Source organism: Hesperophylax consimilis, chromosome 7, assembly GCF_061612785.1.
Source record: "Hesperophylax consimilis isolate HC1 chromosome 7, BYU_Hcon_1.0, whole genome shotgun sequence".
NCBI classification, from domain to species: domain Eukaryota; kingdom Metazoa; phylum Arthropoda; class Insecta; order Trichoptera; family Limnephilidae; genus Hesperophylax; species Hesperophylax consimilis.
In genome coordinates this window covers 6,560,604-6,617,630 of record NC_142842.1, presented here as the reverse complement: position 1 = coordinate 6,617,630, position 57,027 = coordinate 6,560,604, and the positions used below count along the sequence as shown (strand labels likewise).

The window sequence follows — 57,027 nt, the reverse complement described above, 5'->3', positions numbered from 1 at the left end:
AGATAATAATTACTTATGGAATGTAATACGACAATTGGGTTTATTCTCTTTTTCACATCTATTTTTACAAGTTTTCATATCACAAGTCAACATTTTGCCGTGTTATTTCGTAAAATGAACCGATGATGCCTCCACCATAGTTCGCACAAGAATGATGACGTCACGTTTTCAAATTTCACTTGAGGCCATACGCGAGCCCAGCCGGCTCCAATGGAACCGGTATGGGGAGTGGGGAATAATACGCTTTTAATCACTTAGGGCAGGTCTACTAATATTCATATGTCTATGATCTGGACCATCTGTCACCCTAATTGCAGCACGTAGATTGTAAGATTTTTTAAGAATTGGTTATATTTTTTGACAAACTTCAAGAAATAGATTCGTCATTACTCTGCCCCAAACTCCTAATAATTTTACAAAATTATGGGTTGGTGAAAATTGTATTTTTGCTTTGTCAACACCAGCTAATCTATTATTATATAACGGCCTCCATGGTCGAGGGGTAAGGCTTTCGCCTAGCAATCCAAAGAACGCAGGTTCAAATCCAGGTGTGCGCAGGTAAGTTTTATTTAATGGTTGTGTTTTTTCACAATTTATTAATTTAAAACAATATTAGTATACTTGCGGCACGTTCCAGAGTAGAAGATACTCTCAATGTCGCCCTGGTGTAAGACCACCATTTAGAATCGAAATGTTGCTTTAAATGGCTTTAGCCGTGTTTGATGACCAGATCTGAATAGCCAGGTACTTCCCCATCCCCATCTCCTTCCCCTCACTACAGAGATGTGCTTTATTTCAAATAAATCCATTTCAAATGGAAATGCAAAATGCAAAATGGGTATTTTCCATTTTGCATTTTAAATGCTTTTCTAAAAACCACTTTGCATTTTGCATTTTAAATGCTTTTTTCAATGCATTTTCCATTTTAAATGCTTTTTTGTAACATTCTTCTTACTATCTCAACTCATCTGTTTTTCATAAGCCCCAAATATCAGTCGGTTCTCAACCTAGCTATACGAGATATACATTTGTCAAGTTGCTCCCTGGTAGGAGCCCTGGCAATTGAGGGATACCATTACAAAAAATACTGATTCAAATAATGAACATGGGGCCATGACGCTGTAATATTAAAAGTTGGATAGCAGTTTCTATGTTTTTACGTTGGCAACATTAGTCCCGCGCAAATTTTTTGTGGTTTCATAATCTGTAGTTGTGGTGTTTTTGGATTTACCATCATGTAATATGTTTGTTCTACATTGATGTCCATTATTAAATGACAAAATTGTTTAAAAATTCTATAATTATTTTAATTGTTTGACCTGAGAAACCATTTTGCATTTTCAATGCATTTTGAAAATAGGTATTTAGCATTTTGCATTTGAAATGCTTTTCTAAAAACCATTTTGCATTTTGCATTTTCAAATGGAAAAGTTTTGACCCATTTCCACAAGTTTTCCACATTTTGACAAGTTTTGCTCCCCGGATGAAAAAGACGTCCTTAAAAACGAGGTGGTTAGTTTCATTGACACGGTTTCAAGTTGGATGTCTGTTAATAAACTCAAACTTAATCCGACAAAGACGGAATTTATTTGGATAGCTTCTCCTGGAAGACAAGCCCTCATCGACTCCAGTCCAATCCGTATTCAGAATACAAATATAATCCCTTCTACGGAAATAAAATTTCTAGGTTTCACTTTAGACAATTGTCTTTCTCTTGAATCGCAAATTTCAAAAACTGTAAGTGCTGGCTTTTTCCATCTAAGGCAGATAAAATCAATTAGGAGATGCCTTCCCTTTGATGGAGCAAAATCACTCATTAATTCGTTCGTTGTCTCACGTATGGACTATTGTAATAGTGCATATGCTGGCCTACCTAAAAAACAATTCAACAGAATCCAGTCCGTTTTCAATGCTGCGGCGAGAATGATTTTTGGTGAATCTAAGCATTGTCGTATAACCCCGCTTCTAAGGGATCGTCTTCATTGGCTTCGATGCCCTGAAAGAATAGAGTTCAAGATCTGCTTAATGACCTTAAAAGCATTGCAGGGAATGGCGCCAGCCTATATATCGGAATTATGTGTCCGACAAAACCTAAGCGATAGACAGCTTACTCTGAGGTCAGCAGATATAGATGTTACCAATCGTTTAATCGAACTTTCTCGGTCAAATCGAGCTGTTTACTATGATCGCTCTTTTCGTGTAGCTGGCCCACTCATTTGGAATAAACTTCCCCCAGCCCTTACCAATATACAAAATTTGGCTGAATTTAAACGGGTTTTAAAAACAAAATTATTCAAAAAATCATATTTAATAATTTAAAATCATTTATATTCTCATGAATCTAAGCTTCTTTTTTAATATACTATAAAAAGCCAGGTTTTGAAGTTTTCCGGTAATTGTTTGGTTTCGGTTACCTCCTTATTGTACTTTTATGTTTAATGCCCACCTTTTATATAATATTTTAATGTTTTCCTGTTTTATATAATATTTTAATTTTAAAGTTTTTTTCGTGCACTGTCACTGTCTTTTATTGTTGTCCTCTACTAAAATAGCACTGTTATTGTTAAATTTTATTCTCTGCTTTTGTGTAAACCGTTTATTCTTTATTTCATATTATGTAATTAATTTTTTTTAAAGGAACACAATAGGAAATTTTATTTTAAGTTTATTATAGTTAAGCGCACTTGAAGTGAAACAACACAAAACTGCGCTATATAAATGTTATGTTATTATATTATTATTATTATTTGCATTTCAAATGGTTTTGGGTACCCATTTTGCACATCTCTGCTCACTACTACCTTCAGCCTCACAACATATCCCAATTGGGGATGACATAGTCTTACTGGCTCCAGACGGTTGGGAGCAGTTGTGTGCGGTTTCACACAAAAATGATGTATTAGGTATAGATTTTTTTGTAAGTGAATACCGTGCAAGAGTCCCAACTGCTAGTATTTAGAAAAATAACATAACATTCAACACAAAGTTAACATGAAACAGTGTTTCCTCTAGTAGGGTAAACTGAGGATGATTGAAACGCGTCATGATGGAAACATCTCAATTTACTTGAAAACTATAATACCTAAGGGTGTGAGGCGACACTGAAAACTCCGTCAGATCTGTTGGGACCAGAGATGTGCAAAATGGGTACCCAAAACCATTTGAAATGCAAAATGGAAATGGGTCAAAACTTTTCCATTTGAAAATGCAAAATGCAAAATGGTTTTTAGAAAAGCATTTCAAATGCAAAATGCAAAATACCTATTTTCAAAATGCATTGAAAATGCAAATTGGTTTCTCAGGTCAAACAATTAAAATAATTATAGAATTTTTAAACAGTTTTGACATTTAATAATGGACCTCAATGTAGAACAAACATATTACATGATGGTAAATCCAAAAATGCCACGACTACAGATTATGAACCACAAAAAATTTGCGCGGAACATATGTTGCCAACGTAAACACATAGAAACTGCTATCTAACATTTAATATTACAGCGTCATGGTCCCATGTTCAGTATTTGAATAAGTATTTTTTGTAATGGTATCACTCAATTGCCAGGGCTCCTACCAGGGAGCAACTTGACAAATGTAAATTATCTCTCATAGCGAGGTTGAGGATCGACTGATATTTGGGGCTTATGAAAAAAAGATGAGTGGAGATAGTAGGAAGAATGTTGCAAAAAAGCGTTTAAAATGGAAAATGCATTGAGAAAAGCATTTAAAATGCAAAATGCAAAATGGTTTTTAGAAAAGCATTTAAAATGCAAAATGGAAAATACCCATTTCGCATTTTGCATTTCCATTTGAAATGGATTTATTTGAAATAAAGCACATCTCTGGTTGGGACCTACCCTCAGTTGCGCTCTAGTCGGAAAGTTACACAGTGGTGCATAATACTATAACTATAATACCTAAGGGTGTGAGGCGACACTGAAAACTCCGTCAGATCTGTTGGAACCTACCCTCAGTTGCGCTCTTGTCGGAAAGTTACACAGTGGTGCATAATACTATAACTATAATACCTAAGGGTGTGAGGCGACACTGAAAGCTCCGTCAGATCTGTTGGAACCTACCCTCAGTTGCGCTCTTGTCGGAAAGTTACACAGTGGTGCATAATACTATAACTATAATACCTAAGGGTGTGAGGCGACACTGAAAACTCCGTCAGATCTGTTGGAACCTACCCTCAGTTGCGCTCTTGTCGAAAAGTTACACAGTGGTGCATAATACTATAACTATAATACCTAAGGGTGTGAGGCGACACTGAAAGCTCCGTCAGATCTGTTGGAAACTACCCTCAGTTGCGCTCTTGTCGGAAAGTTACACAGTGGTGCATAATACTATAACTATAATACCTTAGGGTGTGAGGCGACACTGAAAGCTCCGTCAGATCTGTTGGAACCTACCCTCAGTTGCGCTCTTGTCGGAAAGTTACACAGTGGTGCATAATACTATAACTATAATACCTTAGGGTGTGAGGCGACACTGAAAGCTCCGTCAGATCTGTTGGAACCTACCCTCAGTTGCGCTCTTGTCGGAAAGTTACACAGTGGTGCATAATACTATAACTATAATACCTAAGGGTGTGAGGCGACACTGAAAGCTCCGTCAGATCTGTTGGACCCTACCCTCAGTTGCGCTCTTGTCGGAAAGTTACACAGTGGTGCATAATACTATAACTATAATACCTAAGGGTGTGAGGCGACACTGAAAACTCCGTCAGATCTGTTGGAACCTACCCTCAGTTGCGCTCTTGTCGGAAAGTTACACAGTGGTGCATAATACTATAACTATAATACCTTAGGGTGTGAGGCGACACTGAAAGCTCCGTCAGATCTGTTGGAACCTACCCTCAGTTGCTCTCTTGTCGGAAAGTTACACAGTGGTGCATAATACTATAACTATAATACCTAAGGGTGTGAGGCGACACTGAAAGCTCCGTCAGATCTGTTGGACCCTACCCTCAGTTGCGCTCTTGTCGGAAAGTTACACAGTGGTGCATAATACTATAACTATAATACCTAAGGGTGTGAGGCGACACTGAAAACTCCGTCAGATCTGTTGGAACCTACCCTCAGTTGCGCTCTTGTCGGAAAGTTACACAGTGGTGCATAATACTATAACTATAATACCTAAGGGTGTGAGGCGACACTGAAAGCTCCGTCAGATCTGTTGGACCCTACCCTCAGTTGCGCTCTTGTCGGAAAGTTACACAGTGGTGCATAATACTATAACTATAATACCTAAGGGTGTGAGGCGACACTGAAAACTCCGTCAGATCTGTTGGAACCTACCCTCAGTTGCGCTCTTGTCGGAAAGATACACAGTGGTGCATAATACTATAACTATAATACCTAAGGGTGTGAGGCGACACTGAAAGCTCCGTCAGATCTGTTCGAACCTACCCTCAGTTGCGCTCTTGTCGGAAAGATACACAGTGGTGCATAATACTATAACTATAATACCTAAGGGTGTGAGGCGACACTGAAAGCTCCGTCAGATCTGTTGGAACCTACCCTCAGTTGCGCTCTTGTCGGAAAGTTACACAGTGGTGCATAATACTATAACTATAATACCTAGGGGTGTGAGGCGACACTGAAAGCTCCGTCAGATCTGTTGGAACCTACCCTCAGTTGCGCTCTTGTCGGAAAGTTACACAGTGGTGCATAATACTATAACTATAATACCTAAGGGTGTGAGGCGACACTGAAAGCTCCGTCATATCTGTTGGAACCTACCCTCAGTTGCGCTCTTGTCGGAAAGTTACACAGTGGTGCATAATACTATAACTATAATACCTAAGGGTGTGAGGCGACACTGAAAGCTCCGTCAGATCTGTTGGGACCTACCCTCAGTTGCGCTCTAGCTATGGCTCTAGCTAGAGAGTTGGAGAGTGCATAGGAAACATTAATGGATTTCACGCTCAAAAGAAAGTATTTACGACATTTTATTTTTATTTTTACTGTCCTAGCTTAACCATTTTTTTATTCTATTCTCTTCTTTATCTATTTTAGAATATTTCTATTGAAGTTAATGTATGTTTAAAAGGCTTATTTCTGATCGTGAAGTAGAAAATACCTCGTGCGCAGGTTTAAAAGAACTTGTCTGGGGATGATTGCAACGTTCCAATCGTCCACACTGAAAGAAAATTTCAAGTTCAAAGAGAAAGTTTTAACGAATATAGGTCAGAAATTCAAATCCAACTGGATGTACTTCTGTAATCTTCAATATGATTGATGAAGTCGATCTGATTCGACCACATTCATGATAGATTGAATTTATTCATTCATTACTCTTGAAATTTTGTATTTCTGACTTTTTAAAATTTTTCAGATGCCTAGAAAGCGAAAACACGTCACAGATCGAATTACATACTAGAGACATGTTTCTATATCAGCAGGCACATACTAACTTATCTGAAAAAAAAATGAGAAAGGCTGCAGCGATGTTTAATTTAGACCATTAATAATTGACAGCATGGTAGTGTCAGTACCACGAACAAATCTGGCTGGATGCAAGAAGAAGATTTTACCATATTTCTAAATCATTTTCTAAGACACGCCAATACGTCTTTAGAACGATTTTTTTTTATAATCATTCATCGCACGTTTCCATAAATTGTATTGATTACTGTTATGCCAATGGTATCATCATGCTCGCCTATCCCCTACATTGCAGCCACTGGATCGCTAAGTGTTTGGACCATTTAAAAAAGCGGCGAATACAGTGGATGAGAATAAACCCAGGAAAACCAATAACCATTTATGATATCCCAAAAATAGTGGTGACTGCTTTACCCCGGACTATAACCCAAACTAAGAGTCTAGCTGGGTTGTTCATCTGTGATTTTCATCTAGGTTTTTAATTTGCCAAATTTAATTTAATTTGCCAAACATCTCCTAGATGAAAATCACTCAATTAATGATAATAATAAACCAACTCCGTTACACGTACAAAATAAAGGCCGTAAACTGAATCTTTTAGAGCAGTTAGAAATTAACAAAAATTCTAATAATCCGAAAGCTATTCTAATTAATGAACAAACCAATATAATTCGTTCACCCCTACTAGATATCTTCAAACCTAGTGCAAATACGAGTGCACATTGAAGTACTTAATTACACTATTAAAATAACCCTATGAGTCATAGTTTGGGAATAACTAACATTAAGACATTCAGTCAAATTTAAACATTACACTAATTGGGGAAACTTTACTAGGGTAATAACCATCAATAATTTCTAACATTTTTACACAGAAATCAATTAAGAAATCAGTAATTTAAATTAAAATACCTACATAGAAATAATATAAATGTATTGTCTGTAAGTGGGCTACCCACAGTTTGATAATGCCTTTAGAGGGCGAAACAGCTGTCACGCGTAATAATAATTACTCAGCAGAACTTGTTTAAATATAAACTGTTTTTATAAACCCAATAATAATATTATTGTATATATAAAAAAATAAAAAAATAAAATGGAGTTCTACAAATTAAACTTAATAACAATAAAAAAATGAATTGATTTATTTAAAAAGTTTAAGAACATGTTCAGTTGCCTTTCTGTACCTTACCAAATACATATTATATTTTAAAATTAAACAATAACTTTGTAAACATCACTTATAGGTAAATACTTAATGCCGACCGGGTTTCGCTACAGCCGTAGCTTCATCAGGGCAGTATAATACTAAACATCTAAAATATAAATTAACATGTGTTGATATCACGGTGAGTGGACAGTCTGAGCTACAATGGAAGAGGTAGGGATAGGTGGGAGATTGAGAGGCGAGTGCTCTTTGTCAATAGGGAACAATCTGAGTATAGGACTTTTATTTAGGTTTATTTGGTTGTTGATGACTTTGCTATTGACGTTTTTGGCTTTCCTTAACTCTAGCGCCTCTAAGTTATCCAACCTAAGACCTATTCCGTTATGTAATAGACTGACGCCAGTATTTTTGTCAAACGTATGATTGGTTGCTATGAGATGATTTGCAAATTCGGAGAACCCATTACTGTTTAAGCATCTTAGGTGTTCTTTGACTCGCGTGTTGATATTACGCGCTGTTTTGCCTATGTAAAACGCGGGACAGTCACTACATTGCAGTGAGTAAATACCTGAGTGATTTAACTGATGTTCTTTGTCCTTAACGTTCATCAAAAATTTACCTATACTATTGTTAGTGTAAAAAGCTGGTTTGATATCTGGTGGGAGGTTTTTTATGCTTTTTTGAGATAAATTATTGATGTACAATATTCTACGCCATTGTTGAGGTTGATTATTATTAGTTGATATATTATTATTATGAGGGGAGCTGTTAAATAGAAATTTACTTGTCGATAATCTTTTTAATTTCTGATTTAGGATGTTATTGACCATATTTGCATTATAGCCATTATAAATCGCGATTTGTTTAATCGTCGCTAATTCTAATAAGAAGTTGGAATTTGATAACGGGACGGTAACTAATCTATGGATCATGGAATGGAAAGCGAAATGTTTGTGTGAGATGGGATGGTTAGATGAATTATTAATAGTTGTATCAGTGTAAGTGGGTTTACGATAGATTTTAAATTCTATTTTATTGTTAATGATTGATAGGGTAAGATCTAGAAAGTTTAAGCTAGAATTAGTTCCTATTTCTATTGTGAATTTAATTTTTTTATGAAAGAGTTTATTAGTTTTAGGAAGGAATCAAGTTGGCGCTCAGTACCTGTCCAAATACAGAAAACATCACCGACATATCTCTTCCACAATAACACATTCTTTAATAATGGCGATTTACAGTTAAAAATGTTATTCTCTAGATTGTCCATAAATATGTCGGCGATGAGGGGAGAAGTCGGAGCTCCCATCGCCAGGCCATCTGTTTGTTGATAAAAAAGTTAATTGTATTGGAAATAATTTTGGCTTAGACAAACATTAAATAGGTGAGAAAGTTCCTTAGAGAAATTATTTGGTAGTTTTGAATTTTGTAATAATTTGAACAATATGCTTTTACTTTCATCTATGGGAATATTTGGAAATAAGTTAACAACATCAAATGAGACTAATTTTGAATTATTCGGAATATGTAGATTTTTCAGTTCATCAATCAAAGTGAATGAATTCTTAATGGTGAATTTCGGAGTAAACACTTTAGAATTATTAAATACTTCAGTTATAAATTAAGCTGTTTTGAAATTCGGAGAATTACAACTTGACACGACCGGCCTAATAGGTTTGTCACTTTTATGGATTTTTAAGAAACCATATAATTTAGGGGCTTTTGAATTTTTTGTAAGAAATTTTACTTGTTGGTCTTGAAAGATTGGGGATTTGCATGAATTCAAAGCACTTTTAATGTTATCTAGGTATTTGGTCGGCATTAAGTATTTACCTATAAGTGATGTTTACAAAGTTATTGTTTAATTTTAAATTATAATGTCACGTCACAAAGTAACCGCTTCATATGAAGAAAAAACATATTATATTATCGACATATCTTTTCCAGCAATATACGTTTTTAAGTAAAAGCGCACCGCTATTAAAAATCTTATTCTCTATATTATTAACAAAAATATCTGCAATCAAAGGGCTCGTACTACTACCCATCGCTAAGCCATCTTTTTGTTTAAATATTGTATTATTGAATTGAAAGTAATTCTGTTTAAAATAACATCGAATAGTAAAATTAAATCATTAATTAAGTCTTTCGGCAAATTCGAAGAATTTAACAAATTATCAATAATGGTTTTACTTTCTTCTATTGGAATATTTGGGAATAAATTAATCACATCAAAGGAAACCAACATACCGTGGTTAGGGATTTCCAAATCTTTTAAGTAATTGACTAATTCTAACGAGTTATTTACTGTGTGTGTTGGTTGAAATAGATTAGCATTCATAACTATGTAATTTAAAGTTGATGCTAATTTAAATGTAGGTGCATTACAATTAGATACTACCGGCCTAATTGGTTTTTCCGGTTTATGTATTTTTAATAAGCTATAAAGTTTGGGTATCTGTGGGTTACTTAAAATCATTAAGAAAACAAAGTTATTTGTCTTTTTAATAAAATAAACACTATTTACTTGTCTAATAGATTAGGATGATCCATTTACTGATTGTTTCCTTTTAAAAGGTACTAATTACTTGTTGAATAGAGCATTATGATGCCTTAACCGGTCATATTAAGCCCTTTGTTTTAATGTCGTTATTTACACATCGGTGTTTTATTCGTATCATTTTATCAAGTATCGATTGTTTTTTTGCAGGTGATAGGACGTTACTAATAATTATTATACTTCCAGTATTAATAGATCTTTATGAACCCTTAACCGGTCATTTAAAGTTTTTTTTTCTATAATATTACGATTTTTTGTAATATGATGTCACATCATGAACTACAAATTCTATAATAATAATAACATAGAAATTTATATAAGTGGCTTATAATTAAGATTTATAATTACAACTTGTGACCTTAATCTAAGACTTATTGCTAGTGACTTACGACTAAGACTCATAACTACTGACATAAAATGACATATGTACAACCGTGGCTTAAAGATAGAGACATACATCTAACATAATTACACAAACACGTGTTTTGGGTTATCTGAATTTATAGAGAAGTATAGAATATAGACTATCTAAGTATGGATATCTTGAGTGAATGAAATGATATGAACAGAATTAATGGAATTAATTAATCGTCAATCTTCACCGCATTAAGATGATTCATCGCTCAACATTAAATAGATTGTATATACTACAAAACTTAGAACACATAGAGGTACGGTAAATGAGAAATAGTAAAATGAAATATAATATGAACAAATAGTAGCAACAACACACAGTAGAAGTGAGAGAATAACATGTGTTCATTGAAGATTTAAAACATTACTAAAGACAACAATATTAAATGAGACGGTGACATTATTGTGTAAAGTTAGGTTGGTGCAACTAGAAAGGATCATAAAATAGTAAAGAAAGCTGCCAAACTGTCTGTAAGTGACGTTGATCACAAAATAGTAAATAAAGCTGCTAAACTGTCTATAAGTGATGCTGATCACAAAATAGTAAAGAAAGCTGCTAAACTGTCTGTAAGTGACATTGATCACAAAATAGTAAAGAAAGCTGCTAAACTGTCTGTAAGTGACGTTGATCACAAAATAGCAATTATTTTCATAGCATTTTATATTTTGATTTCTTTACTATTGATCAGGTCAGAGGTAAATTTAACATGGTCATGATTGAAACCGGCACTTTTGTATGAAACTAAAAACTAATTTTTAATACCGTTCTACTCTGCTCTAGAATAATATTGCAGTAAAACTATGTTGATAATGCCAAATACTCAAAGTTAGTCTAATTAAGACCACTTAAACACAAATAATGTAAACATTTATTTATAGTTGTATAATTTTAAGACATATATTATGTTCATAGCAATATAAAATATTTGTGATATGTTTAATCACTATTCATGATCACACTGAGTATTATTATAATAATAAAATTGATTAAAAATACTTGAGTTATTCCAAAGATATTTTGAGCAATTCAATCAACCCCATATATTGTTTCAATCGTCCACACTATGGGGTTGATTGAACCATAATAGGCCACTTGCATCATATTTTTTAAAAAAATTTTCCGGTTAAGGAAAATATTCTGAGACATTCTGTACTATTATTATTTTTGGTAAATATTCGGAATCGCTGGACAAGAGTTATATGAAATATTTATATATAAAACCTTCTGATTTATATATAAATACTATAAAAGGAAGCTGACTGCATTTGGGATATTTTTAATTTTAGCATTTTAATTTTTAATTACTTAAATCGAAAATTCACTTTCGTTGTATGGGGTGACAGCCGTTTCAAATAATTTCTGTCAATTGGTATTACTGATTCTACATAAGTGACCGACTTCATGCGGATAAGAAAAACAATGGCGGGTAATTTTGTTTACAATATTAGCAACACGAAACCAAGATTTTTTACTCTACCAGCCAGTATAAAAAACACTTTTGAAGCGAAAAATGTGAAAAATTAATAATATAATGTAAGCAAACCTTTAATCAGAATTACTTGGAAGTTGCGCTGTTATGATAGATATTAATTAGAATTACAAGAGTTGCTGGTTTTCATCGTCATTATCTTCATCGTAAGGGTTGTATGTCTCGCTTGCCATTTTGAAAAATGAGTGGATTCGATCCTTATTTTTGGGAAGGGATCTTTTCCAAAGGAATTCACATAGGTATCCTTCGTAATGTGCCTCACTCCTTCCAAATCTTGGCACGTTTCCTCTCACATCCCTCCAACAACGCTCAATATTTTGAGTGTGAGCTCCCGTCTCCTGATTTACAAAAGATATGCTGTGATTGACGCTTAAATGAACGTATCCTTCGTTTTCGAGGCAGTTGTAGGCTTTCCAACAGTCCGATATAATTATGGTTCCCGGCAATATATATTCTTTAATTATTTTAAGAAGCGTTTCTTTCGAACGATCTTCCACAGCACAGACAAACATTTTTTTTGATTCTCGTTCGAAACAGCCGAATACCCACTTTCCATCAATTTGTCGTCCTTTATTGTGCTTTCTTTTGCCAATTTTAGCCTCGTCAATCTCCACTGTGATACCGACACCTCCAATTTTTTGTTTCATTTTGTGGCACCAAATTATGCAAACTTCCCTGCAAAACGAAGACCAATTTACGACGGTCTCACTACTCATATCGAGTTCTTCCATGATCAAGGTTGTTCTCGGGGGCCGCAAGATTGCCCAAAGTAGTACAAAAGTGCATATTTTCTCTAAAGAAAGATTTGATTTTGAAAAAAAAGTACCCTTTCTAGCCGATACAGAAAAATTACATCTGATTTTAAGTTTGTGACCGGCACTCACAATTTTAGTTTTCCGACATCTATATAATAGGTTGGAAAAACTACAAATATTTCCGCATTTTTCACATTTTTTTTCCCGCCGGATTACATTGTGACTCCTCAACCATTCTAACAAAACCTCCTCCTCTCTAATAACTTCTAAAAAACCCAATATACCAAAAGAACAACAATTACACAACATGATAATATTATTTCACACGTCCCGCCAATAAATTAATTACTTTGGACGATTCATTTGTTTTATCAAAAAACACAACGAGCGGCTAGAGACAATTATCAACGTAAATTAAAAAAAATGTTCTACAATATTCTGGCAAAATAGTGCCTACTTAAAAAGCATAAAATATTCATTTAGGCATTAATATTATTATTGTATAATAATATACAATAATAATATTATTGTATATTATAATATTATATACAATATAATATACAATAATAATATTATTGTATAATATTATTATTGTATTTAACCTAACCTAAAATAAACCAACCTAACCTAACCTAACCTGACCTATCCTAACCTATAATAATCCAACCTAACCTAACCTAACATAATCCAACCTAACCTAACCTAACCTATATCCTAATGATAATCCAACCTAACCTAACCTATAATAACCTAACCTATAATAATCCAACCTAACCTAACCTATATCCTAATAATAATCCAACCTAACCTAACCTGTAATAATCCAACCTAACCTAACCTAACCTATATCCTAATAATAATCCAACCTAACCTAACCTAACCTATATCCTAATAATAATCCAACCTAACCTAACCTAACCTATATCCTAATAATAATCCAACCTAACCTAACCTATAATAATCCAACCTAACCTAAACTATAATAATCCAACCTAACCTAACCTATATCCTAATAATAATCCAACCTAACCTATAATAACCTAACCTATAATAATCCAACCTAACCTAACCTATAATAATCCAACCTAACCTAACCTAACCTATATCCTAATAATAATCCAACCTAACCTAACCTATAATAATCCAACTTACCTAACCTATAATAATCCAACCTAACCTAACCTAACCTATAATAACCTAACCTATAATAATCCAACCTAACCTAACCTAACCTATATCCTAATAATAATCCAACCTAACCTAACCTATAATAATCCAACCTAACCTAACCTAAATCCTAATAATAAACCAACCTAACCTATAATAATCCAACCTAACCAACCTTTATCCTAACATGACCTATAATAACCTCACATTTTTAAATTTTTCTATTTTATAAAACATACCTAAATATCTTCATTTTATTTTTCGAGTTTGGCTAAAATAGTACCTACCTAGTATTTTCATATGGTAAAAAATCTAGCCACACGTATCAGGAATACCAACAAAAGAAAATGTTATCAACAGAAATCATTCCAGCTGTCACCCCATACAACGAAAGTGAATTTTCGATTTACGTAATTAAAAATTAAAATGCTAAAATTAAAAATATCCCAAATGCAGTCAGCTTCCTTTTATAGTATTTATATATAAATCAGAAGGTTTTATATATAAATATTTCATATAACCCTTGTCCAGCGATTCCGAATAATTACCTTATTTTTTTAATCGTATTTTTGAAACCCTGGGGAATTTTTGAAAATTTCAATCCGAAAAATCAAACCTTTTTTTATAAACCGGAAAGACGGGACATAATTTTATAGGTGAGAAAAAACAATGATTACATAGCCGAAAATCATTTTAAAAAAAAGAACGTTTTCCACACGAATGACACAGCAGAATAACGAGGCATACCAAAAATATTACATCTCATAAATATTTTTTTCCTTTATCCATCTTATTGATCATAAATCATTATAATGTACAACGTCTATATTAATAAATCCAATGTAATATACTTGTACTTGTAAATTATAATAATAATAAGAATATTATAAAATTTGATTTTGATAAAATCAGCACCATAACCATTATACCTCTAAAACACGTACCGACATCTAAATTGTACGGGGTTCTCTTCACATCTGTCAAAAATTCAAACCAAATGAAAATTTCGCAGAGAACAAACAATAAATCTAGTGAACGAATTCAAAAATTCGCCTGAAATCAAAGTGATGCCATATAAAAAAATTAAATCAGTGTGGAATTTTACAAAATTAATAGGAACATTTTCAGTAGACAGGACATTTTCATGTAGTGACGACACGAGCCCAAATAATGGATTTATTTATTTAAAAATAAAAATAAATGTACATTTCTACAAAGTTTTACTAAAATTTTCGTAATCTTAGTAAAAAGATCTATCCACACGATTTTTTCCAAGTCGTTATGAAATCCATGCAAGTGGCCTATTCCGCATCGTCACATGCCGCCACCCAATAAATTTTATTTGGGAACTAGATAGATTATAATTCATCTAGTATATAACTTTTAGTCTATGAATACAAAATATACTCCACTACACACAGTTAAAGTAAAATTGTTTCAATCGCAACATTGTTCGATCTGTCACACGGTTGACATCTGTCACAATGGCGCGTAATCTGAACGCATTTTAACCTCTAAAAAGTGAGGTGTTGTGCCTTCATTTATATTTATAAAGTGCAAAAACGACAATACTGTTCGTCATTGGATATGATCGAATAATTACACAGAATTTATAAAACTTTAATAGTGAAATCTAACTTGCAAAGTAAATTCTAAATGAAACATGATTTTTTTAGTGTAAAATAAATATAATGTAGTGTAATGTAAAATAAATATAATGTAATGTAAATATAATATTAATACCAATGAAATTACAATAAAAACAAACAATTCCTCGACATTTTAATACTTCTAAAGATTTAATATACAAAATAAGCTCTGCACCAACCGATTAAGTTTTGGTTTAAGTGTTAGCGGTGTTTGGAGGAAGATTCAAAAACCATTTATTTTTTTATTTATTATTGTTCATTTGCTACAAACTCAACCAGTCGAAATGGCCAGGACAAGTCAAGTGCAAACAAGATCCAAACCGACTGAGATACCATCACCAACTGCTGCAGGTGTAAGTATGAGACAGAAAATATAAAGAAAAAATTTGAACTTGAAATGATAGAAATGAAAAAAGTTTAGACTTTATAAGTCGGCAATACGACGATATTTCAAACAAAGTTAATAATTTGCTACAAATAAACAAGAAAGTACAATATTTAGAAGAAGCTAATAAAAATAAAGAAATCAGACTAACTTCGACTGACCGAAATAGAACAGGCCAACATTTGAAATCATTGGATGGAGTTTGCTGGTGTTGTAACACCGCCAAGTGAAGAACCGCTGGATAACATCATTAGACTAATGAAGGAGATCAAGTCAATGTGGAACACCAGAAGATTAAAAAAGTCAATCGTTATCAAGATAGAACACAGTTGAAGGAGGGTGGCGCTTTTAGGTACAAAGTATCACTATCAAGATACAAGATGACACTATATGTACTCAGAATAGAACTGTTTTTAGCAGTCTTTTTACTAGCACAACTTTAATATCATTTAATGCTAATTTTCATATTACAATTGTTATCATAACAATTTATTTTGTCAAATTAATGTGAAACAATAAAAAAATGGAAGACTTAGCAGATTTACTAGACAACACAACACAAATATGTACATGTATATCGACTAATGATTCCAATGTAGCGCGTCAATTATTATTAGTTAATTTTACCCTTAAAATATTTTCTATGAATATCAGGAGTATAAACAAAAATTTTGATGAACTCTTAATTCTTCTTACTGACCTCACCTCAAATTTTGATTTAATTGTTTTGAGCGAATGCTGGATTCAAGAAAATTGTATCCCTAAAACGATAAAATAAACTACAATCACTATAACACACACCATAACCAAACTCAAAACGATGGCGGTATTGTATAGATTAAAAATCACATCACACATTCAGTCAAGGGGGTAACAATTAAAAAGGCAAACTGTCTTCAACTTCAACTTGATAATCATATAACAATCCTGACTATATACAGATCTCAGAACATACATAATATCACCTCACTTATACACTCACTAAAAGAAATTCTGACAAACAGACCATTGCCAGAACAACTATATAATTGGGGATCTTAACATAAATATCATCAACAAAATGCATCCTCAAACCAACGAATACTTAAATTCACTAACTCTATAGGATATTTACCAGCTGTCACCACTCCAACTAGAGAATCAGAATCAAACACCAGTAGTTGTGTAGATCATGTCTTTGTTAAGAGTAAACTAGACACAGAATACATTGTGTACCACCAACTGTCACAGATCACTATGCAATTATAACTTCCCTCATCCACAAAATACACAAATCAGCACAAACTCTCCCCCGAGTAAAGATTTCCTTTGACTCCCCTAAACAATGTTTCTAAAGAAAACTGGAAACATATCAATTCTTGTACCGATACCACCTCTGCGTGCGAATTATTTATAAGTACTTTACACAACCACTTGGCCAATGCAACAACATACACAAAAAGTTTAAAAAAACCAATTTGACACAAAACTCAAACCATGGATCAGTGCTGGCATTCTCCACTCTATCAGAAAGCGCAATAAGCTTCATAACTTATGCTGGAAAAATCCCTACGACTATGCATATCTCATATTCTATAAGCGTTATAGAAACAACTGCAAAAAAAATTGACAGAGTTAATACGAATTATTACAAAAAAACAAATCAGTGAAGATATCAATGACAAAAAAAAATTAGAGTATCATAAAAGATAAAGCTAATATTAATAAAACTGACACACCCATTATTAAGATTAATATAGAAGACCAAACAATACATGTCAATTTCAACCCTGAAAAAATCTTCCACCATTTCAATCAATGTTCCTCTAATATCAGACCTAAACGAGCAAAAAATATTTTAGACAGAAACAAGAAAGTCTTGGAGAAAGACCTTGCAAACAACGTACATATAGTAACTCCCAGCTATAATCCATTGCATTTCATTCCCACCTCTGAAATAGAAATTATAAAAATAATATCATCTCTTAAAAACAGTAACTATACCGGGAAAGATCATATTTCAGCAAAAAATATCGAAAACATCCAAAAATGTATTCCCTCACCTCTTAAACATATAATTTATCTAAGCTTCAAAACTGGTTTATTTCCTAGTTCTCTAACCCCATCCGCATACAAATTTTTATTTGTGACAACACTTTTTATGCTTTTATATAGATTATAATTTTATTGTGAACTATCTAGATATGTGGGAAAAGTTTTAGTCGCCCCAATGGGGCAGGCAATATGCCGATGTGAAAAAAGTGCAGCTGCCCAATCTTGGCTGCAGGTATGCCGATGGGTTAAAGCAGGCCACAATAATCCCAATCTTCAAACCAGGTAACAAATTATCTGTAAACAACTACAGACAGATATTCCTACTTACAACAACTCTGTAAATTTCTTGATGATAACAAAATATTATCGAATAACCAATACGGCTTCCCAAAAGGTAGGAGTACTTCAGATGTAATAGACGCTCTCACCAAATTCGTCTCTCATAATCCTGACATTGTTCGCAAATCACTTGCTGTTTTTCTCGATCTAGCAAAAACATTTGATACGGTCTCCCATCCCATACTGCTTAAAAAGCTTCAACAGATTGGAATAACAGGAGTAGCTATTCATGGTTTGAAAACTATCTAAAGAACCGATCGCAACAAACTCTTATCCACTCATGATATGATAAAATACATGTGAGCAAAAATTATCTGTGTCCTATGGGGTACCTCAAGGCAGTGTACTAGGCCCACTTTTATTTCTTATATACATCAACACACGGTGTACCATGGATATTTGAGGCAATATTCATTTACAGATGATACAGTATTAATATTTGAAGATGAATCATGGCAATCAGTAACTCATAAAACTAATAATGGCCTAATAAAAGTAAAGGATTGGCCAGACACAAACCTCCTCACACTTATCGACAAAACTCCATATATGACATTTTCCAATAATTCACTCGTGTTCACTCAATCTAAATACTCGCGAAAGCTCACCTAATATCCATTGTACGTGTTCCACCCTAAAATCATCGAAGGAAGACAAATATTTGGGAATAATCATAAACGACCAATTTCGCTGGGAGGCTCATATAAGTGACACAGTAAAAAGACTCATATATTCTGCTCTCTTAGGTCCAACTTAGACTTGGATACTCTAAGGGCCGGTTTTATAACCATTTATAACCATCCGTTAGTCACGCTTGATACCATTTTTAACAAATATTTGGTCTACTGCTTGATTTCGCCGTTTTATAAACATTCGCCAGGCTACCGGTCGGTTAAGTAGCGGTTAACGCTTTACCGACTGATTTCGGGCAGTTAAATGGATAACGATCCGTTTGCTGTTCATATGCTGACGTTTTTTGACAGTTCTGTTATCAGTAGTTGTTCCCGGCGCTCACTTATTTGGAACCGTGCACTATTTTTGAAATAATATTACTATATAATTTGTGTTTGTGCAATGGATTCCTCATCGAGCAGTGAAAGTGAAGATGGGCGATTGATAATTCTCGAAGATAGTTCATCGAGCAGCAGTGAAGACGAAGTTGCAAGACGCAGACAACCGCGTGTTTTTATGCACAGACTGGATTATATTTTTCAAAAACTACTTGTATATTCTTAAAATTTTTCACTTTTATAACTTTTGGTATAAATTCTATGTATGTGTAATCCTCGATAACTTATATAATATTGTTTTATAATCTATGTAAAAGCCCCTATGGGCGTATAACAACAATAAATAAAATGCTATTTTTCATCCAATGTTTCACATTACTTCTAAATACATATATTGTAAAATGCTGTTCTTCATCCAATATTTCACATTACTTCTAATGCTATAATATAATTACAGCATGGCTCATATTTTTATAAAGAAATATATTATTTCAGACAGACTATAGTTTTATTTAAAGAAAAATTCTCTACCTTATATACCCCTATTAATTTAGCCTTAAAAATAGTTCAAATTTGAATGTTACATTCGATACTCACTTTAAATCCCTCTACTCCGGGTAATCTAATTGTATATAATAAAATAATTCATCTTCAATAAACTTACTTTTTATTTTCAAATACAAAGTATACAAGCAAAGAAAATAAATCTTAATCAACATATATTTTAAAAGAAAGTGTTCTACAATGTGCGTGCCGATAAAACGCTAAAGTAAGATACAATTGTAGAAGATAGAATTTTCAGAAGATCATCGACTCGTGTTGGATGCAGGGAATAGACGTAGCATTGGACAGGAAACGATAAAAGACTAAAAATCAAATAGTTAAAGGGCCTCAAAGATCCTCGAGATCAGAAATAACATCACAAGCAACAGGGGGTGACAGCACTTGCTCAAGTGGGATGGTTGGTATCTTCTTTTCTTTGTTTCCTTTGACGCATTTGTGACGGCGTCTGTTTTTTTGCAGGTTAATGCCGGCGTTTTTTCTATTAAATTCAGAAGTCTGTAGAGATCTTCTGTGGTGAAGTTTCGGCTCTTCGTTCTTTTGTTCATGTTTATTTCTGAAAAATTACAATAATTTCATTAAAACCACATCACGATAGTGTAAAAATATGTCAACCTTTTTAATATACGTAGGTTAATTTACGCGCACATAAAACTACAAAATAATGTTGATCAACACTATATGCATTCGTATCCACTGTATTATAAATATAAACTTACTTATTTTTGATGTATATTGAAGATTTATAAAGTTATTTAAACTTATAGCTTAACAATGATTGGCAACGATCTTGACAGCCATTTGACAGCTGACTAAATCCAAAGATATGCTATAGATGAAAATAGTATCACAGACAATTATTTACCAAAAACATTGCCAGTAAAAAAACTTTCGGACTAAATGTAACCGATGACCGCTAGTAATGCAAATATGTTTATAGAACGCAAAATAAGATAACGAACGGATAGCGGCCCGTTAAAGAAAAACGGTTCGTTACGTAACCGAAATTTGGTACTTCGTTTATAAAACCGGCCCTAAGATGCGTCTATTTTGTCTTTTTCCAATCCGTAGCAACATATGGTATTTTGGGATGGGGTGGCTATGCTGAATATATTATCAATCCAGAATTTACAGTACAAAAACTAATTTTGAGAATTATATTTAAATGCCAACCTACCCACCCCTAAAACGAACTATGTATTTACTAAAATTAGGGTTTTAATTGGTCACGATGGAATCACTGTATTTATAAAAAATTGTTTGAAAAAATTAAATTAATTACATCACATTAAACAATCTACTCCATTCAGAAAAATGGGACAATATACTATCAATAGCTAACCCAAATTCAGCATTAGAATTATTTTATAAAACTCTACAAGATTATATTTCGAAAAGCACAAATAAAATTGTTATATCTAAGAGAAATCATTCAAAAATTAAGCCTTGGATCACTGTAGGACTAATAGTCTCTATTAAACAAAGAGATAAACTATACAGAGAGATGTTAAATTATCAAAAACAAACACAAGAATAATGCCTTTTATGAAAACGAAATATTTAATGTATAGAAATTGACTCAACGGGTTCATAAGAAATTGTAAAAAGAAGTACTATTATGAACAAATTGATAATGCAAAAAATGATACCAATAAAATGTGGAATATTATTAACGAAATCACGAACAAAAAAAAACATCAACCGATGTCAATGAGATTATAATACATAACAATATTATAACTGACAAATCGGCCATTGCAGAAAACTTTAACAACTTCTTTACAAAAGTAGTAGATCAAGTACTTGAATCTTCTAGTAAAATTGATAATACAACACCTGTAGACTCATCTTTACACTTAGTCTCAACTAACGATTCAATTAACTCCTTAGAATATTTTTCACCCATCACAACAAATGAAATTGATAAACACATTGTATCAGGTAACACACTAAAAAACAAACATTACATTTTAACTCCATAGCTACATATTTTTAATAAATCCTTAAAAGAGGGACATTTTCCCGAACAATTAAAAATCTCCATCATAATACCAATTCACAAATCGGGAGAAACGCACATATTAGACAATTACAGACCTATCTCCTTAGTCTCAAACCTCTCAAACATATTTGAAAAATGTATCAAAAACAGAATAGTGAATTAGACCTAGAACAAAACAAAATTCGGTCCCAAAATCAATATGGCTTCAGAAGTAAACTAAGCATTGAAGATGCAATATTCAATTTGACTAAAAAATTATACACATCTGTTGATCAAAATAATAAAAGTTTAGCTATATTTCTAGACTTAAGAAAAGCTTTTGATACGTTAAATCACAATTTACTTATAAAGAAAAATTAATCAAATAGGTTTCATAAATGATACACTAAAAATACTTACTAGCTATCTCAAAGACAGAGAAAATAAAAGACAAAAATAGGGAATTTTATTTTAACATTTTATCTAACCTTTTAAAAAAATAGTAAAAACAAACCCCCAATAACCTTAAAATTAGAATACATAATGTGAACTGTCAAGAAGTATGCTCATCTTGCTTTGAACTTGGAAAAGTTGAAAAGATCAAATATTTGGGTATTTATTTATCAACTAAATTGGCAATCACAAATTAATACATAATACGGTCTGTAAATTAAGATATCTTACGTAAAAATTTTACGTAATGACTAAAAGAAGTGCTCAATATTGACTGTGTCGGACATGCTGCTCTTGCTCTTTTTAAATTACAAAAATAAATTAAATATTAAGTCCTATGTATGTAAATGTAAATTGTTATAACCCTTAAATGTGTAATTGATTGAAATAAATGAAACGTCAGAGCTTGGCTGGAGGAATACGGGCAGAGAATTATAGAGTGGTTAGAACTGGTGAAATAAAATGATGATGAAAATGGCATTCAATTAAGGTACGATTATGAGAATCGTGCCTAAACGCTGAGGGAACGTTCGGCCACGGCCCGAAGCAAGCGGCCGTGCGCCGTCATGTTACAAATGACCGCTGGTACACCGTCATTACGTTCCACGGGCACGATTCTGAGGATCGTGCCTAAACAAAGGAAAGCCGTGGTCACGTTCGGCCACGGCCCGTAATTACCAGCCAAGAGGTGGTAAAATGAACGGCGGGGCGTGTTATTAAGTACTCCTATTTACTCAACAATGAACCTGTAAACCGAAAACGGAATGTAAAGACCTCAGCGTTTACCTTGATAGCAAACTTATATTTAATAAGCACATTGACTCAATCGTTAATAGGTCGTATAAAATGCTTGGTTTCGTGCTACGTGTAAGTAAAGTATTCAGTAATCTGCGTACAATCGTAATGTTATATTTCACATTAGTCAGAAGTACACTAAAACTCACCATACATTACACACACACACACACCTATGTACTACACACGTCACCTGGTAATTAAGGAATAAACATACCACTTAGCAGACATTACAAGGATACATATCATAGTTACACAACATGAAGTATCTTATTCCTGTATATTGTTTCATCTCTGTAAATCATGTACTGTTTGTTTCTATTATATAAAATAAAAAATAAAATAATATTGTGTGTACTTAATGTAAAAATTGGGAAAAATAAACGTATTTAAAAAAAAAAGACAACACTGTTTAAAAAAAAAAAGTTTTAACTCTATCAATTATTTAGTTTTATCTTTATTTTTATCTCTAATATGGTTTCTATAATAATATGAATTTTTTAAATTTTTGTTTTACAGTAACAATTTCCTTTTCCGTTATTCTTACATAAATCATGAATGACTACCATAATACGGGCATGAGCGTACATAGTATGGTAGTTGAGAAAATAACCAAAATTGTAATATTTCGGTATTCTTATAAAATAAAATTTAAAAATCGTCCCCACTACCCCAACTACAAATAATAATTTAATACATTAGGTAATTGAAATTAACGAAAAAATTATAGATTTAATAAAACAAAGAAAAAAAAGTCAGTTTTACGAAAAATTGGCATGCATAATAATTATTTTACTTGACAACAATTTAACTTCATTAAAAAAACATTTTTCATTTATCTTTCACAACAAGATAAATAATTAGATTAGTTTATTTCTGGAATCCAATAAATCTGCTTCCTTCCCTTTTGCATTTCTTTCTACTACGTTTTTCATACAATTTAAGTAAAATTCTCAATGCAAATATATATTTTCTTAAAGAAAACAAACTTCATAAAACTCTTATTACTTATTCTTATTAGTAACAGAAGATAGTTTAAATCACACAACTTTACTGGCGTTTGTTATAAATACTTAATCTGAAACCAATGCGATTCTTATGCAGATAGTTTTCCAATATTTTATAAGATACCGATGGACATCTCCCCTCTTTTATGACACTATCGACATCCTCTTCTTCGTGGAGACATGTGTCGGATAACTGGAGTCTCTTGACATGGTCGCCCTCTTTGTTGATGTTGATTCGGTATTTCCAGTTGGCCGCCTCAGCGGGAGGGCCCAAGAGCTGCACGGCCCAACACATGGCCAAGTGGGGCTGTGTGGGGCAAGCGTAGAACATGAACGCTAGCCCCTTCATGGTCAGCAGCATCACATCGGGCCCCAGGAGCACCCGGTTGTGTTCCCCGAAACGCATCCCGGTGAAAGCTAAGTGTATCTCCTTCGCATGGCGATACAGCTCGCTGTAGTTTCCTGGTCAAACAAAAAGGGCGACTTTTAAAAAAAAAAAAATTATTTATTCCTAAATAAATAAGAATTACAAAAGTATTGTATATTGTCCTCCACGCTAGGAGTTCACCTGTGTTGTGGAGGACTTTTTCAATTGTAAAGTTATATAATAGTAAACAATACAGTAGAGATTAGTTACACAGAGAAATAATAAAAATTAAAATATAATATCGATTTTTACATAGTTTTAACAAAAACAAATGCGAAATATAACAAAATTAAATATTTAAAATGATTGTAGCCAGTTCCATGTGAAATTTTTGTATTCTGTAAGATTAGATGTTTTATATTGTGTTGGAAGTGAATTGTATAGTTTTATAGCCTGGAATCTGTAGTGTTTTTGTCCAAAGGATGTGTTGGTTTTTGGTATTACATAGTAGTTGGTGTGCATGTCTTGTTCTAGTATTGCGAGAAATTTGTGAAATTTAAATGTGTTTGATTCTTGTAAAGGAAAGTAAGTAGGTATTTGTTTTGAATATAATTTTTGAATCTTCAACACTGGGAATTTTTTAATATGGTTGAAGTGGGTGTTAGTATAGGTACTTTGAGTATTATTTTATTAAGGTTTTCTGAGCTTTATACAGTGTGTCTATGTATTTTTTACTGGCATAGCCCCAGGCAATAATGCCATATTCCATTATGGATTGTGCTATTGCGCGGTATATATTCTTTATATCATATATGTTTAGTATATTTCTTACGTTTTTGAAAAAGTAAATCAACTTGTTTAGCTTTCCTTTAACCGACTCTATATGTCTGTCCCATTTTAAATAATGGTCGAAGTATATACCAAGATATTTGATATTTTCCGTTTGTGTGATTGGAGGACAATTGCATGGAGTGCTCGCTGAGTGACAGGAATGTATTTTAAGGTAGATGTTTTTGGAGGGTTGGCCTCTCGAGTTTATGCTAAAGGTTATGAATTTAGTATAATCTATATTTAAAGTTAATAAGTTAGAATCAAGCCATTTTTTTTTGTAATATTTAGGCCAACTTCAGCTTTTGTGATTAGTGTGTTCCAGTCAGTGGCCTTAAAAAGTAACACAGTGTCATCAGCAAAGCTTTTAATTTTCCCGTCTATTTGGAGGTGACATAGATCGTTAATATAAATAAGGAATAGGATTGGGCCAAGTACGCTGTCTTGTGGTACTCCGTAGGATACTTGTTCCTTGTCACTACATGTGTTTTCTATTGAGGTAAATTGGGTGCGATTTTCCATGTAGCTTTCAATTAATTTGAATTCTGTTCCCGTGATTCCGATATATTTTAGTTTATTGAACAGGTTTTGGTGGTGAATTGTGTCAAACGCTTTTGCCAGATCTAGGAATATTCCAAGGCATTTTTTACCCTGACCTATATTTGTTTTGAGGAAGTCTGTTACTGAGGCTATGGCATGTGAGGTGCTCATATTTTCCCTGAATCCAAATTGATTTGGTGATAGTATATTATTTTTTTGATAAAAATTATAGGTTGTTTTTGATATGCTTCTCGAGAATTTTTGAAAGCGTGTTCAGAATTGTAATTGGTCTGTAATTATTTATTTCTTCCTTGTTTCCATTTTTGTGGATTGGAATTACTTTGCCCGTTTTCAAAATAGTTGGGAACATCCCTTCTTTAATGGACCATAAGTATGGTATGTGGGATAAGAAGTGCTGACTTTAATATTTTTAGGGGGTATTTCACTATGTCGGGCTAAATATCTGACTAGCTAGCCGTTGGCTGGCTTTAAAGATCAGAATAACTTCGTTATTCAATGGCGACCGTTTCACCATTGTTGCCGAGCTTCCGGATAGATAACACTCGAAATAGTCTGGCAACATCGCAAAATGTTTGCAGTTACCCAATCTACTACAACGGCTGTCATGTTTTGCCGCAATGTCTATGGAATGCTAACGTCAACGCCAATTGACAAGTTTCCCGCCACACCGCAAAGTGTGAATTTTTTTGGTTATGTTATGTTGATTATCAGGTCATTTTAGATAGATTCGTGTCGAATTAATACATTGTTTCTTATTTTGAACACAATCAAATAATTCAGGATGGATCATACAAGCATTCAAATTCATTCGAACTCTTTAAACTCGCGGCCTTCGCATCGCCGCCCTTTCACCTGCTTCTGTAAATCAAAAACCTCGGTATCCATAATAATTCGCAACAAAATTCGTTTCACTTCTCCGCTGTCAAACTCGAAATGTTTTGACGCCATCTTTGATTCGAGGAATAGCGCCTAACGTGAGGTTCGAGCACTGATTAGTCAAATCGAACTTTAACCCGAGCGTTAGCGTTATTCAGATATAGTGAAAACGAAAAAATCACTAATCCGCGGATTAGTGCTTAGTCAGAACATAATCAGAGATAGTGAAATACCCCCTTAGTGTCATTGGTGATATTTTGTCGCTACCCTGTGAGTTTGTATTTTTTAGTTCGTTTATAAGTTTTAGTGTTTCTGTTTGGGTAATGTATGGAATTTTAAAGGGACACACACCAGTGTGTGTATAGCGGGTTGAGAATTCTGGGATATCGTCATTTGTAGTGATTCTGTTTGCTAGTACCTTGCCTACGTTAGCGAAATACTTATTCACAAAATTACATACTTTTAGTGGTTGTTCTGATGTCTTAATAATCTCGTTATCTATTTTAATCTCGGTTATGGAATCGCTTTTCTTTGTCAATGTGTGGGATATTTCTTTTAGGATTTACCAAATTTTTTTGGGGTCCTTGTTGCAAATATCTAATTTATTTTTACAATATATTTCTTTCAATATACGTGCAAGTCGTGTGCATAAGTTTCGATATCGTTTGTAGAAGTTTATGAGATAGATGTCATATGGGTTTGATTTGCATTGTTTGTGGAGATTATCTCTTTTACTGAAACTTGTTGAGTCCTTTTGATATCCATGGTTAGAAGTTTATGTTTAGTTGGAGAACTTTTTTCAGACATGATAGTATTTTTTTTTTAATTCGTCTTGAATACATTCTATAAAAAGTGACCATGCTTCATTAATTTTATTATTTTCTATGAGTTCTTCCCATTTTTTACTAACCACTGGATTGCTTTTGGTAATATAAATTATCTTGTGATTCGGAAAGATATTTATTTTAAAATTTTAGCAATTCCCGCGTCTATTATTTTGCACTATAAACGAAGCTATTGAAATGCTTTATCCGTTAAAACATAGATGTCACAAATCCTAGGGTTGATAGGTCTTCTATGGAAATTTCAATTTGTCTTTTTTATTCCAAAATCTACTCAGATTTTAGCGCGTGCGTTTTACAACTGTCAGATATATAAATCATTGAAATGTCGTAAGTATACCATTTTAATTTAATATTATTGTACCAGTGTACCTGCTTATCATTTGTATAACTATTTAACGTGTTTTCAACTGTATTATATAAAAATATTGTCGTGGACACAGCAGCTCGCTATCAAGAAAAGTTGGCACTTAGGAACCGTGAGTTAAAAAACTAAATAACTAACCATCAAATCCACCATACCATTTCTCCGCAGGGGTAGGCAGAAATTACCGCTAAACAACTCCGTCTTAGCAGACATACTCTTTGCTTTATTCACATGCATACATCGTCTCATACATACACTGATGTTATTCTTGAAATTGCCCGCCTCAAGTATTTGATTCGTTTGATCGTGCTATTAGTTTATTTTTTAAACGTCGTCATTGAAATACAGACCCATTAAATTAATTTGTGATTTCTGTTGTTTCAGAAACGGACATGAAGGATAGCCGCGCGAGCGACGTGGACGACGAAGCAAGATGGACAATGAAGCGAGCGACGTCGACCACGGAGTGAGCAACGAGGATACTTTATGCATGTTACCAGGACCATATCAAATTTTTAGCAATGCACTTGAATTTTATTTTATTTTTATTTTATTAATTAATTGTGAAAAAACAGTATAATCCATTTACATTTCACAAATAACAGTTTATAAATTACAGTTTATAATAAGTAAGTACATACATTTATTTGCATGGGTAAGTACATCAATACTATCTGATTAACCAGATTTGTTAAATAGTATGCTTATTGCCGTCTTAAATTCTCTTTGGTTCAAATTGAAAATGTCAATCACAGAAGAAATGTGATTTAACAAAGTAGTTATTCTCCCCAAAGGCATGATCATTGGTAGGTTGGTCCTGCCCCTTGGAAAAATAAATAATCTGTGCTGTCTAGCTCTGATGAAATTATCAGGGACATAAAAAGAAATTCGTTCCAGAATATCTGGATTGCAAATGTGCCCATTTAGCAGCTTGTGCGCCACTAACACCATTGCAATATTTCTCCTAACGTCTAGACGTTCTATCCCCAGCATTCCAGCAAGAAAATCAGAGGGATACAATAAAGGGTAATATTCGAACTCTCGCATGTAGAGGTATCGCATAAACTTTTTTTGCACCTTTTCTACATCGTTTGAGTAAAGGGCATCTTCGGGTCCCCATATTATCGATCCACTCTCAAGAATGCTGCGAACCAGAGTAAAATAAAGCATTTTTATGACTGCCGTATTCGTAAAAGATTTCGAATTACATGTAACAAAACCCAGCATTCGCATTGCAGAGTTGCACACCGAATCGATATGAGTTCGAAAAGTCAGACGCGTGTCAAAAGTGATTCCTAAATCCTTCGTTATCGAAATATGTTTTAGAGAGGTACCAGACATTTTATAGTTAAAATATAAGTACGCTTTGCCCTTGTAATGCACATAATTGTACACTTACTACTGTTAAAATGAAGTTTATTTTGATGACTCCACTCTACTATACCGTCGATATCGATTTGTAGACGAATGGAGTCTTCACTTGTCGTTATACAGGTGTATAGTTTAATGTCATCCGCAAATAACAAAAATTTTACAAATCTTATAAACATCCCTATGTCATTAATAAACAATAAAAATAATAGTGGTCCTAAATTAGACCCTTGATGGACCCCAGAATTTGTGGCGAACTTGACCCCACTTTGGCCATAGAACTTAGGAGACAAGACCAGGATGATAGGGAGGCAATGCGATCGATTCTGCCGCCTGATGGTTTTTTGTGTGATAGCTACCCCAATTGGGGGTATGTTGTGAGACTGAAGTTATGGAAGGAGATGGGGAAGAGGAAGATGGTGAAGAACTTGGCTATTCACTTGTGGTTGGTTACCAGATCTTTCCGCATTCTTTCCGCATATTTACATCTCATTAAAATGTTGTTACGACAAAGCCCCCAACGGTTAACCCCCAAAGGTTCGATTTTTGGGGTCCTTTTGGAGAAGGTTTGGTGAACGTTTAATATGTATATTTCAATTCTGATCATTGAAATATACAAATTGAAAAATGCATAGGTATTCTCGTTTTTCCCTGTATATTGTACACATTACTTGTTTTGTTTTTGTCTTTTTATATATGTTTTTTTCAATTTAACTATATCTAGTAAAGTGGCTATTTTAGATCTAGTCACTAAACATAATGAAAACCATTTTAAGCAATGTTTAATTTAGAATGGTGGTCTGTGACTGGAAAAAGTAGCTGTCACGGTAAACACGCAGGATTCGCGCGATTTTAAACTTTACGATTTTTTAATATTTTTTCTATAAATCCTACAAAAATGAAACTAACGGAAAAATACAGGTTAACTCATTGGCTATATAGCACCATAACAAGTTTGTATATTTCCATGTAAAAATTCTAAGTTATGTTTTTTTTTAATGTTTAAAAATTTAAAAAAAATTATGTAGCATAGGCTTTATTTAAAACCTATAAAGTGGGAGATAAACATTACCATTTTGCAGCCAAAGCGACGTTTCTTACCAATTTCGTGTGTAATTCTTAGTTTAAATCTCTAGTTCCTGCTAGTTCCTAATGCATCCTTCAGGCGGCGCCAGTAGTGGGGACGCCACCAATGATGCTATAATTTCATGTTTCATTAGCATTTATTTTTGCGAAGGTCAAACACGTTTGGTTTGTTTACAAACATCAAATACCGTAAAATAACCTGTTTTTCAGTATTTGCGCAAAATATACATTTTTTTTTTCGAGGTTATTAACAGTGTGACTGTTCGAACTCCGTAAAATTGCGATTTATAGAGTTTCGTGTGTTTTTGTTTAGTGTTTTTTTGTGGTTTCTTTGTGTTTTCGTGATTATGTCGGATTCCGAACGTTCCGAGAGCGGGGAAGCCGAATTTTCGAGGGTGGAAGTCATGAAGGTGATCCACACGGACACGCGGGGAAAGCGTTCGAGGGTCTGCGCGGAAGACAAAGCCAAGAGGCAGAGGGTTTGTGATTTAGCTCCCGCCGACCCGCGAATTGACCTGTTAACACAGCAGATGTCCCAGATGCAGGAAATGTTGCGTCTGCTGCTAGAGAAGCGTTCGGAGGCTCCCGTCCGTGGCTCCTCGGACGACGATGACGATGACGAGGACAGCATCTCCCTGGACACCCCTGCGTCGCTTCGGGAGGAATTGGCAGGAGATTTGGGAATGGGACTCATCCATCCGACGGCCAACTGGAACAATGTCCGCTACCTCGAGATCCAGAAGTCGTATGCCGCAACCCCTCTCTTCTCAATGTTGGCATTGAACCCTGAATTGAAGCCCCTAGCTCAGGAGGAATCGGCCAGTACGTCAACAGACTCCTTCTGCGGCTCCCTGACCAATGCTCTTTCCCTGCAGGCTGATCTCCTGAAGGCCTCCTTGCAGGAGCTGGTCAACTGGAGTGCGGAACCGGGCACGAAGCTGAGCACTTCCACTCTTTTCGAGAAGGTGCAGTCTCTCTTCGCGGCGGGGTCTGAGTCCCAGAAGGTGTCCAAAGACATCATGCAGATGGTCTGTGGAAAACGGGCTAGCCCAGTGTTTCCCAGCCTTCTTTATGCCATGCCCCACCGTAGTCTTTTCAAAAGCCATATGCCCCACCGACATCTTTTTTTCATAAAACAGCAGGTAAATTTTAAAATCATAATGTAATATGTCTGTAAACATATGAACCCCTAATGAAATTGAATAAAACCTTTTCTAATACATATATTACAACTGAAATTAAATTCAGTTACGCTTGCTACAAAGAAATTTTATATCCGGACCTAACTTAGTTAATTTCGGTCTTAGGTCCCCTCTATTATTTATTTCCAATCGATTTATTTTTTAATGAGTAAGTCGCTCATGGCGCTAAAACCACATTCCACCAAATAAGTTGAGGGAAAGGTTAATAATAATTTTCTGGCATGCAAAGTAATGTTAGGATATTTTGTGTTCGTTTCCATGCAAATTCTTAGTGTAAGTTTCTTCTTTAAGCCTTAATTTCACATTCGCACTCACACTGAGCAAAAAACCGTAATCATGTTATTTCTATAATTCTTCTTGTTCACGCAAGTCAAATTTAATGGCATACGTATTCACTCATACGAGGACTCGGGATAAACTATTCTCATTTTCTTCTGTCATTATTCATTTTCACAGAAGTCACAGTTATTGCGACACGTTCTCACTCATTCTAAGGAAACTTTATTCTTATTTTCTTACTGTGGTCACTGTCTGTTATTCATGGTCAAGCATTCGCAATCATACTAAGGCAAAACCATTCTCATGTTCTTACTGTAACTATTAATGTTCAGAAAAGACAAACTTTGTGACAATGTGAATTCGCATACATACTAAGGATAAACCGTTTTCATGTTCTTACTGCGATAATTCATGTTCACAGAAGTCACGTTTAATGAGAAACAATACCACTCACGCTAAAAAAACCATTCTTACTGTAATTATTCATGTTTATAGAAGTCAAATTTGACGATCCACATTATCACTCATATTTAGGATAAACCATTCTCATTTTATTAGTGTAACTATTCATGTTCACAAAAGTCAAGCTTAAAAAGACACATTCGCACTCATACTAAGCAAAATCCATTCTCGTGTTCTTACTGTGATCATTCGTGTTCACTAATTTCCAACTTAATGTTACAAATTCGCACTCATGCTTAGGAAAAATTATGTATCATGTTGTAATCGTAATTATATATTTTATTTTAAGAAAATTAATAGTAACTTTGTTTGTTTATACATGCGCAATTTACTTAACTGAAAACCAATTATAGATTTCCTCACTATACTTATACATTATGTAGGTATAAAAAAATTAAGCAAAACAACAACTACAGCTACATCCTGCAAAGTTTCTGTGATTTTTGATATTTATTGAAATTGTAACGGGTTTCATTTTATTTTAAGTACAATTTGGCGTATATTTCAATTTTGTACATCTCAGGCATTTTTTTGTATGGCCGATGAGTATTCCCTTTTATATGCCTACGTATCTCATCTCTGAAGCGTGGTGCCCCACCACTGAGGCGCTATGCCCCACCGGTGGGGCGTACGCCCCACCGTGGGAAACACTGGGCTAGCCACATTGAGTATCGACGAGAGGGGGCATTGCGAGGCGTCAGCGACGGATAAGTCCGAGATGCCTTACGGAAGATTCCGCCCACATCGGAATATCTCTTTGACCCGAACCTCCTGTCGGCCCAGCTGGATAAGTTGGGGGGAGTGAAGAAGTGCCTCGCTCCTCAGCCTAGCACGTCGCGACCAGCTCCTCCCGTTAAACCTGTGACTGTGCAGAACTCGCAGCCCTTTCGTCCTAGAGTACAGCAGGGGAGAACCATCGCGAGAAGGGAGCACCCTGAGAGTCGAGGTCCAGAACCAGCCCGTAGGGCCGCTAAAGCTTTCCCTCCCCGAGGTAGGTTCCGGCCCAAGGAAAGAGCAGGGAAGCCAGACCGTAAGAGGTTTTAACAGCGGGCCCTCTTTTCAAGGGGGTCAGTTGCGCTCATTCGCAGGTAGGTGGAGGAACCTTGGTGCCCCTACTATCATCCTTAAGATGTTAGATGGCTACCGAATTCCATTTTCATCAAAACCTCCACTAAATAATAATATTGATTTATTTAACTCCCCTTTCGCCACTAAGACTTCTGTGGCAATGACATTACAAATAGAAAAACTCAAAGCCCTTAAGGTTTTAGAGTCGGCACCTGCCACTCCTTCATTTATTTCTAACATGTTTCTGGTCCCCGTTTATCGAGTTCCTACTTTTCTACAACCGAATGACTGGATGGTTAAAGTGGACCTCACACATGCTTACTTTCATGTACCTGTGAGTGAGCAGCATAGATGTTTCCTTAGACTTATCTATAGGAATGAACTCTTGCAGATGACATCCCTCCCCTTTGGCTTGGCCACCGCACCTAAGACATTCGCAACCTTCACTAACTGGGTAGCGCAGGAACTGCGGAAGAGAGGGATGAGAATTCTAGTGTATCTGGATGATTTTTTATTAGTAAACCGATGCCTGCCTACTTTAAAACACCAGTCTATTGAAATGGTGGAGTTTTTGCAAGGCTTGGGATGGCATATACAATTTGATAAGTCAATATTAGAACCATCACAACAAGTTCAATTTCTTGGTATCAGCTGGAATACTCAAAAGTAATGAAAAGTCTCTCCCTCAGAACAAGGTTTCAGCCCTATCTTATTTGTTAAAGGGTTTTATTCAGACGGGTAGGTGGTCACTAGATAAGGGGCGCAGCCTCTTGGGCTCTTTAAACTTTGCTAGTTTTGCAGTTCCAAGAGGCAGGCTCAACAGCCGGTACATACAGAAAGGGTGCTTAGGACCCACCCTTGGGAGTCATCACCAATTCCGGCAGCTACCGCTCGGGAATTGAGATGGTGGGTTCGATCGCTCACCCTGACGTCACCTATACATCTGCCGCTGTTTGAGCATTACCTGACAACCGATGCCTCTGATCAGGGTTGGGGTGCCCAGCTCGACGAAAAGCTTCTCAGCGGTGTGTGGGCTGATGACCAGCTGAATCTTCACTCCAAAGTAAAGGAGATGCTCGCCGTGTTGGCTGCCTTGTCTCCTCACGCGCTTGAGCTATCTGGCTCGGGTCTTCTGATCCAGTCGGATAACAGGTAGATGTTTTTTGCAGTAAATTACAATCCCGTCATTTTGATTTTTAATGTTTTTCGAGTGAGTGACCGTATAATTAGGTATTTGTATTGGTGTGAAGATTCTATCTAGCCAATATTCTGTGAGGATTATCACGTCAAATTCTGTCTCCAATTGTTGAAGTACGACAGTGAAATTGTCAAAAATTTTTGAGATGCTGCTAATGTTTTGGTGTAATATTTTTAATTGTTTAGCCATGTTAAGATTAAAATTATCGGATGGATATGTAAGATTTTAGGATAGTAATTCAGATCATCTTTATTATGTCGTCGGAGTGTTTAATATAAATTGTTTTATCTTTTTCGGCTTTCCGCGCCATAACCTTTCCATCTTTGGTCCAGACAAATGCACATCCCTTTGTGATGGCTTGTTGTTTTGTTTTCCATAGTAGTTCCTTTAGATATGGTGACAGGATTTCACTGATGTAGATTTTGGAGTTAAGCCCTGGGGATGTTTCGTACTTCACTTCTTTTCTTTTAGAGAGCAAAAGCTCGTGTAGTTTGAGATTCTTGATTTTAATTTTGATTTTCGGATGGTCCCTTTGTTTAGTTGACGTTGACGCTGCTTACGGTCCCCCCTGGCTGAGCCTTGGTAGTAGTTGGATGTAGTCTGACGGCCTGTAGAATGTCTTCCGGAAGGATCTGAATATCAGCTGTTTCGGCTATTGATCTTACAATTTCAAATGTAGTTTCATATGCTTTAGAAGGAACTCCGGATATTTCTAACAAGTCTGCCTTACTTTTTTCGTTCAATGTTTTTTTTAATGTTTCGATATGTGCCATAATTGCTTTTTCCGAGAGTATGGATTGGTCTATTTTTTCTATTAAATCATAATATTTAATAAAAAGAAAGTCTATAGTTTTTTGTCTTTCTGCTGCTTCTAGGTTCATTTTTTCGAAGAGTTCCTTTTTTAATTGATCTATTTTTGTATCTATGTGCGACATTAGTCGATGTGTTAGGTCTTCGAGTAATTCGGCTGAATGTGGAGTAGGAGATCCACAGGTGTTTTTACGTAATTTCGACATTTTAAATTTGTGCTTGTGATTTGGTGGAGAGATGTCACTTTAATTAAGTTAAATTTAGTTCTATTGCCTTCAGTTTCAATTACTTAAGTAGTCACTGTAATCTATTTTGAAGTAGTTTAGGTTATTAAGCTAATATATTATTTGTGTAGAGAAAGTCAAAAAGAAAAAAAAGTTTTTGAAACAGTAGGATTTGAACTGACTTGCTTCGGAGATCTCTCCTATCCAGATGCCACTTTCGTGTCTGTTCACGCCACTGAGCTATTGGCCGGTTATGACGTATTGCGAGATAGGTGCAATATGAAATATCTTAGCAGAGAACCTTTATGAAATAAGCTGATGGATTTTTCGACAATAACCGCTGTCACTTTGTATAGATTGTTCACTTGAAATCACTTGGAAATCACTTAACCACTCAGAACATTAGAACGTCAAAAGACGTAAATATGATAATAGCGGTCAAGACATTAGAATGTCTTTTCACGTAAACGCGCGAGATTTTACAAAAATCGATTTATTTCCATCACTAGTATACGGATTGCCATGATTTAAAAAACAGAGTATCGATAATGAATAACGCTACGCGTCTGTATTCAAGAATATCTATGGAACGTAGAGGTGCATTATCTAAGCCGATTGAATCTGTCATCTTGTTCGTTCATAATTTATTGCGTTTCTAAATAATTTATTAAAAATATTTTAGTTTGGAAGGTTAATATTTTGAGGTGACTAATAGTTTTTAATTATATTTCTTCAATATATAAAGTGTTATTTCTTTATGATACTCAGAAAAAAGTACATTTTTCATGGCTTTGAAATAATGGTAAGCGATTTTTACATATTTTTGACATTTTCATAAAATGTATATTTAGAAACGCATATATTTACGTATAACAACACAATACAATAGTGGATTTCATAATCTTTCCAAAACATTTTTTAGAATGAGGCTACGTTTCCCAAAATGTGAGTTATGAAGCTTTTAGCAAAACTCGTAAATAACACAAAAATTATCACGTTTTGACAGTTCTCAAAGGAACACATAGTAAATAAAAGTCTTTGTCTGAGAGGTTAATGAAACCACTCGGAGTTCACAGTCCATAGGATTTCACTGTAATTTATCTTCATGTAAACGTTTACTGATACTTTGTACTTTATACTTTTATACTATCTATGAAGGTAAACAATAATTTGTAAACAATAAATAAGGTAAACAATAGGGATCGGTGTGTCTGGGAGTGACGGACATATGAATGGCGCATCCTGAACACACCTCACACGATGAACCCGGGCACCCCTGCTAAATCACCAAACGTAGGGAATCACTTGGGGTGACCTATGGCAGAGGTTTTGGTTATCCAATAAGTGGTTCCCGGGGTGGAGGTAAATTAATAAAATTATTGTTTTTATAGGGTTATATCATACCCCGTTGTGATAGGGTGGAACACGGAAAAATGTTTGTATTTGATAGAGGATTGTAGAATTTAGACTTACCCTGCCACGAGCACAGCTTCATCGGACACTGGTAGGGACGGTAGAGGCAAGCTTTACTATGATGAAGAAGTTGCCCAAGTGACACCGTTCTGGTACAACCGATCTTCACATTGGGGCACAGATTTCTAAAAATTGTAACATTAAAACACTTAGAAATCCGTACACACCACTGACGAAATCCGGGTCTCATAAAAATGAAATATTTTCGCCTGGCCATACACATATTATGTGTATGCATACAGAATGCTTTCCAAGGCTGATGGAAAACAAAAACATTTGCGTATGCATAACGTTTATTTAGATGTTTGCAAATTTTGTTCATACATAGTAGGAAAAAATACATTTCACAATAAAGTAACACGAAATACAAATTATTTGAGACGACTTGTGGCTTCCTTTACAGCTTTTGGAAGGTTATTATATGTACTATGTTTTACCTATTTAGTTTTTGTCGTTTATAAAACCACAAAGAAGCCAAAAATCTCGACAACTTCTCGTAGGAAATGCAGATAAGATGGCTTAGTTTATTATTATTTTACTTTATCACTATAAAATATTAAGACTTAAAAAAATATATTTATATAGATCAACAAACGCTGATTGTGATCACAGTCGAAGTCTTAAAAAATATATTTATATGACTGATTGTGATCACAGTCCAAGTCTTAAAAATATATTTATCTAGATCAACAAACGCTGATTGTAATCACAGTCCAAGTCTTACAAATATGTTTTTATGGATCAACAAACGCTGATTGTGATCTCAGCCGAATTCTTAAAAAATATATTTATATGACTGATTGTGATCACAGTCCAAGTCTTAAAAATATATTTATCTAGATCAACAAACGCTGATTGTAATCGCAGTCCAAGTCTTAAAAATTTATTTATATGGATCAACAAACGCTGATTGTGATCACAGTCCAAGTCTTAAAAATATATTTTTATGGATCAACAAACGCTGATTGTGATCACAGTCCAAGTCTTAAAAATATATTTATATGGATTAACAAATGCTGATTGTGATCACGGTCTAAGTCTTAAAAAATATATTTATATGACTGATTGTGATCACAATCCAAGTCTTAAAAATATATTTATCTAGATCAACAAACGCTGATTGTAATCATAGTCCAAGTCTTACAAATATGTTTTTATGGATCAACAAACGCTGATTGTGATCACAGCCGAATTCTTAAAAAATATATTTATATGACTGATTGTGATCACAGTCCAAGTCTTAAAAATATATTTATCTAGATCAACAAACGCTGATTGTAATCACAGTCCAAGTCTTAAAAATTTATTTATATGGATCAACAAACGCTGATTGTGATCACAGTCCAAGTCTTAAAAATATATTTTTATGGATCAACAAACGCTGATTGTGATCACAGTCCAAGTCTTAAAAATATATTTATATGGATTAACAAATGCTGATTGTGATCACGGTCTAAGTCTTAAAAAATATATTTATATGACTGATTGTGATCACAGTCCAAGTCTTAAAAATATATTTATCTAGATCAACAAACGCTGATTGTAATCACAGTCCAAGTCTTAAGAAAATGTTTTTATGGATTAACAAACGCTGATTGTGATCACAGCCGAATTCTTAAAAAATATATTTATACGACTGATCGTGATCACAGTCCAAGTCTTAAAAATATATTTATATGGATCAACAAACGCTGATTGTGATCACAGTCCAAGTCTTAAAAATATATTTTTATGGATCAACAAACGCTGATTGTGATCACAGTCCAAGTCTTAAAAATATATTTATATGGATTAACAAACGCTGATTGCGATCACGGTCTAAGTCTTAAAAAATATATTTATATGACTGATTGTGATCACAGTCCAAGTCTTAAAGAGTCAAAATTAGGTGTTTTCTTCTTTTAATTTATGACATGGCCAAAATGTTTTTTATTCAAACGTAAAGTGCATCGACTTTATTTTTTGGACTGTGATCAATAATGGCTGCATTATTCAGGATTGCGTGACAGAAATTAGAATTGTAAAATATGGAAATTAGTAGTTGTGGCATTAAAAAAAATGACCAAATATGTAGATTTCACAGAATTCATAAAAGTGCAAATATCTCGAAAACTAGCGAGGTCACTTTTACTGAGGTCATGTTTAGATAGTCTGATAGTTGTGAACTGTCCTATTACCTGTCCTGTTCAAGGGTGATCAGACACTTAACTCGCTGCTTGCCTACATTGCCAGGACCTAAGGTATCAATTTGGAGGTGTGAGAATCATTGTGGTAACTGAAAGAACTCTTAGCGGGATTTCCAGCGGCGTCAGGTGATTATCTGCCAGAAACAGGACTACTTGGCTCGGGATTGCCGCTTCAGACAGCAAAGCTGTTGGAGAAATGTTCTAGAATACTCTGCTTACCGATGGGGTGAAAGTGGATAGGCAAAATACAAAACGTGTACTATCGCAAGTAGGTACCAATGAAACTAGAACAACAACAAACAAAGGAATGGGTTGATTCTCGCAAGAAGAAAATGTCTACAGAGAGGAACGCGCCAAAATCCTGAATTATCTAAAATCCACAAGGACGATGCGCCAATATACATAACAGGAGAAGATTATGAACTCATATGAATCTATTAAACCTAAATCAATGCGGCTGAAAACAAAAATTTTGAACTTTGGAAAATGAGTAACACCAAAAAAAGAGAAAGCTTGATAGATAGTGAAGCTTTGAAAGAAGGGTTGAATAAAATATTTGGAAATAATAATGGAGGACTCCAAACTGACTTTTCTCAAAACACAAAATAAAATCGCACTGTTGGGAAGAATAAGAAAATTCCTAAACACAGTATCCAGTAAAGATGTATATAACTCAATCTTTGTACCACACCTAAATTACTGTAGCAGCATTATATTCTTAGCCGACACTTGACTAATGAAACAAACGTATCGTTTGTTTCATTAGTCAAAAAACTACTACTACAAGAAATAATAATTGAACTACAAAAGAAAATATACAGAAAAAAATTAGTTTTTTTAGAGGAATAGAAGGAATCATACAATACAACATATAACAAAGCCACCTCAGCAATACCTAAGACCAAATACTCGTTAATAATTACAAGCGAACAAACAAACACAACATCCAAAGACATTCGAGATATGATAATTAAAAAAATTAAAACATTTCAATTGGGCATTGCCGCAAATGGGGTGCAAAACGCATCTAATAATAAATTAATCATCTCAGTAATCAAAAATACTAACAGAAGAAATAAATACAGTCTTTAAACATAATAATATAACCGCGAAAGAATTACAAAAATAATCCTAAAATAGGCATCAGAAACTTACCATTCGACTTATCGGAAGAAGAAATAATAGAATCAATACAAACCCTAAATCTTGGAATTAAAATGATCATGGATGAAAATCCATTCAATCAAGTTAGTGAAAATGTTTAAAGCAAAAGCACAAAATAACCTTACCAACTACATAATCGAAACAAGAATGCTACGTGTCTACACTGCTATCAACTGCTTAAATAAGGACAAGAATGCCACGTGTCTACACTGCGCTATGGATCATCATTGGAAAGGCTGCCAAACAAAAGCAAAGAAGAAAAATGCTAAAATTGTGAATCCCAAAACGAAACAATTAAGTTGACAAACAATAAAAATCATAGAGCAAACAGCAAAATATGTATGCAATTAAAAAAGATGATGACTAAGAGCGTATAAATTATGAATAGAAAAAATAAAAACCTGCAGCACAAACACACAGATGAGGAAAATATATGCCAGAAACAGGTGTGTGTCATGATGACGATGTTGAGGCTTCAGACAAAGAAAAGGAAAAATAGTTCAACAAACTTGGGAGACTTGATTAGGAAAGTCAATTCTCTGTATGGTGGTCCTTATAAAGTCATGAAAGATACAAGATAAAGTATGTCACATTGGTGGCGATTGTATGTCACCTTAACTATGTTGTTGAGCAATATTATTGTATTGTGTCACACGTTCGTGGCGATTGTATATCACCTTAACTATGGTGTCGAGCAATATTACTTTATTATGTCACGTTGGTGGCGATTATGTGTCACGTTGGTAGAGGATCTTGTCACATTAGTGGCAAATGATAATATGTTGGTTAGTTTCTAGAATTATTATGGCAAAGGGAGAGAGAGGGACAGGATGGACGAGCGTCACGCCTATTTATTTATACGTGGAAGGGTTGCAATGGCAACACTACTTCCGCCGATCGAGCAATGTAGAAAACATATACCGAACTGCTAGTTACGTCAATTTGTGATTGAATCATCAATAAACAGTTATATACAGATATGCAAACTATTATTTGACATTCTCCCTTGCATAATAAGATCTTTAAAATATTCAGCAGCAAAATTGTCGAAACTGACAGCCTTACCATTCTTCATACATTTAATCGATCTTTTATTTCAGTAACATTCACCCCATCATCATTTATATCTGATTCACTGTCACTCGGATCGCTTTCGAAGACTTAAAATACTTCATCCATCTCTTTTATGTCTTCCTCATTCGTCAATATTTTTCCATCTTTCGATTTTATCACTCTCATGCTTCTGTTTTCTGGACCACTGCTGGACCTTTTGACTTCCTTCCAAAACAGTTTAATGTTTTCTTTGAAGTGATCTGTCATTTTGATTCCCTCTTCCTCTTCCAGGCGTTTTTTTCGTTCTTTCACACCAACTCTTACTCTTTTCTTACATCTCTTTACACTTCTTTCGCTCGATCCTGGAAGCACTGCCAGCCGCTATCAGACATAACCATGCTTTCTTCTTCTCTGAGACCAGTGCTTTAATATCATCCTCCCACCATGCATCTCCTTTCTTCCTACCTTGCGTACTTATTCCACAAACCTCTCTAGCAGATTCACAAAGACGCACTTTTATGTGGTTCCATGTTTCGTCTATGTTTAGACCGTCCATTTCCTTCTCATTCAATCTCATATCTGCACAATTCACATACTTACTTCTCACATTAACGTTTTGCAGCTTTTCTATTTTGACTCTTGTTGGAGTTAATACCGTTTTCGCTTTAGAGCGCCAACCGCGAAAGAGGTTTGCTCTCGACACTACCAAAAAGTGGGCAGTTTCAGCCTCAGTCCTTCTGAAAACGGCTCTCGACCTAGAGTCAATTCCTACAAAATCAATAATTGACCTCTCATTTCCTCTTTCCCACGTATATTGGTGGATACCTTTATAATCGATGAAAGTAAAAAACAGGTTCCACTCAAACATACTTCAAGTATTCTGTTACCGTTGTCATTCGTTCTTTTGTCTCCAAACATACTTAAGGTCGACTCAAAATGGTCACGTCTAATTCCTACCCACCCATTCAAATCCCCTGCCATTACAATCCTTTCATTCATATTTTTTGGTCTTATTACATCGTTCACACCAGTCCAAAAATCATCTTTCCCTTCGTTGCTTTCAGAATTGACAGAAGCATAGCAAATAACAAGAAACACCTTTGTCAAACCGATTTTGAATCTGATCCACATTATTCTCGGACTTACACATTCATACTGCAACATACATTCAACCATTCTGGGAGACAGTAGCGCTGCAACACCCTGAGAATCCCTCTCCGTACCGGGTCTCCCAGACCAAATGACGAGCCTATCATTATGCTGCATTGTACCGCTCCCTTTTTCATACTCTCTGTTATACAAAATACGTCCAAACATTTTCTCACCATTGTATCACACAATTCATTCATCTTTCTTTCCATCCTCCTCTAACATTCCATGTACCAATTCGACATTGTTAATGTTCCGTCCTTCTCTTTGCGCCACCGAAGGACTGGCGATGAGATGGATAGCGAGCCTCATCGACACCTGTGTCAGCTATTCCCTACTACAGACTACTAGGCTAACCTATTAGGGAAAATGTTTGCGGAAAACTCAACCCCCGACGACGGGGGTGCTGTTCCGCCGTCGGTTCCTCACTGCGGCTTCTATATGAAAAAGCTGAGGATCCGGCATCGGGATGTACTCCACGTCATACGGGGGCTCGATGTTAACAAAGCTAGTGGACCTGATGGAATACCTGCCCTGGTATTGCAGAGGTGTGCTGCAGAAATAGTTCCAGTTTTTACAAAGCTCTTCAAAATGTCCCTGAAGTGTGGCACTGTGCCCTCTGGTTGGAAAAAAGCGGTAATTCACCCTATTCCCAAGAAAGGTGACCGCTCCAACCCGGCCAACTACCGCCCCATAGCGATCACATCAGTTCTGTCCAAAGTGATGGAACGTGTGATCAACGACAAACTGCTCACATACCTCGAGAAAAACAAAATTATCAACGACCGTCAATACGGATTCCGGCGGAACCGCTCGTGCGGTGATCTTCTCGCATATGTGACGCATGTTTGGGGGCGGTGCCTGGAACGTCACGGTGAGACCCAAACGGTCGCACTAGACATATCCAAGGCCTTTGACCGGGTCTGGCACCGAGGACTTGTCAACAAATTGCATTCTTACGGACTTCCCGCATCCCTGTGTACGTGGATTGCTGACTTTTTAAGGGATAGGTCGATTCAGGCGGTTGCTGACGGTTTCACCTCTTCCTCGCACTCCATAAATGCTGGCGTCCCACAGGGATCGGTTCTGTCTCCGACTTTGTTTTTGTTGCACATCAATGACCTTTTGACATGTGCTCCGATTCATTGTTACGCGGATGACAGTACAGTTCATGATAGCTTTTTGTTTGATAAGACCCCAAAGGGCACACAAACTCCAACGGCTCAGAGGGCTTTGAAGCAGAGAATGGACGGTTATCTCGAGAGTATTTCCTCCTGGGGTAAAAATAATCTCGTCGAATTTAATGTTTCAAAGACCCAATCCTGTCTGATTACGTCTAAAAGGGATCCAAATGATAATCTAGTCTCCTTCAACGGAAGCAATCTTCCGAACAGGCCTTCCATTGATATGCTTGGTGTAACTATAAGTGACCAGCTCAGGTACGGGGGCTCCATCGAAGCCAGAGTAAAGTTGGCCTCTCAGAAGCTGGGCGTACTGTACAGGGCCCGCAGATACTTTAATAGTACACAACTGCTCACCCTGTACAAATCGCAAGTGCGCCCTACTGTCGAATTTGGCAGCCATCTCTGGTCTGGAGCCCCAAAATACCTGAAAAAAACCCTTGACTCTGTGCAGAAACGGGCGGTCCGTTTGATAGATTCCCCAATCTTAACAAACGGACTGCAATCTTTAGAGCACAGGCGTCAGGTAGGTATGATGTCCTTGTTCTATCGGTATTACAATGGAAGATGCTCTGAGGAACTAGCGTCATTGATCCCTTCGGCACCGGTGCGTAGCCGGGATACACGCCAAACGCGCGCCCAACATTTGTACACAGTTGACACTTGTCACATGAGAACGGGTCGCTTCTACGATTCGTTCTTAAGTTCAACAGCTCGGCTGTGGAACGAACTGCCGGCCTCTGTGTTTCCTCCCTCCTACAACATGGGACTCTTCAAGACCCATGTTCACTCCTTCCTCTCCACAAAAAGACCCTCCACACAGCATCCCCAAAGATGACATAGGCCCTGAGGGAAATTATTTTCTTCAGGGCCTCCTGTGTGGAGTAAATATAAAAAAATAAAATAAAAATAAAACTTATCTAGTCTGATATACTGACATTTAGGAATAAAGAAACTAACATACAAAATAATACAATCAAATCTAAATTAAAGTTTTATGTGAAAAGGGCCGCGCAGTCTTTCCTCATTAATCAGCAAATAGTGTTAAAAATTATTACATTTTTTTAATTAAGTATAATACATTATTAGTTTTTAACTTCGATTCTTACGTACTACTATAGAATTAACATCTACTGCAGTCAACACTACTTTCTTTATTTCTTTTTTAAAATAACCAGGTTACAAATAACCTATCAATATTTTAATTCGTCCTACTTATAGAAGAGGAAAATGTTGCTGGTGAAATAATGGAGGGCTTTACTAGCAAAGAATTGAACGTGCGACGCTTGGGTAGGAACTAAGGAACCCTACGCTTTGGAACACTTTGCTAACTAATTGTTTCTATAGTACCTACTATGTACTGTATGAGGAAGAAAGAGTACCACCAAATCTATGTAGGCATAATACAAAAGTGGTTTAAAACTATGTAAGAATTGTTTTATTAAAAAATATATTGTCAAGCCACAAAGTGTTATGCCCTATTTAAAAATGTATTATTTTAACCAAAAGAAATAAATATTGTAAGTAAGCAACAATCGCAAAATTAAATATAATACTCACCGCTCATCCTGTGCTTTTATTTGCTCATCACGAATTCGCTGTGCTTCAATCTGCTCGTCCCGAATTTGCTGTGCTGTAATCTGCTCATCCTCAATTTGCTGTGCTTTTATTTGCTCATACCGAATTTGCTGTGCTTTTATTTGCTCATCCCGAATTCCCTGTACTTTAATCTGCCCATCCTGAATTTGCTGTGCTCTAATCTGCTCATCCTCAATTTGTTGTTCTTTTATCTGCTCGTCCCGAATTTGTTTTGCTTTAATCTGCTCCTCCAGAATTTTCTGTGCTTTAATTTGCTTTTCTTGAAGTTGCTGTGCTTTTATTTGCTGATCCTTAATTCGCTTTGCTTTAATCTGCTTCGCCCGAATTTGTTGGGCTTTGATCTGCTCTTCCCGATTCTTTTGTGCTTTAATCTGCTGTGCTCTAATCTGCCCATCTTCAATTTGCTGTGCTTTTATTTGCTCATCCCGATTTCGCTGTGCTTTAATCTGCTCGTCCCGAATTTGCTGTGCTTTAATCTGCTCGTCCCGAATTTGATGTGCTGTAATCTGCTCATCCTCAATTTGTTGTTCTTTTACCTGCTCGTCCCGACTTTGTTGTGCTTTAATCTGCTCTTCCTGAATTCGTTTTTCTTCTGTCCGTTTGATATGTTGGTCAATTAGACGCTGCTTGTTCGAAAGCTCATTTTGCAGGCGGCGAGTCATTTCCCTTTCTATCTCAAGCCTTATATATAACTCTTGTCTTTCTCTGGCTGCGTTTACTTTTTCCTAGAAAATAAAAGGAATATTTATTTATTTTTTGTAAGAAACAAACAGCTTTTACATAATATACAATGATAACTATACAAGTTAACTGAAGTCAAGGCACATAAGTTTCTTATGCTAAAGTTCGTTGGAAATGAAGATTTAGGGCGGCTTGCACCATAAGTTAAATTTGATTTAAATATCATTTTAAACACATTATTTGATTTAAGTCGACTTGGCGTCTTGCACCACAAAATTTAAGTCGTTAAATGCGTTTAAAGAACTGTCAAAGTTAAATACCCAAAAGGGGCTGTTTAACCGAGTTAAACGTGTTTAGCCCTACTCATAAAGCAGTAATGTCAATTTTTTTTAGGTTATCCCTTCGATTTCTGACTGTGGTTAAAATCTATCTCATTTTAATTTGTATTCACAATGAACATTTGGGATTTGTATTCTCACGATGATGAAGAAATTATAAAATTTAAAAAAAATTATATATAAGTAGACCGTTTATAGTCGGAGAAGTAAACACAAGAACAAATTTATTTGAAACACTCAGTGCAAAGAAGTTTCAAAGAAGATTTCGTCTCAGTAAAGAAACAAAATCATTATTAGTGCAAGAAATTGAACCTTAGTTAAAATTCAACACCAATAAAAACATCAGCGAGGTGCTCGTAACTTGGAGCTAACACTCCTTATCGAGGAGTACTTTGCAAGGTTATAAACTTCTAATCATACCTACAGCATTCTTATAATACTTTAAAACAATATAATATGTAAAAGAAATAAAAAAACAAAATTACTCGGATAATTGTTTTAATTTTAATTCCAACAACAGAAGCTCTTTTTGTCTAATTTCATCATTATGTCTATTTGCTTTAACTTTTTCTTCATAAAATAAATGAACACACTATTAAACCACACACAATCACAAAATACTTTGACACTTCAAGTAAAATGAAACATCGTAGCTGTTTATCGACTCGTTAATGGCGGTAACCACGCAGTAACTGTTTTACCAACGCGTTAATGACGTTTAACTAAAATTGCCACCGAACTGCGTGGTGCAGGACGCAACTAAACGCATTTAAGTTAAATGTATTTAAGGTCTTAAATTCGTTTAGTTAAATAAAATTTAAGATAAAATTTGCCATAGTTGGTGCAAGCCGCCCTTAATATCTTAAAATTAATTTTGTGTTAAAGGAAGGGGAGAGGAAGAGGAAAATAGGAAGAGGATATGAGATGCTCCCGATACATTCCATACTCTCATATTAATAATCGATCGTACGCATTACTTCATATCGATATTTCTTTAGGTTATTACCAAAAAAGTCAATGCTGTAAAATTTTGTATTATATTGTGCACATATACGAGGAATTCGGGAATTTTTTCGAATATTTGTTCTACACGAGGGTAAATAAAATAAATCAGATTGTCGGGTTGATCTAGACGGAATATGAAGATTTATTAAATTGGTAAGTTCTGGTGAGTCCAGACCATTATTTAGGAGTTTAAACAATAAGATTTGATCAAAAATTAGACGTCGGGTTTGGAGGGAGTTAAAATTATGAAATTTAAAAATTTTGTGGAGTCGGTATAATTTGAGAAGTGTAAGTTTAGTTTATAATTAATGTGTTTAAAAAAACATTTGAATTCTTTCTATTCTTTCAATATGGGCTTGGTATAAAGCAGACCAGATAGGTGTAGTGTTCCAAGTGCGGGCGAATATATGAGGTGTAAAGGGAATATAGTGTGTTTATGTTGTGGAAGGGTTTTGCTATGCGAATTATAAATCCCAGCATTTTATTGGCTTTGTTAATGATTTCGTCAGTGTGTAGCGGTTACGTCACCGCTCCTAGGGTCATTATATTATTATTATGTAATGAGCAGGCAGCATTCTGCTGATGCGCTCATATCTGATTTCACAACGAGTTTGACAGTAATTGAGTTGTTTTAAGTTTGAACTAAGTCCTTTCTTCTCTCCAAATGTGAATCCAATAGAGCTTTGAATTGATTTATATTTGTTGCATCGATGACATGTTGTGGGAGTTTGTTCCAAGCATCCACTACTCTATTTGCAAGGAAGTGTTTTCTAGGAATAGATGTAAAAGGCGTTTTGGTAATTTTTTTTAAGTGTCCACGGAGATTTATACTTTTATTAGTAGTGAAGATTTCTTGGATGCTAGGGCAACTGTAATGTCCAGATAAAATTTTGAAAGTCTCGATCAAGTCACCCCTTTCTCTTCTTTCTTGTAAGGTTGGTAATCCTAGTTCCTTGAGTCTATCTTCGTATCGTAGATCTTTCAGAGCTCTTGGTATTTTAGTGAAACGTCTCTGTACTCTCTCTAACAGATTTATATCCTTTGCGAAGTAAGGACTCCATATTTGGAAAGCGTATTACAGGAGAGGTCGCACATATGTTTTATATATTTTTAACATCATGTCCGGTGTTAGGTCAAGGAAGGTTTTCCTGATTAGATATGTTAGTGAATTTGCTCTTTTCACAATTCCAGCAATGTGTGGTTCCCATTTCAAGTCCTGTGATATGGTAACTCCTAAGTCTTGTTGTAATGTCACTGCTTTTAGAGGTGTTCCATTAAGTTTGTAGGCAAGTGTAGGGTTAGTTTTTCCAACATGTAGGACAGTGCATTTTTCGACATTGAGTTTTAGAAGCCAATCATTTGTCCATTGATATATTTAGTTTAAATCGTTTTGCAGTTGGTTGTGATGAGTGTGTGGGTTGGCAAAGAATTTTGTATCATCTGCAAAGCAGCTGGAGTCTGATTTTATTATAGTATACAGGTCCGTGATGTACAAAATAAACAGAACTGGACCGAGAACTGATCCTTGAGGGACACCACTGGTCACATTTCGCTCAGATGACAGTTGGTTGCCAATTCGAACTTGTAATTTTCTCTCAGTGAGGAAGGATTTGATCCATTCGAGAAGTCGTCCTCTTATGCCAAGGAATTTGAGTTTAGCCAACAGTCTATTGGTTGGAACAGTATCGAAGGCTTTCTCGAAGTCGAGATAAATTACGTCAGTGGGAATCCGTTTGTCCCACTCGTTTGTCCCACTCGTTTGTCCAGTTATCTATGTTAAGAATGAGATTGGTAATCGTGGATCTTTTTGGCAAAAAATCAATGTTGTTTGTTTGAGATTATGTCAAGTTTGATCAGGAATGAGCGTATCTCGTCTTCATCAGTGCTGAACGCAGCCACGAGGCCAGTCTCCACGACTCCATCGCCGCCATCGTCGTCTACACATGATATCATCGTCATCGGACAAGAACCAACTCCCAACTGCGCAATTATACTGACTTAAAATAAACACTGTGACACAACACCATCATTATCTTTCATTGTCACACTACCAAGATCCTACAAGTGTGTTGGATAAAGTTTAATTTAACATCCAGTGTTACCCCAAGGTCCCTGATATATTTTACTTCATTGATGTGTGTGCCGTTTAGTGTGTATACAAAGTAAATTTTATTTTTATTGCTTGTAAATGTTAATTTATTGCATTTTGCGATGTTAATAACAAGTTTGTTTAATTCGCAATAGACAAAAAGACGATTGATGTCCTCTTGAAGTTTAATGCAGTGGTTGATTGATTTAATAACTAAGTATATTTTTTATCATCTGAATATGCTAGGTAATTAGCATGTAAAAAACATTTGTGAATATCGTATATATACACATTAAATAATAATGGGCCTAAATGAGAACCTCGAGGTACACCGGAGGGCACAGAGAAGAAGTTGGACTTTGTTCCCTTCAACTAAGACACTTTGAAGTCTACTCCAAAGGTATGAAGTGAGCCACCGGAGTAAGTCACCATGGATGCCTAATTGTTTTAATTTTTTAATTAGAATGAAATGATTTACCTTATCGAATGCCTTAGAGTAATCAGTGTAGATTACATCTACTTGGTTTCTATTGTCCATATTGCTCGTTAAATATGTAAAGGGGAAATGTGATTGTCCATATTGCTCGTTAATGGTATATGTAAAGGGTAATGTGATTAAGAGTATGTAAAGGGTAATGTGATTAAAGACACTTTTACAATGTATATATTATTGATTTAACATGTGAATGTACTTTACATAGAGAACCTAAAAAAATCGATCTGGGCATTTCTTTTTTTTTTATTATTCAATTTTTTTCGGCAACTGAAGGGTCAAAAACCTTTGGAGCCGGGTCTGTAGCTATGAACACACATATTCGTACTCGGCGTGTTGGCTCGTTCGAACATGTTGACTTGGAACCGTGTTCGTCGTTGCGTCCACACACCATGCGCACAGTATGCTCAGTCAAATTGTTAATTTCTATTGAGCATGAATTACGCTCCTTGAATCTTTTTTTCATTTAGCCATTCTCTAAGCATCGAGCGAGACGGTAAACATGTTGAGACGTGTTCAGCGTGAAACAGCGGTTACTAACCCCTAGCATGATTTTTTTAAATTTGATCTATTAAATTCCAAATTTGGATTCAATTTACTCGAAAACGAAAGCTCAAATCATAAAGTTAGACCACCAAATCAACTCCAAATGTGTTGTAGATTCACCAGTTTCCCGTTAGTACTACGAGTTTATAATTTAATAGTTTATACAGACAATCTTCAAACCTATCAATTAAACATACTAATTTCGGTTGTCGGTGAATGGGTGAGTGCGTGAAGTGATGTGAAATATTTCTGCTTATTGCGTCAATGAACTTTAAGTTCTCAAAATTGGATTTGATAAGTATAAATCATATCAGACAAGTGGGATCAAAATTATTTTATCTTAATAATTATTATTCTATATTTGAAATGCGTAGGTTATTTCTTTTGTTTTCTAAATCTTAATCTGGATCTAAATCACTAATGATTTTTATAGTTTACTAACGGTTTTCAGTCGAAAGGTTTTCAAAACGGTTTTCAATTCTGATTGTCTGTGTAATTATCTTTTAACAAAAAACATTATTGTATTACTTATATCACAAATAAAATTGTACGCAATACTGGCGTATAATTTCAACAATCTGTCAGTTTTTAAATCATTTGAATATAATTGGCATTTTTAACCCTTAGTTACTCGCGCCTAAAAACTTACGTAAGTACTCGCATGGGGTGCCCCGCACCTCGGTTTTCTATGTTTTATGTGAAAATAAACACCAAATACTTGCAAAATAAGCCTTTTATTGGTGATAATCTTTAGGGTTACTTACTAATCAACAGTAATCTTTTAGAGGCAAGCAGTAATAATCTATATAAATAAAAATTTAAATGTTCGTTTGTTCAAAATCTTATATCTCCGAAAGTTAACCGATTGTTTGATATTTTGACACAATGTTGCATTCGAATACACATGTGTTTTTGTAAACCTATATTATATAGATGATTTTTATATACCTATATAAAAGCAACGCATTCTATTGTTTCTCAGACAGAATAGTCAATAATAATAAACTTTTCTTAACAACTAGATTTTTTCATCACATTTTTGACAGGTCACAGTAATGTGATCATTGCACACATGTTTATAACATTTGGAACATACTGTTTTTGTTTTTCTGTCCTTTGTTCTTGGACAAATGTGGCATCTTTTATATGTGAGTGATTGGCCTGATCCAGGAAAACCTCCATATAATACTCACCCGCAATTCGCACTACGCTAACGCACGCGTGGGGCGTCACGCACTCCAAACACTCTCAACCGAGCGTTGCTCTTGACTAAATAACATAACTCAACTGTTTTTCTATTATTTCGTAATGCTCAAACACGTGCTGGGGTGTATAACACCCCACGCGAGCAATAAAGGGTTAAATACATCTATTTAAATTTCACTTTCGTGTCAGTGAGTTAATGGAAATACTGAAAGTGGAAATTAACCCACTTCCTGACATCCGATCGGTTTGAGACTTTGGTGTCAATCACGTACACACGAGGATGAGAAAACTTTTCTCTGATATTCGCTGATGTTACAGCAATTAATATACGCATTTAATGTCAGTCTAATCCTATCGCGATTTGGCTTGGTTGGTAAAGTTGTCGACTTCAGTTCTTGGGTAGGAAGGTTAAATCCTCAGAAAAAAAAAAAAAAAAATTTAAAAGCCATTAGAAAATAGACGTGTTGAAAAAAATGTTTTTTACGTTTTATACTGCAGTAGGGTTGTCGATTGGGTGAATCCAAATTCAGGCATCCGTCGCTTGGGCTCTTTTGATAGCGAAATCAAATTCGAACGAAATAATTAAATAAGTACCTTGATATCTACATTAAGCCGGAATGATTTTTGTTTTTTAGAATTTGAAAATCTAGTAAATATATTGATTTTGAAAATTTATTAAAATTAGCCATTTCGTAGACACCAACATAAAGAATATGAATTTAAAAAAAAATTTGGGTAAATATTTATCCTTGTCAAAATGCTCCTCAATTTTGAAACAATGTTTTTAAGTTCAGGTGAACATAAAATTATCCATTAACATTTGAGAGCGAAGTTAGCAGTCCAATGGAGTGCTGGTACCTACCCTGATATATGGCAGTGAGGCATGGAACTGACAGAGGAAGGATGAAAGTGGACTGAGAGTAGAAATTAGATATCTGCGGTTAAAACATACATGCTAATGTGAGAAATGTGAATGTAAAACAATAATAATAATGCAAGGCTGATGTAAGCGTAATGAGTGAGATTAAGAAAGGGAGGCTGAGATGGTTTGGGCATGTAGAGCGAATGAACGAAGAAAGGAGTGTAAAGAGAATATATGACGCAAACATGGCCTGGCCCTGAGTCAAACGGCGCCTGGCGTGACTAAATTGGCGCCCCTTGTCAAAACCAGTAGACGCCTAGGTACTCTAGGTAGGTGATTACTGTAATCAATAATATTCCGATGAATTTGTGTATCACCGTTTAAAAAATATATATATCAAGAGTGATGTGTTAGAACAGTTAGGTATTAATAGCGCCTTGCGCCTTGGAAATTCAGCGCCCATAGCGGACCCCTCCAAGAGCGCCCGCATTGGGCCGCCCTTGTCACGCAAATGTGAATGGTACAAGAAGTCCGAGGAAGACATGGTACGATCAAGAGAACCAGATACTCAACCAGGGCATATATCAAGAGTAGGAATAATAGAAAAGTATCAGGTACCAAGACCGAGTTGTTTGGCGGTCCGCCCTCTCTGCCTACCCCTGCGCTTAACGGTGTGATGGTGAGTTAGTTAATTTAAATTTGGGAATGATAATAAAAATGAATTATCTTCGTTAGGTGTAACGGGCAATAATGGTAAATTGGTCGAATTCCGCTGCATGCAAAGGCTCTTTAAAAATACAAGACTTGATTGTAACTTCTCAACTTGACAACTACTTAAGTTGCACACGATAGTCGCACTAAATAGGTTCATAGGGTTAATTTTGTTATATTTCAATAATTTATGCGTATTTCCTAACCTGAGAACTTTACTTTGATTGAGAAAAAATGGAACTTTAATCTTTTACTATCTCCCACCGCATAAAGCGTTATTTCTTGTACTAATTAAGTTGAAACCAAGTGCTATTTATGTGCAGCGGTATTCGACAAGTTTATCGTAATAATAATCATTTGTATAATCGCTTACCTCCTCTTCCTTGGAGTTTGAACCACCCATGTTAGGTATTATTGTTACCAACGTTCAATATTTCTTGATTTTTCACTCAATCCTGCCAATACAAATGGATATCAAAATAAACAAGATATTATAATAAAATTTTCATCTGGAATAATACTTTTAAAGGGCTGTCTTATATAGGTACTGGTTAAAGTAATGAAAGAGTCAGAAAGAACACATCGCACAGTTTAGACAAGTATATACATATTTATCAGGCGAGTTATGCTACAGAGGAATGAGGGGTAAAGTGATATGATAATACAAATTAATAAATATTAGCCCAAAGATAAGACAACTTCCGAATGACCAACTACAATAGTCAATAAACACTGAAAGGAATTCCAGATCCCAAGCTTTTAAACACTTGACAAGGGATTCATTTTATTCACCACTAAAAATTTACTTATCAATTTACCAATGTTTTTTATACTCATTTAAAAAAATTGATTCAACTTTGACAATAAACGAATAAACAACAACTTTATGAAAAATATAACAAACGCGAATTATGCGCAAACTTCATATCGGTGTTCTGTCAAAAGTTTGCAAATTTTCGCGTAAATTATTATTTACGTAAATAAATATTGAATCTCAATATTTTTCATTGTCGTAAATGCAGAGTTGTTATTTATTGTCATTAAGTTTAATCAAATGTGATAATGATTTGTTGTTAACATTTTTAGGTAAGTTAAAAGTCTAATAGGTGTTTTGAACAGATGTCGGTGATGCTATAATCAACAATGCTAATGGTTAAAAGACATTAAATGCAAATAAGTGATTTCAGCAGACTATTAAGAGTGAAAGTTTGACATTTAAGTATTGACTATTGAAATAAGTTAAAGGTTATTATGCGCTTTGACAGGTTGTATTTCCGCGAAAGTATCCAACACTTTACCTGACTTTGCCAACAACTTTTTGTAGTTTTGCAGTTTGCAGTTTGCACGGTACGGTCGTACCAGTTTCAGGCTGTTTACTCAGGTTTCATGTCGTCTTGTTCACTCCTACGGAACATCTATCGTGCGTGAACAAGACAAAACATGTACTGACCGCATCAAGAGTAACACGCAGTTGCCAATTGGTGGAGATTTCCTCACATTGCGGGGTCCGGTGACTTTTTCAATTAAATACAACTAAATAATGTGTAAATAATATATTTCACCACACGTCGCCACTGGGTACATATATAGCACAGTTTTTATTTGTTTTTGGTTGAAAAAAATGTTACCGGAGACATTTTTGTATTATATTTCGATGAGACATGAAGCCAAAAATTGGGTTTAACTTTTCACTGTTATGTCCTAAATCTAATTACATTGTGACATTCCATTAGTGCACCTATTGATTCATACTTAATGTATTGTATACGGATGACTTATTGTCATCAACAGATGCCTCAAGCACAAATATCTAGTTTCGCCAATTTCAACAACTTACTAATTACCTTTACTTCAGCTTTCTCAATTACTTTTGGGCAGAGATGTGCTTTATTTCAAATAAATCCATTTCAAATGGAAATGCAAAATGGGTATTTTCCATTTTAAATGCTTTTCTAAGAAAGATTTTGCATTTTAAATGCTTTTCTCAATGCATTTTCCATTTTAAATGCTGTTTAGCAACATTCTTCCTACTATCTCCACTCGTTTTTTTTTTCATAAGCCCCAAATATCAGTCGGTCCTCAACCTCGCTATGAGAGATAGGTATTTTTTTTATTTATTTTCTAGATTCTTATATTCCATGAAGTGGTGAATCATTTAAATTTACTGAATTTAAAGTTAATGTTCTTTATACAAATAGAACGGCGTCATATGCGCCTCACAATTTTTACCTCATATGGGTTTATTCAAATATTACCTGGCTTTTATAGACTTAGAGGCCTTGTATTTTCTCGGTAGGGAAAAAATTTGTTACCTAAAAACCCTACTAAAATTGCATGTATCATCATCCAGCATCAGCACCAGCGGCGACCTACAGCGGCCATATACTACATACGTGTCTGTTTGTGTTGTGTTGGGAATGGGAAGGAAATTTTGGCTGCGCCCTTTTGTTGGAGTCCTTCCGCATTTGCCGTTGGGAGTAAGGAAAATCGCAGAAAACCTTACCCAGGAAGGAGCGGCCGAACGTCAACTTGAAACGTTTGCGGCCTTCAGTAACATCGGTATATGATGTCCTGCATTTTTGAGATGTGTGTGTGTGTGTCTGTTTTTATGTTAATATATACTTATGGGAAGATAGAAAATAAACATACATATACATACAAATTATAAAAAAAAGTGGGTGTGTCAAGCCTACGCAAGACAGAAGTGAAACTTCTAGTATTCCTCTCTCTCTATTTTCATTTCATCATCTCTATTTTCTCTCTTAGGTTAGTTTGAAAATTAGAGGTTAAATAATTCAACGACGAAGCATGGATTTGCTTTTTCTAATATTTTCTTATAGATGAATGACGTTCGATTAATGTATAGTTCCAAAAATTTTCAATTTATTCACAAGTATACAATATTACATAAATAACAATATTACAATTAAAAATTACAAAGAAATTACAATGACAATTTACCAATCATGTGCCATTTTCATTGTCAATTTCATGAATATCATTTCCTAATGTCGTGATAATTGGGTTATGGTAACTAAAGTGCGAGATATATACATGAGCACTTAAATCCTTAATGAATCGTGCAAAAACTGCATCGATTGTTGTCCCGTGTCGGGAGAGAACGTTCGTGAGCGGCTCCCCCACCTCAACAAGCGCATATGGTGAGAGAGGGACAGTGAACGGTGAGCGGTGGTGGGGGTACCCGCATTTTCGTGTCGATCCTGACTCGGTTTTACTCCGTCCCCGAATTACGCGCCTAAAGAAGTTTCACTTCAATATTATATAAATAGATATATAAACATTATATATTTGGGAAGAAGGTCGGGAGTTTAGGAAATACCTACTGCTCGCTATTCGTCCGCGTCTAGTTCTGGTATGTGCCATATGTGGTCATGGTCCATGAGGATGTGTTTTGGTAGTCTATGTGTGTATCTGAATGTCAGGTCGCTCGGAGCATTGTATTGTCCTATGTCTCGTATTAGTTGATTTTTACTAAGTGTGAGTGATTTGTAAAAGCGTTCAGTCAGTCTGTGTGTGAATTCGTATAGAGTTGGAATTTGTTCTCGTTCGTGTAATCTCTTCAAGTTTGTTCTGAG

The 57,027-nt window shown here is 35.1% G+C and overlaps 1 protein-coding gene across 2 annotated transcripts; it reads right to left on the bottom strand.

Annotated features, from left to right (window-relative positions):
• Positions 1 to 21,459: 21,459 nt before the first annotated feature.
• LOC149422233 (uncharacterized) lies at positions 21,460 to 54,823 on the bottom strand. Of its 2 annotated transcripts, none has more exons than XM_089633172.1 (5): positions 54,730 to 54,823; positions 53,805 to 53,886; positions 45,462 to 46,225; positions 37,169 to 37,293; positions 21,460 to 24,616 (listed from the first exon to the last, which is right to left on the bottom strand). In XM_089633172.1, the coding sequence occupies exons 2-5, from the start codon at positions 53,832 to 53,834 to the stop codon at positions 24,198 to 24,200; spliced, it is 1,338 nt and encodes a 445-aa protein (XP_089489298.1). In that variant the 5' UTR covers positions 53,835 to 53,886; positions 54,730 to 54,823; the 3' UTR covers positions 21,460 to 24,197. The 2 variants fall into 2 exon arrangements, with proteins under 2 accessions (XP_089489298.1, XP_089489297.1); XM_089633171.1 differs by lacking the exon at positions 54,730 to 54,823 and adding an exon at positions 54,695 to 54,722.
• Between the last annotated feature and the right edge of the window lie 2,204 nt (positions 54,824 to 57,027).

Bases quoted from the DNA above. Each gene is read 5' to 3' on its own strand.
- LOC149422233 (XM_089633172.1), bottom strand. From the start codon at position 53,834: ATGGGTGGTTCAAACTCCAAGGAAGAGGAG. The intron at 46,226-53,804 runs GTAAGCGATTAT...TTTATTTTCTAG, and splicing joins CAAACTCCAAGGAAGAGGAG to GAAAAAGTAAACGCAGCCAG. The intron at 24,617-37,168 runs GTAAGTCTAAAT...TTGTTTGACCAG, and splicing joins GAAGCTGTGCTCGTGGCAGG to GAAACTACAGCGAGCTGTAT.